Source organism: Rhinatrema bivittatum, chromosome 8, assembly GCF_901001135.1.
Source record: "Rhinatrema bivittatum chromosome 8, aRhiBiv1.1, whole genome shotgun sequence".
Taxonomy (NCBI): domain Eukaryota; kingdom Metazoa; phylum Chordata; class Amphibia; order Gymnophiona; family Rhinatrematidae; genus Rhinatrema; species Rhinatrema bivittatum.
This window is the reverse complement of record NC_042622.1, coordinates 21,648,071-21,719,201: the sequence shown is the minus strand read 5'-3', so window position 1 is coordinate 21,719,201 and position 71,131 is coordinate 21,648,071. Positions and strand designations below refer to the sequence as shown.

Sequence of the window (71,131 nt, the reverse complement as noted above, 5' to 3'; positions counted from 1 at the left end):
CGGATACTCCTCGCACAATTTGGCTGCCACAGAGGCTCAGAAGATCATAGTTATTTGGCATCCAGAGCTTTATTGTGTGTAGAGTGAAAAAGAATTTTCTCCGATTAGTCTTAAATGTGCCCCATGCTAACTTCATCGAGTGCCCCCTAATCCTTCTATTATTCGAAAGTGAAAATAACCGAGTCATATCTACTCGTTCAAGACCTCTCATGATCTTAAAGACCTCTATCATATCCCCCCTCAGCCATCTCTTCTCCAAGCTGAACAGCCCTAATCTCTTCAGCCTTTCCTCATAGGGGAGCTGTTCCATTCCCCTTATCATTTTGGTAGCCCTTCTCTGTACCTTCTCCATCTTTTTTGAGATGCGGCGACCAGAATTGTACACAGTATTCAAGGTGCGGTCTCACCATGGAGTGATATAGAGGCATTATGACATTTTCCGTTTTATTAACCATTCCCTTCTTAATAATTCCTAACATTCTGTTTGCTCTTTTGACTGCTGCAGCACACTGAGCTGACGATTTTAAAGTATTATCCACTATGATGCCTAGATCTTTTTTCTGGGTGGTAGTTCCTAATATGGAACCTAACATCGTGTAACTACAGCAAGGGTTATTTTTCCCTATATGCAACACCTTGCACTTGTCCACATTAAATTTCATCTGCCATTTGGATGCCCAATTTTCCAGTCTTGCAAGGTCTTCCTGTAATGTATCACAATCTGCTTGTGATTTAACTACTCTGAATAATTTTGTATCATCCGCAAATTTGATAACGTCACTCATCGTATTCCTTTCCAGATCATTTATAAATATATTGAAAAGCACCGGTCCAAGTACAGATCCCTGAGGCACTCCACTGTTTAACCTTTTCCACTGAGAAAATTGCCCATTTAATCCTACTCTCTGTTTCCTGTCTTTTAGCCAGTTTGTAATACACGAAAGGACATCGCCTCCTATCCCATGACTTTTTACTTTTCCTAGAAACCTCTCATGAGGAACTTTGTCAAACGCCTTCTGAAAATCCAAGTATACTATATCTACCGGTTCACCTTTATCCACATGTTTATTAACTCCTTCAAAAAAATGAAGCAGATTTGTTAGGCAAGACTTCCCTTGGGTAAATCCATGTTGACTTTGTTCCATTAAACCATGTCTTTCTATATGCTCTACGATTTTGTTCTTGAGAATAGTTTCCACTATTTTTCCCAACACTGAAGTTAGGCTCACTGGTCTATAGTTACCCGGATCAACGACGCTGCTGCTTCTTTTCCTTCCTCCCCCTACCACCGCTGACCTTCCCTCCCGCTGCCCCAAACTCCACTGTGCAGGCCCTCGCCGGCAGCCACCCCCGGCAGGAGAGAGCAAGATGCAGAAAAGCGCCAAGGCCCCGGATGCGCGTAGGAACTGCCGTGAGGAAAAGCAGGCAGGTTAAACTCGAGGCGAAGGGAGCTGACGGCGAAAGCGGCCTCCAACAGCCCCCGCCGGCGAAGGTGAATGAATGCAATTTGGGTGCTCAAGGTAGCGCATTAGCAAACGCCGACGTCACACGCCGTGACGCCAAACGTCGTGACGTCACGCCTTGAGCGCCCAAATTGCACGGGCGTATACAGGCGTGCATTCATTCACCGCCGGCGGGGGCTGTTGGAGGCCGCTTTCACCGCTGGCTCCTTCCGCCTCGATGAATGCGCGCCTGCCGGCTCCCGCCATTAAGTTTACTTTTATTACACTTTATTCCCTTTTGTTTTAACCCGGCTTCACGCAAGGAACAGAAGTTGCGATTGTTCCTGCCGTTACAGTTAAGAAACGCGTTTGCAAGAAGAAAGGAAACTTTTTTTTTGCAAGACTGGGGCAGAGCTGGGTTGCAGCTCCGGAGACCCCGGGGGGATTGGCCCGTCAATTTGAGAGGACTGGGGCTGCCCCGGAGACCAGCACCCATGGACGCGGCCAGGGCAGGTGAGCGGGGGCTGGGGGAAAGTTTGCCGCCTACCCTTACCCCTGCCTCTAACGCAGGGGTAAGGGTAGGCGGTAAGTTAGCAGGTTAAACGCGCGGGAAAAGTGCAGGTTTAAAAAGCGATAATCGGGGCGCGCGTTACTGTATGGGAGGGAATAGCTAATCCGATCGTTTACATCTGATATACATGCCGCGGGTGGAAAGGGTTACCCGTTGAGTTAAAGAGGTGGTAAGGATGGGTTAAAGGGGATAGTGAATCGCAGGTTGGGCTAACGTGGGTTAGAAGTAGGGTAACCGCGGCTGCACTTTACTGTATTGGCCTGATGGTTTGTGCGCACTAACTATAATTTATTTATTTATTACAAATATTTATATTCCACAAACATAGGACATTCTATGCTAAGCGGATTACAATAGACGTAAAAAAAAGTTAATACAATTTAAAATAAGAATAACATAAAACAAGCACAATAAATTAAGATCATGTACACTTTTACCTGTAATTAGCAGTGAAGCACTATCTGTCTCCCTTCAGCCTTTTCTAAATTGAGTAAGTTGTGTTATTCGCCCTAAACCAGTCTCTCTTTCTTACCACCAGTGAGTCACCCCTCACACCAGTCTCTCACTCTATCAACAGTCACCCCCAACCAATCTCTCACTATCACCAGCACCCCTTACACCAGTCTCTCACCAGTCACCCCCCATGTCAGTCCCTCTCTCTCACCACACTCCCCTCCTCCGTACCCCCCTACCCACAGTCCAGTCTCCCTCTTGCTCTCAACAGGCCATACGACAGAGGACAAACACACACCTTAGCTATCAAATCAATGACAGCAAATCATACACCAAGAAAATTCAGTGCTGACTGCCTGCCTGCCCAGTGCCACACTGCTGGTATATATAGAACTTCAATTTATAATTGCTTATGCTGTGGCTTGCTGTTTGTGCTGGATGCTGTAAAGAGTACATCGGTGTTCCAGTGCTATGCATGTTCTATCTGAAAATTATTAACATTGATTTCAACCATAAATTTATAACTTAGAAATGAGAACTGGCACTGTGCAGGGTGTGGCTATGTGCACCCACCACCAGATATTCATGTAAACTGGAGCACAGGATGAAGGACAATCAGAAAACTAGAATATTAAAATCTCACACTAACGCAAAGCAGATAGTGAGACTTTGTCAGATTAATAGCAAAGCTCTAAGACCACATTGCTTCTATGTTGTGTAGTACAGAGCCGATGCACTAATGCCCTGTCTTGCAGGCTTAGTGCCTCCGAAGACTGACACTAACTAAATCAAATCAGTCACCAACTAATAATACAATGATGATTAATTTAAAATCTCAAAAAAAGTATTAACTGCTATCACCCTCAAAAGAACAAAGAACTGTGCTGTCTCCTCAGTTCACCCAAAGTAAAGCAGCAGACAACCAGAGCCCTCCTTAATGTTTCTGCACTCAAGAATCAAATTAGAAAAAAAAGAAAAAAGATACAACCACATAAATGGCAGAATCGAAATACACTGTTACCAATTACCTTGTACTCTTGAAAAAATGAAACAGGATTGGGTGATTCAAAGTATACATATCCCAAAATGCCAGGACCCTTTCTTAAAATGAACATGAATTGGCAAACTCAAAATATGCACTTGCTTTGCATGCTTATGCTGACTAAAACTTGATGCTATCACTTGTTGTACCCTTGTTAGCAGCCAGGTGGCGCCTTTCCCCCACACACCACCTTGCAACCTTTGCTAGGCAAAAGAGACAGCCGATGGAAATGCAAACTGTTCCCCCATTTGATATTTTTAGACCTATTTGTAACATTTTCTCTTAGTGCACACTAAATCTAGGTAGCGCACACTCATGGAACTTAGTGCGCCATAACAGAAAAAAAAAAGTTTGCATTGAAATGAATGCACATCCCCAGCTTTCATTCTTCCATGTCCAAAGCAATCGAGAGAGAGAGGAAAAGGATGCAGCACCTCCTTAGCCGTGGCGTGGAGGTGCAGCAGGTCGGCCAGCAGCAGCAGTCAGGGATCCGTCCTGCAGCCTCTCCCAGCTTCTGCTGCAGCTCACGCTCCTTTGCCTTCTGTAACTCCAGTTATGTGCCTGGGGGAGCATTTTCTGAACTCCATTTCCCAGCTCCTTCTTGCTCAGATTTATTTTATTTTTGGTTTCTTGAGGTTAAGCTCCTCGGTAGTCCTGCTGCTCAGCTTGGCACTGTAGCCACAAGCAACTTCATACGGACGCACGGTGGAAGTGCGAGTGGGCCAGCTCCGGCCCTGCTCCCCTCTACTGTTCCTGGATGAGAACAAGGCTGGTGCTTCCATTAGGCAAAGCAGGTGGCTGCCTGGAGGCAGCAAAATCCCACCAGCACAGCGCCCAGAGGGGGACAGCCAAGTCTGCCAAAGAGGGGGAACGCTGCACTGGAGTTGCTGCCAGTAGGTAAGATGGGGATGGGGTGAGCATGACTGCAGGCTCACCTAGGGCACCCGATACTCTTGCACCAGCTCTGGATGAGAGGCTAGGGTAGGAGAGAAGAAGGAGAACCCTGCACCCCTCCTTTTTTTTTTTAATGCACCCCCCTGCATCACAGAGGAATGGCTAATAGGTTCATTGCCCTGCAGCTCCCATGGAGAGATGGTTTTACCCCAGCTTTAAGTGTATTTTCTCCTTGCTAAAACCCCCTATTACATACTGGGATCATATTAGCACAGAGAAACAGGCACTAAAACAGGAGTTTAAACACTGTGCTAGGGTTAGTGCGGCTCACTACATTGACCTGTGAGTATGGTAACTCAGAGGAAGGCAAGGCCTGGGCCCCAAACCCGACCCCCTCCCCCGGTTTTCCTGCTAGTAAAATAACGTATCTTCTTCATTTCAGCTCTCAGGAGCTGTGACTGCTAAGCAGCCCTGACCAGGTTCAGTCTTTAGGTGTCCGATGATGTGGCACTTGGCTGCACCATCTCATAATGTTGGAAAACAAATAGCTCTGGTACCCCTTGTTTATCTTGGAAGGTCAAGGGTTAAGTCGCATGGGTTCTTTTTCCCCTAAATGTTTTATTGTGACTTGGTATAAGCTGCCCTCTTTGTGTTTAACTTGCCTTTACTCTTGGGGGAACATAGGGCGTGTTAAGAGGACTGGACCACGATGGGTCTATGATTTTATGAGCAGGGAACTCCTGGGAATTTGGCCCACGGTATTTTGGATGCCAGTTCTGATGTGGGGGATAGGTGTTTGGGGAGCTTTTCCTGTTGTAAAGAATATTTAAGGAATAAGTATTTGGGATGTACATGGGAAAATTTGTAATTTTGATGCTTTTTGTTTTGTTTTGGGAGTGGAACAGTTTGGGTGCTGAGTTGTTTAATGTTTTTTTTTAGGTTTGGTTCATTTGCCGAACTGAAATTGATATTAAAGTTAAAAAACAAAAAGTTGGAAAGAACTTCCCCGCTCCATTAAACACATCCACGGCCCTTTTACCGCTGTCCCCTTTCCGTGGGATCCCTGGACTCTCCCTTAAAGAAAGGGGCAGAAGCAATACCCAGCTGCTCCTGTTCAGAAAATGGCACCAGCCGGCCCTGAGACTGGTGCCAAGTTGTTTTACGGCCATAAAGCAAAATGGTGCCAGTCTCAGAACTGGTCAGCGCCATTTTCTGAGCTGAAGCCAAGCAGCTGGGCATCACTCCTTCCCAAAGGCCAGACAAGGAGATACTAGGAGGCCCGAAGGCCACAAGGCTAAGGCTAAGACTAGGAAAAAGGCCTGAGAAGGCCACAAGCCTAGGCAAGACAGAGCTGGAAGGCCCAGAGGCCAAAGAGCGATACAAGGTAGAACGGGACCAAGTGGGGAGCAGAGTAGACTCCATGACAAGGCATTGAGAATTATAAGAGGCAGGGTTAAACAGGCCAAGCCCTGCTGAGTCATGAGCCCATGGAAACTATGGCTGGAGCAAGAATAGGTATAGCTCCATGGGGACCTCTGGTGGCAGGGAGGCTGCATAGCAGGCAGGATCCTAACAGTACCTCCCCTCTTAAGCCCCCCCCCCCCCCCCCCGGTCCCACTGGTGCAGAAGACAAGGCTGAAGACAAGATGCTGGAAGCAACACACTCTACCAGGCGTAGGGGGACCTTTTGTTGAGGCACTGAATGCAGGCATGAGTGAGCCCTTTATAAGGCTTGGGCTGCAACACTATGATCTGGCTTTTCCTGCCACTGGCCCTTTAAAAGTGCCGAGTTCCAGCATGCACATGTCTAGGAGGCGAGGTGTCAGCTGCATCAGGCAACATCTGGCCACGTGGAAGCCCCTGGCCGAGGAGATGATCTGTGGCAGAAAGTCCACCGAGAATACCTGGGAGTGGGTTATCAGGCTCTGGGTTTTTTTAGGAGGAAAGTTGGTTGACTAAAGTCTCCCAAAAGAAAGGCTGTGGAAGTGGGACTGGCTGCTTGGGGCTCCTGCCGGAGTGGCATAACTGGACCGGGTGCCTGCTGGAGTAGCACTCCCATCCTGGACCCGATTGTTTAGAGCAGGATCTGGAACAAAATTAAAGACTGGGACACGGTTAAAAATAAAGGTACAAAAACTTAGATTGTAAGCCCTCTGGGGATAGAGAAATACCTACAGTACCTGAATGTAAACCGGTGTGATATCTCGATTGAGATGAATGTCGGTATATAAATAAATAAAATAAAATAAAAATAAATAAAGACAGACTCTGGGCACTGAATACCAGCTCCTTCCCAGGTAAAGGTTTCCTTGCAGGAGAGTGAGGTAGGAGAGCTGGGGTAGAGCGCATCACTGGATTCTGTTTTAAAATTAGGCTCTGAGCAGGTAATTGTTCTGGCTGGCTGAGACACTGCTACAGGATCAGAGCTGGGATGGGAGGAAGCTGAATTACTGAAGTAATCTTTAGGTCATCCTTCATATGGGTAGACTTAGTTAAAGCAAGATCACCCACTCTACTGGTGGGAAACGTGCAGGCCGCTTTCCATGGGGCTCAAACTCCAATTACCCTTGGATCAGCTACAGCTGGAGTTTCAGGGCTTGGGCACGGCTTTCAGTATTTGTGAAAAACCTAGAGGCAGTTGAATTGGATCTTATCAAATCTCCTTGTTCAGATATGGTACTGGTTTTAAAGGTAAGTTAACCTTAGCTGGAGATGAAAGAGAGGTACCGCCAATAACCTGGTGGAATCGTGAGTTACACTGGTGTTAGAAGAAGCAGAAACACAAGGATTATTGAATAAAACGGGGACCTCTGGAGCTGAATGATAATACACTCCTTTTTCCAGTTGATTATCCTGTTTCTCCTCCACTGGTTTCTGTAAAGAGATATTGCCGTCAGAAAGAGTCTGAGCAGGTGTCCTAGGAGCAGAGTAAAACTGCTTTTCCTTTTCCGGTGTCTGATACTGTGGATTAACTATTATGCAACTTGGAAGGTTCTCTGGATGTGTTTTAACTGAAGCCAGGGTGGAATCAAGCCTCAGTTGCAAGGCTTCCTTCCTGTTTCTCCTGAGAAAGGAATACTAGAGTCCTCTAATAGAGAATTGTGGGAGACTGAGCGGAGTTTCCCTGGCTGGAGGGAGAAATCCACACTGACTGGCCTTTCTGCTCCAAATGAAACTTTATTAAGTAAACACAATGCTTCATGATGGACTTCCTACCTTAGCAGTAGTCACACACACAGGGGCTATAGTCTGCCTTGCATCGGGTCAGTGTACCTTCCCTCCCTTCTGGTTTGGACAGGATGCTTTACAGGAGCTGCCTTCCTCCCAGAGGCATGGGGACCTCCTGAACCCAAATGGGTCCTGCCTGCTTTACAGGAGCTGCCTTTCTCCCAGAGGCATGGGGGCCTCCTGAACCCAGCTGGGTCCTGCCTGCTTTACAGGAGCTGCCTTCCTCCCAGAGGCATGGGGGCCTCCTGAACACAGCTGGGTCCTGCCCTCTGGACTCATCCCGCCCATAGAGCATGCTCCCTCTATGGAATCAAGGTGGGCCAAGCTTCTACCCTGGTCCTGCACATACAAACGGGGAAACGGGATCGCTCTGTTACAGGAATATACCCTTTTAACTTGATTGCAGTGTTTCTCTCTCCCTGCATGATAACAACATAAGATGCGCCATAATGGGTCAGACCAAGGGTCCATCAAGTCCAGTATCCTGTGTCCAAGAGCGGCCAATCCAAGTCACAAGTACCCGAACATTAAAGAACAGTGATGCTGAATGTTATTTCCTTCAGAAGGAAGTAAGACAGGTAACTTTAACACTTGATCCTGTTTTTCCTTTTTCAGTCTCTGGGTGATCTAGGGATCGCATGTTAAGTGAAACTAAGGTGGAGACAGGCTGTGCAGTCTAAGTGCAACGCACAAACAGGAGTCCTCTGATACACAAGGCACCTTTACCCCTTGATTGTAGCATTTCTCTTTCACTGCCTTCTGGGGAGAGAGGTGCACTGAGTGATTGTAAAGCAGGTTGCACAGAACTTAATCTAAACACAGACTTAACTGGCTTGGTTTTTACCTTCTCATTATGGGGAAAGAAGAGATCAGAAGCCTTTAACCCAGATGGTGGCTTAGCTTGAAAGTTACAAGGACCCACCTCTTCAGCAGTCAGATGCACTGTCGCTGGATCTTGTGTCTTAGAAGTTGGTTTAGCAGCAGCGCAGTAAAAACATGTTACTTCAAAGCGACTACTTTCTAAACAGCACGTTTCACATTTCCAAAAGGGGGCTGCAAGACTGGGAAGGCTGCACCGAGTACCTATCAGTTCAAAAGGTGCAGCCATGTATTGGCAGCAGACGGGTGCCTGGTTTTATGCTGCCCTCTGCAAACAATTACTGGGCTCCCCACCCCCCCTCGTTCATTCTTTCTCTGTCCCAGGCCCAACCCCCTTCAGTGATACAAACTTTAAAAACTGACACCCCCCAGCCCATGGCTGGTGCAAGGGTTTTAGATGCCCCAGGCGAATCTTATGCCTTGCATAACGCACCCTGTCCCATTCCACACACACAGTTAAGAGTTCTGCATTTATATTTTACATGAAAAAATATCAAAGTACAGTATTCTGAGGTAAAAATATCCCTTACATTATATTTACATGCACTGCTGTGATGCCAACCAGAAATCCCTGCAGAAAAACCCAAAACAAAATACTTGGAACCCCTATGGTATTAGGCCTATTGTGACGTGTGCTGGGTGTGAGCTTGACCCTCTGAAAGCCCTAAAACACTAATACACTTCCTATTAGGAGAATGCCTCACCTCATTCCCACACGCAGAACATAAACAGACCCTCACCAATTACAGAATAGAGCAACCATAATAGTTCTGGTCGCCGCATCTCAAAAAAGATATAATTGCAATGGAGAAGGTACAGAGAAGGGCTATCAAAATGATAAGGGGAATGGAACAGCTCCCCTATGAGGAAAGACTAAAGAGGTTAGGACTTTTCAGCTTGGAGAAGAGACGGCTGAGGGGGGATATGATAGAGGTGTTTAAAATCATGAGCGGTCTAGAACGGGTAGATGTGAATCGGTTATTTACATTTTCGAATAATAGAAGGACTAGGGGGCACTCCATGAAGTTAGCATGTGGTACATTTAAAACTAATCGGAGAAAGTTCTTTTTTACTCAACGCACAATTAAACTCTGGAATTTGTTGCCAGCGAATGTGGTTAGTGCAGTTAGTATAGCTGTGTTTAAAAAAGGATTGGATAAGTTCTTGGAGGAGAAGTCCATTACCTGCTATTAAGTTCACTTAGAGAATAGCCACTGCCATTAGCAATGGTAACATGGAATAGACTTAGTTTTTGGGTACTTGCCAGGTTCTTATGGCCTGGATTGGCCACTGTTGGAAACAGGATGCTGGGCTTGATGGACCCTTGGTCTGACCCAGTATGGCATTTTCTTATGTTCTTATGTTCAGACAAAAACTGAACTGGAAACCGCAAGAAGCCAGACACTCTATGCAGTGCAACAATGAAAAAAACAGAACATCATCATTCTTCAAACATCAAACAATAAAATCAAGAAATAATATAAATACATAATCATAATAATAAAAGCATTGTTGCGTATCAGAAGGTGGACCCCTGTTCCCAGGTAGAGTAGGCGTTACCCAAATGGACGGATAACCCTATAGGTCTCTACAGTCGGAGGGCAAAGCTTGATGCAATAAGTGTAGTATGAAGACTTCACCCTGGAAGCTCGAGATCCCCCCGGGAGGGATCCGGCCGCTGGGACTTAAGAAACTCCCTGAAGACTAATGAAGGTCTGGATGTAGGTGCCTCCTGCAGGACATGGATTCCAGATGGCTGGCGACTCCAGCTGGTCGTAGATGGTCCGGGAGTAGAAGTTGAAGGATAGTCCAACGCCAGTCCAAGGGTCGAAGTCCAGAGAGAGGTCGAGAGCTGGTCCAGAAACAGATGGGAGAGTGGTCCGAAGCCAGTCCAGGAGCAACACAGGAGAAGGGTCCAAAGCCGATCCGAGTCAACGCCAGAGAATCACCACAGCCTGTCCGAAGGTCTGGAGCCAAAGAATCAATCCAACGAAGAGGAGGAGCAGAAGCGGGACGAAGAACAGAGCAAGTCCAGGAACATGGAGCACCGGAAACCAAGCACAGAGCCTCAATACCAAGGCAAGGTCTGAGGAGCAGACCTTGCCTTAAATATCCAAAACGAGGGAGGAGTCCCAGGAAGGAGCCACGACAACTTCCTGTCGTGGCCCCTTTAAATCTTATCTTCAGCCAGAAGGGGGCGGAGTCATCCTGGCCGTGCAGGGCCCTGCGAGCAGCCTCAGCAGCGGCCATGGCCGCGAGGAGAGCATCGAAGAAGGCTGCCTGCACCTGCAGGAGCCTCGGGACCAACCTGACGCCGCGGGTGAGTATTTGGTCCCAGCCGTGGACCGCTGCAGCCAGCGGCCATGACAGTCGGCCCTGGTTGCAGCCTGCTGCGGCCGGCGGCCATAACAAGCATACTAATAATATTTCAAAAAAGCTGATAAATAAAAGATCAAATAATTAAAAACTTATATACATTTTTTTTAAATGTCCCAAACACCAATAAAATATTTCAAAACAGCAAACACATCAAATAACACCTGAAAAATAAAACTATAAAGGATTTTAAAAATTCACGCTCTCCATGCACGGGAACCTTTGATTTCCAGTCACCCTGGACAGACAAACAGATTGACTGACTGACTCCTCTGCTGCCTGCATGTACCTTTTATTTTGTGGAGAGCAGCCCTTCTGCATCTCCTCTTCCTGTGCTGGCTCTGCAGTAATTCAACACTCACGGTGCTACCACTTCCTGTGTTCTCATCTCGCGTGAATACAGGAAGTTGTAGCAGGTTGAGTGTTCAATATCGCAGGGCCAGCACTGGAGGAGGGCTTCTTCTGCCGCCGGTGGGATCGGGTCCACCGGCAGCACCACAGGCTTCTCCCTGCTGCCAACACCGCCCCACCAGGTGTGCCGCCCTGTGCAATTGCACGGTTTGCACACCTGGTGGTGCCGGTCCTGGCTGGCAAGCATTGCATTCCCAGTAACAAGGGAAGGAAGGCAGTGCTCCAGGCATTTTATCAGAAATCAATGTATGCGCCTGAATTTTTTAATCTTGCCTTTCTTAACTTCCAAATTGAAAGGCTCCAATTGCTTTTGCATAGGTTCCATTTTTGACTCGAAATCCTCCATTGGGAGACCCTTCTATAATGTGTCACAATGCTATTTTATTTGTTCTTGTAACAACTTCATAGATTGTTTAATTGTTTCACTAATGAGCAACATTCCGTCTAGAAAATTATAATAAAGTAAGCCTTCACACTGTATTCATTGCCTGATATTTAAGGCCATATCCTTTGAAGCCCCATCATTGGACTGTCCCATCCATAAAGTGACTTGGACTCCTTCCATCAGATGTAGTAAAGTCAGTATCTCACCTTGAATCTAATCAAATGTTCTTAGTAACCTTTTGGTTCTATTTCCCTTCCACCCCCACCATTAATGTAGAGAGCAGTGTTGGAACTGCATTTAAGTGAAATATCTAGCTTAATTAGTTAGGGATAGTAACTGCCGCAATAAGCAAGCTATACCCATGCTTATTTGTTTACCCAGACTATGTAATTCAATCCTTGTTGGTTGTTCTCTGTATATAGATTCACTTTTCTTCATTCCCCCTGCCGTTGAATCAGAGAGCTATGCTGGATATGCGTGATAGCAATGAGAAAAATGGAAGAAAGAGAAAATCTATCCCTCTCTCCAAAGAGGCATTGTACAGGTTACCTATTTCCAGAAAAAAACTCGTCTCACCTTTTTTTCAGATTAAATATATTTAGTGATTCTTTAATTCCCTTGACTGAAATGGACAAAAATAGCTTGCAAGTATGCAGAAGAGCTCTTATGTTGCCTGCCAAGCCATTTGGAAGAAAGCAGTGGGTATATTCAGTATTTTAGCATCCTGTTTTTTTCCACTAGAATTAATTTTTTATAATGGATTAGGTTTACAGTTCATTAGCAGGATTTTCAATGCTTAATTTCATTCTATCATTTTGGGATAACAAAGAGTCCTCATCATCTTTGAACCAGTAGGTCATGACTTGGATTTACTCTCCATGGCAGGAGTGACTCAAACTGACAGAAGTGAGGCATTGCTGGAGAATACATGAAGAGGTGGCCCCGTTTATTGGCATTTTCTTGAAGAGCTGATGTTAACCGCCTGGAACATGACTGAATATCAGTCCCATCCTTACTGAAATGCTGGGTTTTACACATGTAAATGCTCTTCATCTGTGTAAGTGGACTTTTGAAAGTTGCTACAATATTATGTTACATTTGCATGCGTAACTCCTTTGAAAATTCACCTCCATGCGCATAAACGGGCTTTTGAAAATTGCTATCATACAGGTCTATCCAGTACCGAGCGGTAGGAAGAGCTGCGTTAGTGCCCGGCGCACCTGCGGTTGCCGCACGCACAGTGCAGCTCATCTACCGCTCGATCCTGAACAATAATTTTATGTAAATGTAAACCGCGTCCGTGAAGCGTTAGACCCGCGCAACCCATTTTACTGGATAGAGCGCCTATACAGTATCTTGGGTGCGCGGGCCTAACGCTTCACGCCACGCTGGTATCTGTCATTTCAAATGTCATTTGAAATGACAGATACCAGGAAGTTGGGACTGCCAGTCCCCCCTCCCCTCCTCCCGAAGCAGGGCGCGAAAAGCAGCCTTGCTCCGGACATTGGACGACCTCTCCAGACTCCAGCTGCTCGCGAAGATGGACGCCTGCAAAAAGTAAGTTGCTTCACCGCTTGACACTGTCAGTGTCTCTTCTTCCCTCCTCCCGGAGCAAGGCTGCTTTTCGCTCCCTGCTTCGGGAGGAGGGAAGAAGAGACACTGACAGTGTGAAGCGGCGAAGCAACTTACTTTTTGCAGTTCCCTCTGGACATCGGACCTCTCCTGCCTCCCGCTGCGCGACTTACTTTTTTTTTGCAGCCCTCCGGCCATCAGCAGGAACGGATCGTGGCTCCCCTGCCTCCCGGCGAAGATGGACACCTGCACGGGGGAAAGCGGCAATTGGCCGCTCAAGACGTGACGTCACGACATGTGACGTCACGTCTTGAGCGGCCAATTGCATGCACAGGGGCCGCTTTCCCCCGTGCAGGCGTCCATCTTCGCCGGGAGGCAGGGGAGCCACGATCCGTTCCTGCTGATAGTTGGAGGGCTGCAAAAAAAAATAAGTCGCGCAGCGGGAGGCAGGAGAGGTCCGATGTCCGCAGAGAGCTGCAAAAAGTAAGTTGCTTCGCCGCTTCACACTGTCAGTGTCTCTTCTTCCCTCCTCCCGAAGCAGGGAGCGAAAAGCAGCCTTGCTCCGGGAGGAGGGAAGAAGGGGCTGGCAGTACGAAGCGGCGAAGCGACTTACTTTTTGCAGCCCCCTCCGGACATCGGAGGGGGCTGCAACGTTTTTTTCCTTTTTTTTTTTTTTGCTTCGGGAGGAGGGGAGAGGACTGGGGCTGCCCCGGAGACCAGCACCCATGATTGCGGCCGAGGCAGGTGAGCGGGGGCTGGGGGAAAGCTTGCCGCCTACCCTTACCCCTGCCTCTACCGCAGGGGTAAGGGTAGGCGGTAAGTTAGCAGGTTAAACGCGCGACAAAACGGCAGGGAAAGATAGCGATAGTCGGGGCGCAGGTTACGGGATGCTAGGGAATAGCCAATTTGCTTGTTTGCATGCAATATACATGCCGCGTGCGGAAGGGGTTGCCCGGGGATTTTAGGACGCAGTAGGAGTAGGTTAAAGGGGATTCGGGATCGCAGGAAGGGCTAACGCGGCTGGAAAGTGAGTAGAATGCGGGTTAGGAGCGGGGTAAACGCGGCCGCACTTTACTGGATAGACCCGATAGTTTTACATATGTAAATACTTTTGAATATTATTTCCTACATCTCTAATATAAAACAATCTCTCTCATAGTCTGCAAATAAAATGGAGTAAGCATTTATAAAGGGAAAATTGAATTTCAACAAATGTTATTATTTGGGATTATTTTCCACTTTTTGGCACTTCAAAGCCAATTACATTTATTTATTTATAAAATTTATATCCTGCCCCTCCAAATAATTGTTCAGGGTGGGTTACAATAATACATTCAGGTACTATAGATATTTCCCTATCCCTGGAAGGCTTACAGTCTAACCGGGTGATTCATCAAGCCGCGTTAGGGCTCTAATGGGCATTTATATCACATATTTTGAGCGATTATATGTGATATTTTGCATCTCCTCACCCAGAATCCCTCTCCTATTACAATGACCTTTGCATGCGATTTGCATGCATGAATAATGCAAATGCATGTAAAGAAAGCCATTGCTAGTCAGATGTTATGTAAATAGTTGATCACGGCCGACCGAAGAGGTCAGCAGAGGTGAAATATCTACACCTATCTGAAAATGCGTTAGATGTGCAGTGGGAGGCCCGAGACCCTAACATGGGTCCCAAGGCTCCACCGCACATTTAAAGCAGCAGAAAAATTAAAAAGTCACGGCCAAACGGGGAGGTTGAGCGGGGCTCAGTGCTGACCCCCATCTCAACCCAGAGCCACAAGTTAAGACGGCCCAGACATCTCGAGAATATTTAAGTTAAAAAAAAAAGAACTGCAAGGCGATGGCCTTGATATTACTATTCCCCCACCCTCCCCCAAAATAACACACCTCATTCCCCCCTCCCCACCCCTAGCCTGATCACCAGATCTTACCCCCGTCACATGGCTGGGGCAAGGTCAGGTTAGCGCCATTTTGGAAAATGGCGCCAAGCGGGCCAGGTGTGAGGGTGCATCCGGCCCCGACGTGGGATCCAATTTAAGGTACAGAGGGTTCTGGAGAGGGGAAAGGGGGTGCGAGAGGTGAGAGGGGTTTGAATTGTGTGATTTCGGGGGGGGGCCGGAGTGAAGGATGGGTTGAGGTGTGGCACTTCAGGGGGGCTGGGAGTGGTAGGATGTGACTCGGGGGATGATGGGGGGTGGAGGATTGAGGTGTGTTACTTCAGGGGAGCTGGGGGGATTGTGTGACTTTGGAGAGTGGGGGGTAATGGTATTGGGGCCCAGTGCCTCGATTTATTGTGTGCTTTGGGAAAGAGGGGCCGGGGCTGTCACCGTGCAGTTCTTTTTTTTTTTTTTTATATTTTCACATTTTGGGGGAGTCGGGGCCAACTCAACTGGTGCCCCCGAGCTGAGACAGGGGTCAGCACTGACCTCCACTCAATCCCCCTATTTGCCCCATCTTTTTTTTTTTTTCTTTGGGCCAGCATCGCTTTTAAGGTGATGAAAGTCCCATGAGATTGGGGCCACCATTGCATTAAAGGGCCGCTTGCCTTATTAGTCTGCCGTGGTGTTTGGCCCTAGCAATGCATTTTCGGGGAAGGACCCCCACTATTATGGCGACACCCCCTGCAATAGTGGGACGACTCCTGTGAGAAAATATTGTGGCTTAGTGCATCTAGGGATAAAAGTTTATACCTGAGGCAATAGAGGGTAAAGTGACTTGCCAAAGGTCACAGGCAGCAGCAGTGGGATTTGAACCCTGGTTTCAAGCCTGCTGCTCTAACCACTAAGCTATCCCTCCACTGGTTTCCTCTCGCCCCTTTTCAGCTGAATTATCAACAGCTTCTGCTAGGCAACAATGCCATAAGCCAATTGCAACTAGACAGGGGTTTCCACCCCATTTTAACCTTCTTCTCTTCACCCCTGTCCCACCCAGCCAACCCAACAATAGCTCTCATTGCCTGGTATGTGTGCACCCTGAGGGTGGCCAGATGTCATCGCTGATTGATGGCTGAGATCCCCCTCCCTGCACAAATGCAGTATTTTGATCTGTTGAAACAGGCATAGTTGACCACTGAATCTCACTGCTGCTCTATTAGGGCACATCTAAATGCTTTTACATTGGGAACAAAAAGAGACTTAAAACACATTGATAATTTTGCATAATGTTTCTAATAAAAATATTTTGGGCCCCAATCGGATTTTTCCCCCTATTTTCTGCAGCAAGGCAAAATCTAGAAAGCCTTTTATAGACTTCTATTATTTGAAATAAGCATACATTGTATTTGACTGAAAACAATGGTGAAAAATAACATGACAGTAAGCTATATTTATATCATTTTCCTTTCTTATCAAAATTTATTTTTTCTACATTGTCATAACATTTGAGATTGTTAATTACTCGATTGTTAATTATTGCTTTAGTTTATTTAAGAAACACAGAGTCCAAACCCTTTTTATATTGGCTATATAAATCCTTCTAAAAGTGTAATCCTACCGTAATTTATAGCTTGCATTATGCAGATGGAAATTATAGCAACGTCTAGCATGAAGGTAGAAACCCAAGCTCTAACTTCCAGTGACCCTTCAAGAGTATATTTACCAAACAAGTTACAGTTTAGTGGTTGGATCTGAATGTGAATTATACAGAGCTGAACTGCTTTGCTGTGCCTAAACCTCGTGCACCTAGTTGTGTGAATAAAAATTGGCATAAAGTTATTATTTAAATGAACAAATACTTCTGTGTATGAAGCTATTATTTTAGTGAAAACTTCAGCTCTAGTTACTGCAAAAAACAAAAATTTAATTTGCAGCGTGAAGTAAACTTTATTCAGAGTAAAAATGCCCGTCCATTGTCATAGACGCGTGCTATGTTAAAATTCTCTTTTCAAAAGTATTTTCCATTCTCCTCCCTTTATCTTTCAGGCATTTTTCTTTCACATTGTGGTGGATTATGGAAGATCTAAATGTATAACAGAACCTCTTTCAAGGACAGCCAAATTTCTTCCCCGACTTTGCTGTTCTGTTAAGTTGCCGTTTGGGCGGACGATGCAAAGGATGTATTTTCTCGTGAAACTGGAGGTTGCTGTCGTTAAATATACTCATTGTTTCTTGTTAATAATAAAATTTATTTATTTTCATTTTGATACGATTTTGTGTATTTGTGGTTTTCCCTGCCCAAGGCACTATTTAAAAGCTAAGATACTAATCTAAAAGCAGGAATGATGCCACCTTACTCGGGCGAACCAAACGTATCCAGGCTTGGTTCATTCCCCCACCCCATGCAGAGATTTGTAGTTCTGCTCATCCTAAAGAAACGCGGAACTACAAACCCATGCATGCAGCGGGGCAAAAACCAGGCCTCATTCTGTTCGAGTTATCTGAGGTGAGGCGGCAACCATACTCCAAATGCCCCCTCAAAGGCAAGCCAGGGCGGGCTTTGAAGCTCAGCACACTGCGGGGCCCTCGGAGGAACGCGGGCACGGACGCTCTATCCGCGACGCAGCGTGGGATAAGTAGACACAGATTTAGTCTCTATGACCGGCGGCGCAGTCGGGTTTCGGTCTCTATGGCAGGCGAGAAACAGGCGCTGGTCCCGCTCTAGCCACGGTTTCCGGCGGGCCTCTATGGCAGGCAGCGGAAGTGGTAAGCGCGGAGCTGCCAACGAGCGAGCGCCCGCTTTCCTGCCGGCCGCCGCCGCTGCCCAGGAGGAGAAAGCCCGGCCCGAGGGCCGTTGTTCGGCGCGCGGTGTGTCCGTAGGGCCGTGGGGCGGGGGTGAGTGCGCGGGCCCGGCCCGTCCCTGTACGCAGAGCCGGTGCGGTTAGAGTTATGTGCCCGCGGGGATCCAAGCTTTGGGTTTCCTGCTTACCTCTGTAGCAAATCAAAATGATTGCGATCGGTGCTAGATAAGTATCTATTAAAAGCAGTGTGAGAAATGATTGGATCTTACCCACAAAATATAAAGAAATCCAGACACACCGGGATGAAAGCTTGAGTAAAATAGGATTTTTTTTTCTCTCGCATTTTTGTAGTTTGCCCCTGGGATGTCTGGATTCTTGAGCACTGAAATAGACACCTGCCATCTCTGCTTTTCTGCTGGTGGGAGCTGCCCAGTTTAGTGGTTAAAGTGATTCTGTTTGCACTTTCTTTTCTATAACTCTTGTTTTACTGCATAAAAAATAAATTAGGCTTTGGGGTGATTCTTTCATGGGCTCACATTATTAGGCCGTCAATGACTGTTAGATTGTCTGTCTGTTGATGTCTTTTCTTGAAAGATTAATTCCTTACCATAAATTGTTGAAGGGGCTTTTGCCCTAAAAGGGTATCTGTCCATTTCAGCACTGAAACAGTTAGATCTTTAAATGTATAACTTGTTACTTTACAGTTTCATTTAACTTGTGCATGTCTTGAAAATTATGTGTCTTTATCTTGTCTAGAGCTAGGCTGTATTGTATTTGCCACTGGGAATGATCAGGTACTATTTTATTTTCTCTGCAAGAAGCTATTTCCTTATAACTGCAAATATGTGATATTGCAAGACAGCAAAACATGTTTTCTATGGAAATACTTTAATTTCCTATTTAAAAGCATGTTCAAAGTATAATTAGTACCTAATGCAGTAATGAATGTACTCCTACTTTTTTTCCTCCCTTTTATGGAATACTTTTTATAACAGTGTTTGTATTCAACAGTATGTTTTAACTTCTTTTTCTCTGTGGTTTTTTTCCAGACCAAAAATGAGTCTGTTTGGTGCAACCTCTGGCTTTGGTGCAGGTGGCACAAGTATGTTTGGAAGCACAGCCACAGATAATCACAATCCTATGAAGGTAAAAGAAGACTTCTTTACTAGCCTTGAAATTCTAGGACTACATATGTCTATCTGAATGTGATAACTGGCTATTATCCAATAATGATCAATTTGAATTGTTGAATCATTTTATATCTTCCCATAAACATCTACTGGGTACTTCTAAGTAACCTGGATTGGCCACTATCGAAGACAGGATGCTGGGCTTGATGGATCATTTGTCTGACTCACTATGGCACTTCTTATGTTCTAATGTTATGTTCTTATTGAGTTACTTTTACAAAACAGACGGCTATGTACTGAAGTGTGAAAAACGCAGGAAATGGTGCTTCATGTGGTAAATCCCAACAGTGTGTGACATTTGCAAATATTTTGGCATTTAAGAAAGTGGCATTTGCAAAATTTTGCATGTTCAGAAATATTTAATTTCTTAGCATCTAGTCATATGAATCCAGAAAAAAGTGGATTTATGCACTTCTACCAACAAATGGAGATGGAGCAAGCTGACATCACAGTACATATACCTATGCAATGACCTCAGCCCACCAGTATTTTCTGTCTCCATGCATCTCCCCACTGGGGATTGCTTCTCTTTTAAGTAGGAGAATTAAGGAAAGAAAATTACCGCCCTGTTCTCCTGTGGTGATACCAGTTGGTCCCTCCCCCAGTTGAGAATTCCTGAGGTGATTTCCCTGGTCCCTCAGAGATGTGCCTTGGTCCGGTAGCTGCTTTGGCGGGTGCTGGCAACCGAGCATGGTGGTGACGACATGTGCCCACTCCCCCTGCAAACGGAGACCATATCTGTGCTCAGCCAGGTAAGGCTGAGCTCTGGCAAGTTTTCTAAAAAAAATTAAATAAAAAAAAATAGAGAGAGACTTAGTGGGAGGTTTTTTTTCTTTTCTTTTTTTTACTGTGCAGGGCTTCCTCCAGTCCATTTCAGTGTTCATCCCAGTCCATGGGAGGTCGAGTAGAATTTTTCCAGATGTTACAATATTTTCTTCAGGCTCAGTCCTCGGCCCAGTCCAATGCTCCTAGAGCGGAGGCACAGGTAGAACCCTTGCCTGGACCCTTTTGTTACATGCCGGGGACCCTCCCCCCCCCCCCCCCCCCCGAGCAACAGCGGCTCCTCCAGCTGGTGATCTGGACGGCATGGATGACAGCGCCGACCCTGCCTCTCTTGAGGATGGGGAAATTCTCCCCGGATTGAAACCATATAGAACTGTGTTATGGTTCTTTCACAGTAATGAACTGCCAGCTCTGATACCCCAGACATTGACCATGCTTGGAGTTCCTGGGGCAGATTCTGTTTCTGAGCCAAAGAGAAATCCTATTTTGGTCTCCTTGTGTAAAGCCTCTTGTTTTTTTTCCCATGCTGGAGGCCATTCAGGAATTGATTGATCTCGAATGGGGTGCCCCAGAGGCTAATTTCAAAGGAGGTCGGTTATTGGAAGGTCTGTACCCTCCGGATCCTGTGGTGAGGGACCGTTTACGCTTTCTGAGGGTGGATGCTCTGGTATGTGCAGTTTCCAAATGGACCACTATTCCTGTGAAAGGAGGAGCGGCCTTGAAGGATGCTCATGATAAGAAAGATTGAGACTATCCTTAAGCAAGCGTTCGAAGCTGTGGCAATGTCCTTGCAGATAGCTTCTTGTTGTTCCTTGGTGGCTCGCTCTTGTTTGCTTCTCTTCCAGGAGGTTGATGACTCTGGGCTGAATCCCAGGTCAGTTATGGAACCAGCTGCTGCCTTTTTGACTGATGTGGGCTGTGATTTGGTCCGCACTTCAGCCAGAGGGATGGCTTCGATTGTGGCAGCCAGGCACCAGATATGGTTGAAAAATTGGTTGGCTGATGCGACCTCCAAGGCTAACCTCACCAAATTGCCCTTTAATAGTTTGCTCTTGCATGGCAGCGAGTTGAAGAAGCTGGCCAGTAAGTGGGGTGAATCTCCAGTTCCTCTTTTGCCAGAGGATAAGAAGCAGACGCAGCGCTCCCCTGTCATGAGTGGTCGTGCCAGAGGATCCAGGCATTTTTGACCCTATAGAGGAGCGACCTTGCAGAGGGCCTGGCCCTTTGGTAGGTCTCAGACCTTTTGTCCCCTGACAACTCAGACAAGGTGCAGGCTTAAGTGGTGGATCCTCCCGACCCTCCCAATGAAGGTTTGCCGACCCATCCCCGGGAACAGGAGATAGGGGTCGCCTCTCTCTCTCTTATCAGAGGTGGGTCGAGATCACATCCGATCAATGGGTCATGGAGGTGATATGCAATGGACTTTCGCAGTATTCCTTGGGACGTATTCATGATGTCTTCCTGCCACTCCCCACAGAAGAAGCAGGCGATGGAGGTTACATTGTCAAGGCTCCTCAGTCTGAGGGCTGTGGTTCCGGTGCCTATGTCTCGAAAATAAGGGGCAATATTCCATTTCTTTCATTGTGCCGAAGGAGAAGGGCTCCTTTCGCCCCATAATGGACCTCAAAGGTGTCAACTGTCATCTGCAAGTGAAGCATTTTCACATGGAAACCTTGTGTTTGGTGATAATGGCCGTGTAGACGGAATTTCTAACCTTGCTGAATCTGTCGGAGGCATATCTCCACATTCCCATCCAACTAGAGCATCAACACTTCCTACAGTTCGCAGTTCTGGGATGCCACTTCCAGTTTCGGGCACTGCCCTTTGGTCTGGCCACCACTCCCCGAATCTTTTCCAAGGTCATGGTGGTAGTTATTTATTTGTTTATTTGTTTGTTTATTTATTTATTTGCGGGTTTTTCTATACCGACATTCATTTAGTGAAAAACATCACATCTGTTTACATTTAACAAGAAAGATAGCAACAGCACATTATAAGTAAAATTATAGAGGATTCAAGGGAATAGTAAAACAGACTAGTAATTAAGGTAGTCAAGTATATTAAATAACTAATAATTGTAGCACTCTGAAGGGTATGATAGTTATGGTAATCAAGGCTATTAAACATACAAGTAATAAAGGAATTTAAGCAAGTTAAAACAAAAAGTCCATTAGCTGAGAGGGATTCCAAAAAGTCAAAACTGGCTGAAAGAGATAGTTGAGCGGGGGAAAGGAAAGGGATCATGGCAGGAGATAATTATAAGGGTAAAGAAAAGCATCCATAATGATTGGCGATTATTTCGTTGTGCGAAATTAGGTAAAATTCAGGGAAAAGCTTGTAAGAAGAGCCATGTCTTACGTTTTTGCTTACATTTTTTGGGGCATGATTCCTGGCGTAAGTCAGGGGGCATGTCATTCCAGGAAGTGGGGCCAGCTGTAGACAGGGCACGCTCCTTGGTAGAGGTAAGGAGTGTGGCTTTATGAGAGGGCATGTGTAAAGTGGCAGCATGTTGAGATCTGGGTGGTCTGATCGGTTTGTGGAAGGACAGGACGTTATTGAGCCAGTGCATGTTTTGTGTATAATGGTTAGTGTTTTGTATTTTATCCGTTCAGCAATGGGTAGCCAATGTAGTTCCTTGAGGACAGGTGTGATGGGTTCGGATCTGCGGGTATTGGTAACTATGCGTGCTGCTGCATTTTGCAGCATTTGTAGAGGAAGGATGGTTGCTTTGAGGAGGTCAAGGAGGAGAGAGTTACAGTAGTCAATCTTTGTTAGGATTAGGGATTGAAGGGCTGTACAAAAGTCGCATTTGTGGAGGAGTGGTTTTAAATTTTTTTTAGTGTGTGTAATTTAAAGTAACAGTCTTTTATAGTGTTATTGATTATGTTTTTTAAAACTAAGCTGGTTGTTGATAGTGACGCCAAGGTTTTTGGCATATTGTGCAGAGGTAGGACTAGGGGCAGGGGAGGGAGGACTAGGGGCAGGGTAGTATTATTATGCTTATGTAGGGGGGAAATAATCATTATTTCAGTTTTGTCAGCATTTATGGCGAGGTTGATATTAGTGAGGAGTGAGCTGATAGCTGTGATTGCAGTATCCCAGGTTTTAAGGGCATTGTGTAAGGAGTCAATGAAGGGGATGATGATTTGGACATCATCTGCATATATGAAGTATCTGAGGCCAAGTTCTGATAGCAGGTGACAGAGAGGAAGTAAATATATGTTAAAGAGTGTAGAGGAGAGGGATGAGCCTTGTGGAACACCATGGGATAGGTTATGGGCTTGCGATTCCTTATTCATGAAGTTGACTTTATATTGTCTATTTTTGAGGAAAGACTCAAACCAGCTCAGGGGGGTATCAGAGATGCCTAATACCTGGAGGCGGTTGATAAGGATGTTGTGGTTAATGGTGTCGAAAGCGGCTGAAATATCAAGCATTGCCAGTAGATAGGAGGGTCCTTTGTTACCAGTAGATAGGAGGGTCCTTTGTTGCGGCAGCATTGAGAGAGGATGGAATCCTAGTACACCCGTATTTGGATGACCGGCAGATTCACACCAAGTCACTGGAGGAGAGCCACCTTGTAACTCGCAAGGTGATTTCCCTGTTGCGGGAGCTTGGCTGGGTGGTGAATTTATCCAAGAGCAGTCTTCAGCCTACCCAGTCGCTGGAATACCTGGGTGTTCAGTTTGAGACGAAGCTGGGTAAGGTATTCCTGCCGGAAGCTCGAATTCAGAAGTTGATAGCTCAGCTGTGTCTGTTCAACACTCTGCACCCGACCGTATGGTCTTACCTGCAGGTTCTTGGTTTAATGGCAGTGACCCTGGAGGTGGTACCATGGGCAAAGGCGCATATGCGTCCTCTTCAGTGCTCCCTGCTGTCTCGTTAGAATCTACAGTCTGAGAACTATTCAATTCGGCTTCATCTACCGATGGACGTCTTCCCCAAACTGCATTGGTGGCTGTAGCAGCTGCAAGGCTGATCAGTTCATCTATGGATTACATCAATCGGCAGCGCGGTACCAAGAGCCAGCAGGTGTTGCTGGAAATAGATCAACTCATGGAATGGATGGAGGTTCATCTCCAGATGATATCAACATTGCACATTGCCAGTACAGACAACGTAAGAGTAGACTTTCTCAGCAGGGAGAGTCTGGACACAGGAGAATGGATGTTCTCAGAAAAGGAATTTCAGCTGATTTGAGATTGCTGGAGACTCCAGTTCCTGGATCTGTTGATGACTCTATGCAATGTGAAAGTTCTTCACTTTTTCATCTGTGGAAGAGATCCGAAGTCTTTGGGGATCAATGCCCTGGTGCAGGAGTGGCCGGAAGACAAGTTGCTGTATGCCTTTCCTCCATGGCCCCTGTTGGGCAGATTGATTTGAAGGATTGAGCACCACAGGGGGATGGTGCTCTTGGTTGCTTCAGATTGGCCCAGGAGACCTTGGTACGCAGATCTGCAGAGGCTCCTGGTGGATTCGCCTCTTTGACTTCCAGCACACAGGAACCGGTTGCAGCAGGTCCTGTTCTTCACGAAGATCCGACTCAGTTTTGTCTTACAGTATGGCCCCTGAAAGGACTTCCTTGCGGAAACATGGATACTCTGCAGCAGTGATTTCCACCTTGCTAAGAGCTAGAAAGTTCTCCACTTCCTTGGCCTATGTGCGAGTTTGGAAAGTGTTTAAGGCCGCTGTGAGGATCAAGGTGCTTTTCCTTCCTTGGTCAAGATTCTGCTTAATTTGGAATTTTTGTAGGATGGTTTAAATAAAGGCTTGGCTCTTATTTACTTAAAGGTACAAGTAGTGGCTCTCGCCTGTTTCAGGGGTCAGGTAAATGGTGGATCCTTGTCGGCTCACCCTGATGTGGCCTGTGTTCTGAAAGGAGTGAAACTTCGTCATCGTCCCTTGCAGTTTCCGGTGCCCCTATGGAGTCTTAATTTGGTCTTGGGTTTTTTGACAGGCCCTTCGTTTAGACTGCTCCGTACTCTGTCCTTGCGGTTGCTGACTTTGAAAGCGGTGTTCCATGTGGCAATTTGTTCGGCGCGTATGGTCCCAGAGTTGCAGGACTTGTCTTGCTGGGAGCCATTTCTCCAGGTGACTCCACGGGTGGTCCAGCTGCGTACCGTTTCTTCCTTTGTACCGAAGGTAGTCACTGATTTTCACTTGAATCGGACCATCTCCCTGCCGTCTCTGGATAAAGAGAGATATGCAGAGGAGTATTATCTGGTGCGACCCTTGGTATCTGGAAGTTACTGAGCCTTTGTGGAAGTTGGCTCGCCTGTTTGTCCTCCACGGCGGTACTAGACGGGAGTAGTCACGGCTGCATGCATGGATGCTGGGAAGCCATTACCTAGCTAAGTTCGGGCTCAGGCAGTGTCATGGGCGGAAGTTAGATTGCTGCCTCCTGTTGACCTTTGCTGAGCTGTGACGTGGTCCTCCTTTTCCAGGTATTAGCGCCTGGATGCTCAGGTCCGGGAGGACGTGGCCTTTGTGCGTGCCGTTTTGTCTGGACCCGGGCAGCCTCCCACCCTATTCAGGAGTAGCTTGGGTACATCCCTCTTGTTCCGGATTCATCTGACTGGATGCTAAGAAAAGAGAAATTACTACTTACCTGCTAATTTACTTTTCTTTAGGACAGTCAGATGAATCCAGCTTCCCGACCTTGCCTGCCGTGTGGTTGCATATTGCTCCTCCAATGTGTTACAGGGTTTACCTGGTAAGTGTTAGTCCAGTCCCTGGACTAGTGTTGTTATGTTCTTATCTGAGCTTAGTATTACCTGTTGGCTGAGTATTGACATGGCTATCTGTTTTAATCGTTTTTTGCTAGTCTGTCCACAGTTGCTTTTGAAGAGAATACAGGCGGGCTGAGGTCACTGCAGGGGTAATATATTCAGTGACATCAGCCTGCTCCATCTGCTGGTAGAGGTGCATAAACCCACTTGTTCTGGATTCATCTGAGTGTCCTAAAGAAAAGGAAATGATCAGGTAAGTAGTAATTTCTCAGTTTCCAATGTGTGAAATTGTATTCAAATTCAAAATTAATGAGTTGCTGTGATACAAAAACATGTGAAGCAACTCATTAACTAAGAATTTGGTGCAAAAATGCTTGTGAAATGACTGTTTTTTTGCAAATAAAATAACACCTCAGTGATATGTAGTTATTTTTTCTGTGAAAATCTTCATAGCAAAACTTTCATGCACAGGTTTTCTATCCAATTCACTTGCATAAATAGAAAAATAGCGTGCAAAATTCCCTGTGGCGTGAGCCCTCATAGTGAGAACTTTTAACTGCTCCGTTTTCCTCAAGAGTGTTTTGAAGGCAACATTCCTCCTATGAAATGTAGATTACAAAGCACCGCAACCACACCTCACCACCACCACAAGACACACACATGCCAACAGCAAAAAAAAGCTTAGCACTGGGACGGAGCATTTCAAAATCTTTTATCTTTTTAGCTCCTCTGAAAATGGATTAAACCGAGAGGACTTTTTTTTTTTTTTTTTAACATATGTTAAATTTAAGGTAATCAATCTGCAAAATCATTATATATTTGTAGTTTAATTAGTATTCTGTCCACAGCCATGGTGTGGTGGAGTATTTGAAAAAAATCACAGTAATGGGTGAGGACTCTAATATCAGAATTGGATTCCTGGTTTTGAATCGCTAGCAGATTTGACGTGCATCATAATGGTAAAATATCCAGGTTGTCAGGGATCTGACTCTTGATTACTGCTGTGTACAGTACTATCACTTATGCATATACTGTACAATACCTGCTCCGGGTTTTCACTGCGTTCTGGGATGTTCATAAAACTGCATCACAAGGCCTTAAATGACTTTAGAAAGTGGTTTAAAGGAAAGGTCTAGGTGTGGATCTTACCGGTAGCATGGTGGCTTTTGATAGGTGTATTTTCACCTTTCATGAATTACTAGTCCTGTGTTTGGAAACGGTCTTTTGCATGTTCTTGTCTATAGTTTCAAGTAGGTGAAAGGAGTAGACATCAGAAAGCTTTTCTATCCCACTTGTTACACCCCTGCAGGGCTCTAAGGACCTATCTGTCCTCCCACCGAGAACTCGCAATCCCTTCTTTTTCCAGTGCAGTCTCGATGCTATTATCGTAGTCCAGAGAACTCCGGGAAAGCCTGCCCCATCAGTCCTCCCTTAGTGTAGTTGGTTAGCTGCAGGATCTTCCATGCATTCTACCTGATGTACAGATCCATCTTCTACTTGTTTAGAGGTAATCATCTCTTTTTATGTACTTTTCCTTGAACAGGATATCGAAGTAACATCTCCACCAGATGATAGTATAAGTTGCCTCTCTTTTAGTCCTCTGACATTACCAGGTAACTTCCTCATTGCAGGATCATGGGCAAATGATGTAAGTATTGTTTTATGCAGTCAAACTGTGATTATTGTAGACAGCTTCTGTTAGTTGATGCATTGATAGTGTATATATATATTTTGGCATTTATATAGTGCTCTATACCCAGGCTTTACAACAGATTATTCCATACAGGTGCACCAGGTCCCTGCCTCAAAGAGCTTAGAATTTAAGTTTGGTAGTTGAGACCCAGGGTCATAAGCATCAGTGAAGCAAGATTTGAATCCAGGTCTTCTGGTTCTCAGCCCATTACTCTTAACCGCTAGACTACGTCACTTCCCAGCAGTTTTGTGTAGAAACATTCTGGGCAGCTAGGCACCACCTGGCCTGGGTTTAGGAAGAGCTGCTGAGGTATACAGAAGAGGGATGGAGGAGGAGAGCAAAGAAAATAAAGTATGAGCAGCCAAAAAAATATTATCTGGGAAAAAAAATGCTCTTTGGCATCTAACAATTTTAGCTGATGTCCAAGTTTTCTAAATATGTCTCCATCGCTGATATAATATGAGTTACCTAAAATGTACAATTTGCAAACATTGATTAAACCATGTGGTAGTAAAGCATTTCAATGCTAGATGGCTTCATGTTGATCCTTGTGCATTGCCAAGTGAAACCTTAGTGATATGTATGTATATATGGTTTTTGGGTTTTTTTTGTTTTTTTAATGTAGCTTCTCTTTGATTCTCAGTTCTGGCTGCAACCAAACCAATGGGAGAAGCCATAATAAACAAAAGATGAATCTTCCTTTGCCTTCAATGTAGGTGCGATGTTGGGAAGTGCAGGATAATGGCCAAACTATTCCAAAGGCCCAGCAGATGCATGCAGGGCCTGTGCTGGATGTTTGCTGGAGTGATGTAGGTATCTCAGTGAATTGATTTTTTTTCGGTTCATTTCATGTTATTCCATTTATGAATTCCTTTCCAGAAAACGATGTACAGACAGAGAATACATGTATAATAACATAAAACAGAACACGTATACAATAAATTCCTGCACATACCCAGATCAGTCCAGACCAGTGGGTTTATACATACCTTCCAGCAGATGGAGGCAGAGAACAAAACTCTGAGGCACTGCTACATAACTGAGAGCGCCACTTGCAGTCTCCTCAGTATTTCTCTGTCTCCAGCAGATGGTAGAGGTGCAGATGTGCAGTCCTGGCTGAGAATGGAGATTTGGAAAATTTAGAGTGGACTTCTGCTCCCCAAAGTGCTAGGTTCCTCTGGGCCATCCCTCGGGTTGGACACCCCTGGCTGCTGTGGCCCACTGTTCCAGGGACCTAGATAGCGAGGGGACTGGCCTGGAACAGTGGGACCTCTCCTGTGTATCACTGCTCCATCCAGTGAAGTACCCTTTGTGATTCTCTTGATCTTGCTGTGAGCTCATTTAAGTTTAAAAAAAAACAGAAGAGAAACCATGAGGGAAAGGGGTCAGGAAACTCTGAGATGGAGCAGTGCTGGGGCAGCCGGCCTGGCGGGGTTCCCAGTGACTCACAGGGGAGAGTGAGAGGCTGTGTTCTTTAGTCTTTCCCTGGCGGGGAAACTTGTACTGTATGCTATGACGTTCGTGAGGCGTTTCGGGCCTTCTCCTGGTCTTTTGGTGCAATCGCGCGTCTTGCCAGCAGTGGTCACATGGGCTGCACCTCTTCTCAGTGGTACAGTAGGCCTGACTTTAGCGCAGGCCTCATGGTGGATAAGCCGCGAATGGAGGCTTGCAGGGCCTGTGGGCTATGGTCTGCCTGCTTGAATGTGTGCTCCCTCTGCACTGGTTGTGCCTCGGGAGGGGTGGGATCTTCCCTCAAGACTCCGAGGTCCAGGAAGGCTGCCCATGCAGTGGGGACTGCGGCAGGGTTGAAAGGGGGGGTTTCTTTGGTGTCTCCTTCCGTGGGGGATGACAAGCAGGAAACCCCGACTGGCCGAGACATCGATGGGCCTCCTCCACTGCTTTCTCCTGCGGGGCAGGGAACGAGATAATGTCCAGGAGGACGGAGGGGGGTCTGGCGTCAGGTCTTCCTGATCCAGGGGTTTTTCCCCTGAGTTTTATCCTCCTGATGCACGAGGCCTTTTTGGCTCAGCAGAATGCAGGAGAGAGGGCTTCCTTGGAGAGGAGACCAGGGCCAGCCAAGAGACCTAGGTTGGCTCTAGAGGCACGTGGGCGCATGCCCCTGGGGTGCGGGGGGAGACCCCAGGGACCTTGATGACTCAGAGGATGACACTGCATCACAGTGCGGCGGAGACCCGGATGAGGACCAGACTCCAGAGCAGGGGCGATTTGGATCTCGTGGAGACGGGCACCAAGGGGGATGACCCTCGGGAGGTCTGACTGTTTAAGAAGGAGGAACTTCCACCACTTATCCCACAGGTCTTGGGAGAAATGGGGGTGAAGCTGACTCAGGAAGAATCTGACAATGAGGGCATCAATCCGGTTCTGAATGGACTGTGGGGGCCCACCCAGCACCTTTCCCATGCCTAAAAAGATTCAGAAACTGATCAGCTGGGAATGGGATTCCCCAGAAAAAGGCTTAAAGATCAGCAGGGCGATGGCAAAACTTTATCCCTTGTTGAAGGAGCATTTGGACAGCCTGAAGACGCCGAAGGTGGTCGTGGTGGTTTTAGCAGTTACTAAAAAGACTACGATTCCGGTGTCAGGGTCCGCCATGCTGAAGGTTGTCCAGGATCACAAATTGGAGATGCAGCCAAAGTGTATGTTTGAAGTGTCAGCATTGAGTTTGCGAGTAGCAGTGTGTGCTAGCATGATGCCATGCACTTGCTTGTGCTGGATCCAGAAACCTCAAGAGCGGGCCTTGTCATGGGTGCTCTCCCCGGCTCAGGCAGCCCGGTTGGAGGCCAGGGTGGCTTATGTGGCAGATGCTTTGTATGACCTGGTGCAGACATCGGACAGAAATATGGTCTCGGCGGTGGCTGCACACTGTCCTCTGTGGCTGCGCAATTGGTCGGCGGACATGTGGTCCAAGACTCAGCTCTGCAATCTTCCTTTCAAGGGGAACTGCTCTTTGGGGAGGACCTAGACCAGCCGATGAAGTCCCTAGGAGAGTCCAATGGAAGCAGACTGCTAGAGGCTAAGAAGACAATAAGAAGATTTTCATGTCTCGATCCTGTTTTTGTGATTCAAGGAGCTTTCATTCCAGCAGTGGGTTGGTCTCTTCGGAGTCCAAGCAGTCATCTGGTAGACAGCAGTCTTTTCGGGGCACCGGCAGATCCTCCAGAGGTGGCTCCAGTCGGGACCAGAGACAGTAAGTCCTCCCAATGAAGCCAGCCTGACCTGCTCCTTGCTGGAAGCGGTAGGGGGCAGGTTGTCCCAGTTTTACGAGGAATGGGCCAAGATTACCTTGGACCAATGGGCTCTAGAGGTTATAAGAGACGGTTACGCTTTTGAATTTTTGCGCCCGCTCAGGGAGGCCTTTCTGGAGTCCCACTGCTCTTCTTGAAGTAAAAAGGAGGCAGTGGAGGGGACTGTACAAAGGTTAATACACCTAGAGGCTATAGTTCTGGTGCGGTCAAGTGAGCAGGGGCAGGGAAGGTAACCCCTCTATTTTGTGGTTCCAAAGAAGGATGGCACCTTCCGTCCCATCTTGGATTTGCAGAAGGTAACTTAAGTTTGTGAGTGCTGTGTTTTCGGATGGAGACGTTACGGACAGTAATTGTGGCGGTCCGCAAAGGCGCATTCCTATCTGCATATCCCCGTTTGAAAGGATCATCAGAAGTCCCTGCGCTTCAAGGTGCTGGGCCGGCACTTCCAGTTTCAGGCGTTTCCTTTTGGGTTGACCACGGCACCCCAGACCTTCGCGATGGTGGTGGAGGCGGTTGCCTTACGCCAGGAAGGAAGTCTGGTGCATCCATATCTGGACGTCTGGCTGATCCGGGTGAAGATAGAGGAGGAGTGCGGTAGTTCCATCCAGCGCGTGATGACCACTCTCAGTTCTCTGGGGTGGGTCATCAATGTGGCAAAGAGTCACCTAGTTCCATCCCAGTCACTGGAGTATCTAGGAGCCCACTTTGGTACCCAGGTGGGCCGCGTGTACCTGATGAAGGTCAGCATCTCGAAACTTCATTTGCAAGTGATTTGGCTCTTGCGTCTTCCAGTGCTCAGAGTGTGAGATTACTTTCAGGTTCTGGGATCCATAGCTTCAACATTGGATCTGGTTCCGTGGGTCTTTGCTTACATGCGGCCGCTACAGAAGGCGCTGTTATCCAGATGGAATCCACTGTCGGAGCAGTTTTATCTCCCGCTGCCTCTTCTTTCAGAATCCAGATCCAGTCTGTTGTGGTGGCTGTCGAGGAGCAACCTGCAAAAGGGAGTGGATCTGGAAACTCCGGATTGGGTGGTGGTGACCATGGATGCCAGCCTCAGGGGCTGGAGGGCTGTATGTCTGGGTCAGTTTGCCCAAAGATGTTGGTCTGTGGCGGAGGCCTCCTGGTCCATCAGTAGTCTGGAGATGAGAGCAGTGCGCAGAGCCCTGGTAGCTTTTCTGCCTCTGGTTCGGGGTCGCATGGTTTGGGTGTTTTTGGACAATGCGATGACAGTGGCGAACATCAACTGCCAAGGACGAACCAAGAGTCAAGCAGTGGCTTGGGAAGCTCGGCTGTTATTTTTGTGGGCGGAGTTCCATCTCGAGGGCCTGACGGCATCCTATGTAGTGGGGTGTAGACAACTTACAGGCCGATTTCCTCAGCAGACAGCAACTCGATCCCGGGGAGTGGGAACTGTCACCGGAAGCCTGGAATCACGTTTGTGCCAGATGGTGGGGTTCCCCAGCTGGACCTCATGGCAACGTGGGCGAATGCAAAAACGCCAAGGTTTTTCAGTTGCAGGAAGGAAGCTGGTTCTGTAGGGCTGGATGCTCTAGTGCAGCCATGACCAAGGGGGATCCTCCTGTATGTGTTTCCACCGTGGCCTCCCATAGGATGGGTATTGCGACAGATAGAACCGCATCCAGGGACAGTGGTGCTCGTGGCACCAGAATGACTATGCCATCCTTGGTTCGCGGATCTAGTGTATATGGCGGCAGACTGTTCTCTTCTTCTGGCTAATCTGTTGGGGCTGTTGCTACAGGGGCCCATCTTTTCGGATTGGGAGGATCACTTTTGTCTCACGGCTTGGCTTTTGAGAAGCGGTGCTTGTGAATGAAGGGGTATTCAGAGCCAGTCATTACCACCCTTCTGCAGGCTAGAAGGCCTGCTACTTCCACGGCCTATATCAAGGTGTGGAAAGTTTTTTTTTTTTTTTTTTTCTTTCAAAAGGTTTTTATTGAAATGAGGTACAGAAAGTACATATCCAAAAAGGCAAAATACAAAACACAAACCAAACGCTAGATACGCCATTGCAAATGGATAGCATAAAACATGAACAACCTCATAAAATGGATACAGAAATGAAACATGTGTTAGAACCTATCCCCCCCCCCCCCCCCCCGGCAGCTGGTAAGTCAAGAAAAAGAGACCCACTGTTACACTGAGGAATCAACAAAAGGGAAAATAAAGAAAACGAAAAACAAGGATAAGCAAAGCGGTTCTGCCCAATGTCAGCAAAACAGGCAACTAATCAGAGTACACATATCATAAGAGTAAGAATGCTCTTGGTTCCTTCCCCTTAGAAGACCGGGAAGCCGACAGTCAAATGAAACAGGAATCTCCTTGCTAGGATCACTAAATTGGGGTTCTATAAGCACAGGCACTATAACACCAAATCCAAGGTGGGTACAAGTATACAGAAATCTGTCGGCACTGGTCACTATGTGAATGGGGGAAGAATGCAATGATTAGCCTTGGGACGCAAGCCAGTCGTGATAGGGAGCCCATATTTTTGTAAAAGCCCCCAAGCGGTCATGGTGCACAGCTGTGAGCCTAGCCAATTGGTAGTATTTATGTAACCTAGCTTGCACCTGGGCGAGACTAGGTACAGCTCTCTGCTTCCAGTGTAATGCAATTTCTGTGCGAGCCGCAATAAAAACCTGTTGGGCAATTCTCTGTTTGTCATTATTAAGATCTGCAATATACAAGGATAGTAGGGTATACCAGGGAGTAGCCTGGATCTCCGCACCCAGAACAGCGGAGACCCAAGCCACAACATTTAGCCAAAACGGGACTACGAGAGTGCAGCTCCACCATATGTGATAGTAAGTGCCAGTCTCTCCGCAGCCTCGCCAACACAACTCGGAAAAGGCCGAGTGGAAACGGTGCAAGCGTACGGGAGTATAATGCCAGCGATACAGCATTTTATAGCAATTTTCCTGGACACCTGCCGAAATAGAGCACTTGTGCGCATTGGTGAAGATATCATCCCATTCTTCCTCCGAAAGGGAACGTTGAAAGTCAGAGTCCCACGCTTTCTGCTGCAGAAAGGGGCTGAGTCGCCTCCCATTTAGTAACGCATAAGTTTTAGATATCACCCCTCGCATATGATGAGCATTCATACAATAAGATTCAAAAAGAGAGCCCTCCAATTTAAGAGTGCCCAAGCGGAGCAGCCGATGAAGGGCATGATATATCTGCGCATATAAAAAGAAATCAATGGAAAGGGGCTCATAAAGGCGGCCTAAATCCTCCCTGGACAATATAGCCCCCTGTACCTGCACCTGTTCTATACGGATAAGGCCTGCCCTGCGCCACCCACAAGTCCCCTGAGAGTGAGCCACACGGGGCATTAAGGAATTGGTGAAAAGGTGTGTCAGTAGCATAAAATCCGCTGTCCCAACTAATCTATGCTTCCATTGTGCCCACACCTGAACCGTAGTCCTCAATGCGGTAGGAAAATACAAAAAGGGAGCCCAGGTGCTTCGAGGCTGCCAAGGTAACGCGGATAATGGCATATCTCCAACCAAGGATTGTTCCAGGAGAATCCACTGAGGTACCTCCTGCGTTCTATGGAGAGCAACCAGGGCTCTTAACTGTGCCGCGGTGTAATACCAACTAAGGTTGGGAACATTTAATCCACCCCTGTCCTTTGGTAAGTATAGAGTAGCGCGCGCTACTCGCGGTGGGCGCTTGCGCCAAATAAACCCAAAAATAATGCGTTGCCAGAGGTTGAGGACCACCGTCTTGATATATATAGGGATAGTGGTGAAAAAGTAGAGAAAACGGGGCAAAACATTCATTTTAATAATGGCAATTCGCCCCAGCCACGAATGGGTATGTCGACTCCACCTATCTAAGTCTGTCTTTAAGGTCTTAACAAGCGGGGTATAATTTAAGTGAAATAATTGGTCAGACCTGTGCCCGATACGCACTCCCAAGTATTTTATCGCACCCTTAGCCCACTTAAAAGGAAACTGGCCCTGCAACCGCCGCACTTCAGCCTCGGTTAGAGTGAGATTAAGAATCTCAGATTTATCATAATTGACCTTGAGTCCAGATACCTTGGCGAACTGCCCCAGTTCCTGCATAACCCCGGAGAGGGATTGGGATGGGTCAGTAAGAGTAAACATCACGTCATCCGCAAATAACGAAATTTTGAAATGATGTTCACCCGCACGGACTCCAATAACTGCAGCGGAACTCCTAACTCTAGTGGTAAAAGGCTCCAAAAACAGCGCAAAAAGTAAAGGGGAAAGCGGACACCCCTGTCTGGTACCCCGGCATATATCAAAAGGGGCCCCATATGTGCCATTGACTTTAACCCGGGCCTGCGGATGGTCATAAAGTTTGGCAATCCACTGAATAAAATTGCTACCAAAACCCATTCGAGAAAGGGTATGGAATAAAAAGGGCCAGTGGACTAGATCAAATGCCTTTTCGGCATCCAAGGAGAGGAGAACAGCAGGAACTTTAGAGTTAGAAACATAGTCAACAAGGTCAACAATGCGCCTGACATTATCAGCCGCTAATCGGCCAGGTACAAATCCGACCTGATCGGAGTGAACAAGTTTAGTCAAGACTCCATTGAGTCGAGCAGCTAAAATCCGGGCAAGTAATTTCAGATCAATATTGATCAGAGAAATAGGTCGATAGGACCCACATTGTGTGCTGTCCCGCCCCGGCTTGGCTATGACCGATATGCCAGCGGTGTTACTATCTTGAGCTATATGTCCCTCAGTACGTAGGAAATTGAACATGTCAGTGAGTGGCTCAGCAAGGACCGTAGCCAAATTGCGATAGTACGAGCCCGTAAACCCATCAAGGCCTGGGGCCTTGCCAGGCTTCAAGCCCTTGATTGCCTCTAACACTTCATGCGGTTCTATGGGCCGGTCCAGAGAGTCCCGTTGGGCTTGAGTTAGGGTAGACAGAGACACAGAGTTCAGGTACGAGGTAATATCGTCCTCCAAAATACCCGGGGCCCCCGAATAGAGCTGAGCATAAAACTCCGTGAAGCAGGCACGAATTTCTGCAGAGGTAGTGACAATAGAGCCCTGGGAGTTGCAAATCTTTGCTACAAGGGTTTGGGCCCTGGCAGCTTTAAGCTTCTGAGCTAAATATCGTCCGGCTTTATTACCCCCTTCAAAAAATTGCTGCTTCAACATAAGCAAGTGGTGACTAATGGCCGTATCCTCAAGGGCCCTCAAAACATCCTTAGCTCTGAGTATTTTATGATAGGTGGAGTTAGAGCCATCAATGATATGCAGTTGAGTGAGTGTAGCAATCTCGGACTGAAGACGAGAGCGTTCTTTCTCCCGCTCCCTATTACAGTGAACAGCCCTAGCAATAAACCACCCCCGAAGCACAGCCTTAGAACAATCCCACACTGTGGTAGGACGTGAAGCGTCTTTGGTATTGTTGCTAAAATACTCCCTAAGATGATCAGCAGTACGAGCGAGGAAGTCCCTATCCTTTAACAAGCTGTCATTTAGACGCCATGGTTTAAACCCTCTATCCCGGTCACCCAGGCGAGCAGTAAGCCATACTGGCCCATGATCGGACCACGTAATGGGTTCTATACCCGCCCCTAAGACAGCATTCTGCAAGTGGGACGATATAAATAAATAGTCAATACGGGAGTATGTACCGTGCGGAGAGGAGTAGAAGGTGTATGACCGAGAGCGAGGGAATCGTTGTCTCCATATATCCACCAAACTCCAGCGCTCTAAGAAGGAACTCCACTCCTTCCGCATCCCTGGAGGGGCTACCGTCTGAGCAGTACTGTCTACGGACGGGTCATATATAGCATTGAAGTCCCCACCTAACACCAGATCGCCCTCGCCATAAGATAAGAGCAACTGGTCTATGTCGTGGAGAAAGGTGACTTGGGAAGAATTCGGAAAATAGACATTCAGTAGGGTAATGACGCTAGATCCCACTCTCAATTTGAGAAGTAAATATCGGCCGCGGGTGTCAAGATATTTATCCAGAACCTCATGAGTTAAGGAATTAGAGACAAGGACTCCCACGCCGGCATAGCGGGACGATTTGGTACTGGCCGCCCAGTAAGACTGAGCATAGGACTGGAAAATCAGAAGTTTTTCATGGTGCTTGCGCACATGAGTTTCCTGTATAAAGCCAATGGTGGCCCCCAGACTCTGCAGTTCCCTCTTTAGTAAGAGACGCTTACGGGGTGTGTTGAGGCCCTTTACATTGAGAGAAACAATTTTATGCGCCATGATGTAGGGCAATATAGAACAGACTCTCTGTACTCTGACAGAACCCAGGATAAATAAAGGTGAAAACCACTCGCCCGCCTGTAAAGAGAAATGATTACTAGAAATGTCCTCAGTGGAAAGAGAAAAAAACCAGCTGACCTCCCCATTAGTCCAATCGTGTACCACCCGGGCTCGGTGGGAAACACACTCCAACGGGGTGCACTCATCAGAATGCTAGCAGACACCCCCCCCCCCCCCCACAAGCTCAACATAAACTCAAACATCAAAAAGAGTGCAGCAAACCCAGCAAGCCATTCATAAATAGTGTGAATATGATCAATACTGTAAATAACAGCTAATAAATGCTTGTCCGTAAGGCACAAATTCTCCCAGCAACAGTGCCAGAACCGCACCAGTGGCGCGTAGATGAGAATACAGGCAACAGCCTAAATCAGGATTCCAGAGGGCTCCTCAACCCATATCCACAGGGGCGGAAACAGTATCAGATATCTGGCGCCGGAGTCTCCTACCGCCCTTGGCAGCGCGCTGCCACCGTGGGGCGGTATCCATTTTAGCTGGTGGCGCTGTCGATTTTGGAGCCTGAAAGGTGATATCCAGGTGTGCTTGCTTGAAGGCCTCCACCGCTTCCGTCACTGATTTGATCCGATACGAGGTGCCCTGAACTTGGAATTGTAATCCAAAAGGAAATGTCCATCTGTAGCGGATAGAAGAAGAGCGTAGACTAGCAGTGACTTCACGGAGATCATATCGCCGCTTAAGTGTTGCTGGGGCCAGGTCCTGGTAGATGGAAATGGCATGATTATTCCATCTAACTTCCTTTAAGTTGCGAGCGGCCTCAGAGACCTGATTTTTCTGGAGGAAGCTATGGAAGCAGAGGACAATATCTCTAGGGCGCAGGTCACTTCTGGGCCCCAAAGCCCGGTGCGCCCTCTCCAAGCGGATCTCCGACGGCTGCGCTGGTGAGTCAGACGGACCCGCACTCGCGAGGGAAAGAACATGCGCACAAATCTGTTGCGCAGTGAGAGTAGCGTCCTCATACTCCCCCGTGTCCGGTACGCCCCTAATCCGTATGTTGCATCGTCTGCTACGGTTCTCAAGATCTTCAAGTTTATCCTGAAGAGCCCCAAGTTCACTGTGGAATGTTAGCTGCTGGGAGTTTAGGGCATTAAGAGCCTCTCCGTGGCCTTCCACCCTGATATCAATGTCATCCACCCTGTGGCCCAGAGCAGCGATATCTTCCTTGATATCAGCCACAGCCGCCATTATATCTGCTTTGTCCCGTTTCATGTCTGCTCGGAGTGTGATAAACCATTCCCTTATTTCATCTCGGGACAGTTGTGCCGGCACTGGTGGTGATTCTGCGCTTACCCCCGAGTCAGCCCCCGTTTCCGCCGCCGCATGATCAGACTCCATTTCGGGTGCCGCGCGGCCGCCATCTTCCAGGCCCGAGGGGAGCACTGCCTTCTCAAACGAAAACTGCCGCAAATCGGCGGTTTTTCGTTTCGCCGCCATCTCCGGGTGTGCCGGGCTGCTAACAAGCGCTGCGGGTAAACAATTTAGCCGAAAAATCTAGCGTAAGCAGCGCTTGCCGGGGTTTGTTTGCTTGTGGGGAGCGGAGCTCTACGTTCAGGCGACCGCTCTCATCCGATGCGCAACAGCGCCCCGGTGTGGAAAGTTTTTGAGACCTGGTGCTTACAGCAAGGCCTGGATCCTCTGTTGGCAATGGTTCCACATATGTTGTCCTTTCTTCAACTGGGGTTGGCCTACAGTTTGCTCCGCGTACAGGTTTCAGCCTTGGGTTGTCTCATGGGCAAGGGACGGTACGTCTTTGGCTTCCGACCCAGATGTCATCCGATTCCTAAAGGGGGTAAAGCATGTTTGACCTCTGGTGCACAAGACGTGCCCGGATTGGAACCTGAATATAGTCTTGCAGGTTCTCTGTGAGACGCCGTTTGAGCCTTTGGGACGAGCTTCTTTAAAGGATTTGAAGTTAAAGGCGGTTTTCCTGGTGGCTATTTGCTTAGTCAGGCGAATTTCAGAACTTCAGGCTTTATCTTGTCATGGTTTTTCTTGCAAATTTCTAACGACATGTATCTTTGTATACAGTACCCTCATTTTTTGCCAAAAGTGGTTTCTGCCTTCCATGTGAATCAGACAGTAGAATTGCTGGGTTTTCCAGACTGGCCTAGGGATTCGGCAGAGGGTAGAGATATCCATCGTCTGGATATGTGTCGCACTCTGTTACGTTATCTGAAGGTCACTAATTCTTTCCATCGCTCGGTCCACCTGTTTGTCTTATATGGTGTATCCAGAAGAGGAGAGAGAGCGTCTAAAGCTACTTTGGCTCATTTGTTGAAGGAGGCTATTTGCTCTGCCTATATGTAAGGGTCGACCCATTCTGACAGGTTCGACTAGAGCTCAGGCAGCCTCTTGGGCTGAATGTCAGTTGGCGTCTCCCCAGTAGATCTGTAGGGCCGCGGTGTGGTCCTCACTGCATACTTTCACCAGACACTATTGCCTGGATGTCCGCATGCAAGAGGATACTACTTTTGGTGAAAGTGTGTTGAGAGCGGGTCTTTCGGGTTCCCGCCCGGTGTAGGGTGGCTTTGAACATCCTGTTGGTCTGGACTGATCTGGGTATGTTCAGGAATGAAAAATTGGTTCTTACCTGCTAATTTTCGTTCCTATAATACCACAGATCAGTCCAGAGGTCCGCCTCGATGTTTCCTGGTACTTTCCTGGATAGTTGAAGAGTTTTATTGCCAGTTAATCGGTTCATTTTTTGTTGCATTAAGCGGTTTCTTATGGGAGTGATAGCCTCCAGCTCTGGGGCATCCAACCCTAAGGGGGTTTTGTGATTCGCCCCAATCTTGGCATGGGTACGGTTCAATATTGAGGGACTGCAGGCAGCACTCAGTTATGTAGCAGTGCCTCAAAGTTTTGCTCTCTGCTGCCATCTGCTGGTAGGGATGCATAAACCCACTGGTCTGGACTGATCTGTGGTATTACAGGAACGAAAATTAGCAGATAAGAACCAGTTTTCCTATACAATCGTGAAATTGAAGTAAATACAAGAAAAACTAAAGCATGAAAGAATTTTATAAGATAGTCCAATATTGCAACCCGCCCCACCAAGGATAAATAGCTTGTAACCATGTTCCAAGCTCCCATCATTTTCAATCATTCTTAGAGGACATTAACCTTGTGTTTTTGTTTGTTTGTTTATAAGATTTTGAGTGTATTCAATGGTACACAACAGTTACATCTGTACAATAGAGAAAACAGGACAATAAAAGCAAAACATCCAGTCTTAACAGAAAAAAACCTCAACAATATCTGTAACCTAAGTTCACCCGCTGAGACACTCAAATAATTTTTAACTTTCTCCCTTCCCCACCCCTCCTCAGAGAGTATCAGAACAAAGTAAAACAACAAATATATGGGCAGATATACTCGAATCACGACTTCCCCAACCCTCACGACAGAGCTTCATAGTAACGTAAAACTGGTTTCTGTATATTCTGTGTTATCTGAGATTTTCCCCAAATCCTAGCCGACAGCCTAATTCAACCCATTTACACAGTTCTCCAACCCACTCCTCAACAGTAGGAGATTGCGACTGTCCCCAGTATCTAAGCAGAATCCACCTTCCAGTGGCCAGTAATTTCAAAATCAAGCTACTGCTTTCTCCAGCCTGAGAGTCAGCTGGCCTGAAGTACAGAATATAAATCCTAGGTTCATTAGGCACCTCTAAGGAGAACATTGCCTGGACTACATTCACAATTTCTTTCCAATATTAGTGACCTTAGAGCAAAAATATAGGTTCCCTGTACATACCCAGATCAGTCCAGACTCCTGGGTTTGGCCTTCCTTCCAGCAGATGGAGACAGAGAAGGTTTTACTGATACTTCCATATAACCTGATGTGCCACCTGCAGTCCCTCAGTAATTTTCTGTCTCCAGCAGATGGTAGAGGTGCAAAACCTGCAGTCTGTTCCTAGTTTAAAAAAAAAAAAAAGACAGAAGTTGGTGATTTCCTTCTAGGAGTTTGGTAGGTCATGGTAGGGGCCATCCCTCCTGATCTTGAGGCGGACGAGCAGGGAGTTGGGGGCTCTTATTGTGCTCAGTCCTTTGTCATTGGAGGCAGAAAGGTGGTGGAGCCAGTTCCTTCCTCCAGAAGGGACAATGGAGCTTGCTGCCACTCTTCAGTGCAGAGAAGTGCTTGTTTTCTGGTTTTTGTTTGGTTAAAGTAAAAAAAAACCCAAAAAAAAAATCTGAGTTGATTTCTGTTTCCTGCAGCCTGGTGTCAGAGCGGGGCTGATGAGAGGCTTCTAAGAAAACTAAAAAGTCATGGGATAGGAGGCGATGTCCTTTCGTGGATTACAAACTGGTTAAAAGGCAGGAAACAGAGAGTAGGATTAAATGGTCAATGTTCTCAGTGGGAAAGGGTAAACAGTGGAGTGCCTCAGGGATCTGTATTTGGACTGGTGCTTTTCAATATATATATAAATGATCTGGAAAGGAATACGACGAGTGAGGTTATCAAATTTGCGGATGATACAAAATTATTCAGAGTAGTTGAATCACAAGTGGATTGTGATGCACTACAGGAGGACCTTGCAAGACTGGAAGATTGGGCATCCAAATGGCAGATGAAATTTAATGTGGACAAGTGCAAGGTGATGCATATAGGGAAAAATAACCCTTGCTGTAGTTACACGATGTTAGGTTCCATTTTAGGAGATACCACCCAGGAAAAAGATCTAGGCATCATAGTGGATAATACTTTAAAATCGTCGGCTCAGTGTGCTGCAGCAGTCAAAAAAGCAAACAGAATGTTAGGAATTATTAGGAAGGGAATGGTTAATAAAACGGAAAATGTCATAATGCCTCTATATCGCTCCATGGGGAGACCACACCTTGAATACTGTGTACAATTCTGGTCGCCGCATCTCAAAAAAGATATAGTTGCGATGGACAAGGTACAGAGAAGGGCAACCAAAATGATAAAGGGGATGGAACACCTCCCCTATGAGGAAAGGCTGAAGAGGTTAGGGCTGTTCAGCTTGGAGAAGTGATGGCTGAGGGGGGATAAGATAGAGGTCTTTAAGATCATGAGAGGTCTTGAACGAGTAGATGTGACTCGGTTATTTACACTTTCGAATAATAGAAGAACTAGGGGGCATTCCATGAAGTTAGCAAGTAGCACAAGACTAATCGTAGAAAATTCTTTTTCACTCAACGCACAATTAACCTCTGGAATTTGTTGCCAAAGGATGTGGTTAGTGCAGTTAGTGTAGCTGGGTTCAAAAAAGGTTTGGATAAGTTCTTGGAGGAGAAGTCCATTAACTGCTATTAATCAAGTTTACTTAGGGAATAGCCACTGCTAATAATTGCATCAGTAGCATGGGATCTTCTTAGTGTTTGGGTAATTGCCAGGTTCTTGTGGCCTGGATTGGCCACTGTTGGAAACAGGATGCTGGGCTTGATGGAACCTTGGTCTGACCCAGCATGGCAATTTCTTATGTTTGTCAGGATTCACTTTCGTGGGCTCTTACAATTTTTTTTTAATTTATTTTTTTTTTATTTATAGTTTATTAAATTTCTCAAAAAACATTTACATGTAATAAGAAAAGGAAAATAGTGCGTTACAACATAACTCATAATTCAAAGTTTACCTTACAATAAAGAAAATTATTATGTAACTAAACACATACAGACCCCATAATCTAGGGGGAGCCTATCTACTAGAATTATATTAAGGTAATTATGACACATTCATAACTCAAGAGAGATCTATTCCATTTTTTGCCAAACATTATTCTCCAATAAGGGCTGTAAACCACTCAGCCACTTTTATCTTGAAGAAAAATTTCTAAATGCCCTGGGTCAACGAAAATAAACTTATTTTTTTGATAGGAAATCATACATTTACAGGGGTATTTTAAAAAGAAGGTGGCCCCTAGGGCCAAAACCCTCTGTTTCAATAACAAAAATTGTTTCCTTCTGTGTTGGGTTACCCTCGACACATCGGGAAAAATTTGCAATGTTTGTCCACAAAAGGCATAACTTTTGTTCAAAAAATATTTTTGGAGAACCAGATTTTTCTGGCTCTCAAGTGCAAATACCACTACTAGTGTGGATCTTAACTGGATATTATCTACCGAAGCCTCCAAAAAAGATGTCAAATTGGGGCTTTCTGGTTGGAGTATATCCATATCACCATCATTTTTTTGCAAGATTTTTTTTCACATTAGATACATAATACAGATTAGAAGTAATTATTTCTTCAGAAATACCCAAAATTTCTTTTGAGTATTTCTTAAATAATTCGTTAGCAGACAATAGTCTAGTAATAGGAAAATTCAATATTCTAAAAATTTTTTTTCTTAACACATTATCCATATTTTCTAGCTGCTTATATATCATTATTGTGTCCTTCATAAATGCAGAACCTGACGCCTGGATAGTGGCTACTTGTGTGGATGTTACCACATTAGTAGCCTCTATATCCTGCAGTCTTTTTTTCATGTTCCTCCAGGGCTTTCAAGCCACAGCATTCGCAACAGATACTAAGAAAGGGCTCTTACAATTTTAATTCCCTCAGGCAATGGACTCCCGTGGTCGGGACGGCCAGTGGCATGCCACGTGGCAGCAAATGCATAGAGTGTGGAGAGTGGCACACACGACGCTCTCAGAACAGCCTCTGCTCCCACTGCCTCTCTAGGGAAGAGGGCAGGTCAGGATCAATCACAGTGGCCTCCAGTGGCAGCGCAGGTCTGGTAGGTTTCTGCCTGTGCTGCGGAAAACATCGGACCCGTTCCCATACAGTGCAGGAACGACGGCCATCTTGGCTTCCTTCGTGGTTGCCTCTGAGGCTGCGGGGGGGGGGGGGGGGGGATTTGCCTTTGCCACTGACTCCAGCTGATTTGAGGCCCCGGGGGGGGGGGCGGCCCGAGGGGGTCATTCAGGGGTGGAAGATGACCTCCTGGGGGAGGCTTCATTTGATTCTTCCACCATTTCTACAAGTTTTGTGCTCTTATTACACAAGGCTTATTTGGCCCAGAAAGGCACAGGGTGGCATGGGCCCAAGCCTGAGGCTTCGTCAGGTCCATGCTCCAAGATGAGATCCAGGGTCTCAGGGACTACCAGGGTTCGGCGAGCCCTTGGGATGCCCTCCCAGGACTCCGCGGTGGATGATCTTTCAGATGGTTGTGAGGTTGGTGTGCCAGCAGGATCAGGTCCTTTGGATGTGGATCCTTCCCTGGGGAGGGGCAGGGGAAAGACCCACCTATGGAAGGGGACGATCTGAAGGTGGTGCGTCTGTTCCACAGGGAAGAGTTGGGACCCCTGATCCCCTGTGTTCTGTTGGAGTTAGGAATAAAGGAAGAGTCCGATCAGGAGGATGTAGATCCGGTCATGAATGGCTTATGGGGTCCAGCGAAAGGTTTTCTTTCCATAAGTCCATTAAGAAGTTGGTGGTCAGGGAGTGGGATACTCCGGAGACTGACTTGAAGGTTGGCAGGGTGATGGATAAGTTATATCCTTTGCCCGAGGACACACTTGTGGATGCCTCAGTTTCAGCTGAGATTAAGATGACTAGTCCAGTGGCCGGTGCTGCGGCTTTGAAGGAACTGCAGGATAGGAAGCTCGAGGTCCATCTGAAAGACTTTTGAAGTGTCTGTGCTCGTCAAACGGGCTGTGGTGTGCAGCAGTTTTACGCTTTGGGCTGGCCTGCGTTGGGTGCAGCAGTCCATGTCCTCCTAAGAGGCGAAGCAGGCAGAGTGGCTGGAAGTTGGGGTCACCTATGGCTTTGATGCACTGTATGACCTCATTAGGATGTCCCCTAGAACAATGATGTCTGTGGTCTCTGCCAGGAGATTTCTTTGGCTGAGGAACTGGTCAGCGGATGTTTCGTCCAAGTCTCAGGAGTGTTGCCCTTTAAGGGAAAGCTGCTTTTTGGAGAGGATTTGGAGGAGCCAATAAAGCATCTAAGAGAGAACAATTTCACAAGTTACCTGAGGACAAGCCAAAAGGGGCAAGCAGTTTCTTTTCTGGACGCGCTCGGTTTCAAGGGAACAGGTGGTTTCGGCAGGGGAGGTCTTCGGGAGGAGTCCAGAGGCAGCAGTCCTGGAACCAATCTTTTTGAGACCGGAAGCCGAACAGGGATGGCTCTGGCCAGGGCGGCACTGGAGCCAGATCCACACAATGAAGCGAGACCGGTCCACGCCTCTGTCCCGGTTATAGGGGGTCGGTTGACTCTTTCTTTTTTTTTTTTTTTTTATGAGGAGTTGGCCAAAATCACTACGGACCAGTGGGTCTTGAGCGTGATAAAGCAAAATTACGCTTCAGAATTTGCTTGTCTGCCAAGGGTCCTGTTCATGCTCTCCCCTTCCGCCTCCGTGGAAAAGAGAGGGGTGGTACAACAGACCCTCGACCGTCTACAGATGCTGGGAGCCATTGTTCCCGTCCCCTTAGAGGAACGAGGGACTGGACGTTGTTCCATTTATTTTGTTCCAAAGAAGGAAGGGACTTTTTGTTCAATTCTGGATGGGAAGAAAGTGAATGTGGCTCTCAAGATTCCTCGTTTTCAGATGGAAACTCTCTGCTGCAAGGGGGAGTTCTTGGCGTCCCTGGATCTGACCAGGGCGTACTTGTACATAGGAATCCGGCCCAACCATCAGAGATTTCTACGGTTCAAGATCCTCTGCATGCATTTTCAATTTTGCATCCTGCTCCATGTGCTTTCACCAAGGTGATGGTGGTGGTGGCGGCAGCAGCCCTCAGGAAGGAGGGTGTGCTGATGCACCCATATCTGGACGACTGGCTCATTCGTGCAAAGTTGGAGGTCCACTGCAGACAAGCAGTGGACCTGCTGCTGCAGTGTTGGCGATCACTGGGCTGGATAGTGAATTGGCCCAAGAGTCATCCAGTCCCATCTCAAGAGTTGGAATTTCTGGGAGCATGCTTCGATACCGAGCTGGGGAAAATGTGGGGTTTTTTGTTTTGTTTTTCCTTTGCAGATCTGGTTAATCTACCGGTGGACGGCCCGCTGAGGCTCACCCATCTGTCAAGGCTTCAGCATCAAGGTCCCATATTTTCAGATCAGGGTGCTTACTTCTGTCTCGCGGCTTAGCTTTTGAGAGGAAACGCTTAAAGAGAAGTTACTCTGAGGATGTTATTTCTACTCTTTTGCAGGCGGGAAATTCTTCCACCTCCTTTTAGTGTATGTGAGGGTATGGAGTGTTTTTTTGAGGACTGGTGCACGCGGCGGGGGTTTGACCCTCTATGTGCTTCCGTAACACACATTCTTACCTTCTTGCAGTGAGGTTTGGTGAAGAGTTTGTCCTGTAACTCCTTCAGAGTTCAGGTGCAGCTTTAGGTTGTCTTTGAGAAAAGGTGCACCGAGTGGCTCTGGCTGCACATCCGGATGTGGTGTGTTTTCTCAGAGGGGCGAAGCATTTGCGGCCTCCAGTTTGGAAGCTGTGTCCCTCTTGGAGTCTTAACTTTAGTCCTTAAAAGCATGTGAGCAGCTCCATCCGAACCTCTTAAAAGGACTATTATGAAAGACCTCGTTCTAAAGGTGGTTTATTGGTGGCCATTTGTTCCGCTAGAAGGATCTTGGAACTTCAAGCCTTGTCATGTGGGGACCCTTTTTTGAGGATCAGGGACTTTGGTGTCTCCTTCAGGACGGTGCCTTCTTTTTTGCCAAAGGTGGTATCCTTCCATTGAAGTCAGTCAGTGGAGCTTCCAGCTTTGGATGTGCCGACATCTCATTTGAGAGATTTGCAGCTTTTGCATGTCATGTGTGTATTGTTGCGCTATCTTAAGGTCACTAACAGCTTCCGGTTGTCAGATCACCTTTTTGGGCTATGGAGTGGTGCCAAAAAAAAAAGGGCATAAGGCGTCCAAAACCCACACTTGCGCAGTGGTTGAAGGAAGCCATAAGTTCGTGTACCATCTGATAGGGTCGTCCTATCTCGAAGGGTTTAAAGGACTCATTCCACTCGTTCCCAGGCGGTTTCCTGGGCCGAATGTCAGCAGGTTTCGCTGCAAGAGACTTGTAGGGCGGTTACCTAGAAGACTTTGAAGACTTTCACCAGACTTTATCGTTTGGATGTCCGGGCCCCTGAGGCCATGAGTTTTAGCGAGAGTGTACTTTGAGCGGGACTCTCGCTGTCCCACCCCATTTAGGGAAGCTTTTGGTACATCCCGGGACTGATCTGGGTACGTACAGAGAAAGGAAAATTGGTTCTTACCTGCTAATTTTCGTTCCCGTAGTACCACAGATCAGTCCAGAGTCCCGCCCAGATGGGGTAGGGAGTTTTGGAGAGTCCGCTCAATCTGTTGTTGTAATTAATTTAAAGAATGGCACAGGTTTGTTAAGTCCTTCAAGTTTTTTAATGTGGACGAGTTTATCTGTTTCAAGTTTCCACTTCCCATTGCTCTTTCAGGGGATTTTAATTTGTGGTTGGCATTAATGTTCTTACTATCTTGGCTTGGGTACAGGTCAATACTGAGGGACTGCAGGTGGCACACCAGGTTATATGGCAGTGTCCGTAAAACTTTCTCTGTCTCCATCTGCTGGAGGGGAGGCAAAACCCAGGAGTCTGGGCTGATCTGTGGTACTACAGGAACGAAAATTAGCAGGTAAGAACCAATTTTCCTGTATGGGAGAGGGTACCACTCAGACCTCATGCTCTCCACCACAGGTCAGATGGACCCGCATTCATCTTTTTTTTTTTCAGGCTGATAGGCACTAAATAGGTCAGCGGTCATAATTCTGTACTGTTGCTCTACCACACTTGGTTGCCTTGAAGAGTTCCACTAATCTTCCCAGATTTGGTCCCAATCCCCCTCCAACCTAATCCCCAGTTCCCTTTCCCACACTGCTGCACTGTGAAGAGGATCGCCACCCTTGGATGTTTGCTTTGCTCTGTATATTCTGCTCAGTTGCTCCTTAACCCTGTCACACTGCGACCCTTCTTAAACCCATTTGCAACTTTGTTTCATCAAGTGCCTGCCCGGGCGCCTTAGAGACTCTGTATCCTGTATTACAAAGATTTGCCTTAGAACTGCTTTGGTGAAGTTGGGTATTGATCTCCTGTTTTGTCCCTCCCGATGCAGCCAGGGCGAAACACGGCCGTGTTGGGGGACTAATAGCTCAATCACAACTATTTTGCTACTGTATTTATCCGCACGATATGCCTGCCTTGACGACTATACTGAGAGAATAAAGCTTCTCTTTCACTATATTACGGCCCTTGTGCCTGTTGATGACTCACTCATTTTGACACACTCCTCTATTCATTTGGACTTCCTTGTTGGTGCGTCTTGTTCTCCTCTTCTCTTGTGGTTGTTTGCATGTACCGGTACATCATCAGCATATAATGTTATCCTCTCTTCCTGTCCTTCCGCCATCACCCCAGCAGCCTCCTGGGCTAATGGTTCAATAACCAAAGCAAACAAGGCAGGGGATATGGGGCAACCCTGCCTAGTCCCCCTAACTAATGAGAAGGTATCAGAAGTGGTCCCATTTACCTTTAATAGCATCCCCCAAGAATTTCCACTCCACGCTGTCAAACGCTTTGTCTGCGTCTAGTGACCAAATAGCCGACTGATCCTCTCTGATAGATTCTCATAATCTGTAATGGAAATCATTAACCATGTTCTCTTCCACCGGTGAAGGTGGAAGAGAATGCCGCAACTGAGGATATCTTGGAGCCGCGCTCTCACTGCTGGAAGCTGTAACTTAGCTTTCTGATTACACCTAATGGTCTGCCTACTCTCATACCAGCCTGTCCTACCTCTCAAAGGGAAGGGGGAGAGTGGCAATGTAAAGGAGCTGGGAACCAGGGTTACTGTAACGGCCACGGTGCTGCAGGCGTCCATCGAGGGCTGCCCATTAACAGCTGTGCCGCCGCAGTCTACGTAAAGCTTTCCCTGGCAGCCCCTGATATAGTGCATTACAGTAGTAAAACTGTGACATCACTGTGTCATGTGACCTCCTTCAGAGCCTGCCTATTCAGAAAAGGTTTCCTCTGCCTCACCACTTTTAAACCCAAGAATATCCTCTGCCACAGCCGAGATTTGTGTGTCCAAAGTTAACTGAGGGGATCAAGCCCAGCGCCCACTGATTTCACTTCCTGTGCCGGTACCAACAACTGAGTTTCAAATAAAAATGGTTGTAGACATGGACCTGTTCTGCTTTGTTGATATTCAGACCCAAATCCTACTGTTATAGGAATAAGCGGTGTCTTCAGGATCACTACTGTCAGTTATATATCATTGGCATAGATATAAGGAGTAAATTCAAAAGACCAAACGAGATTCCCCAGCGGTGCTAAAAACAAATTAAAAGTAATGGGGGCAGGGATGACCCCTCCCCCCTCCCCCCATGACACACCTTGCAAAATTTGTTTAAAAATAGAAGGAAGGTATCCATTTTAGCACCTGCCCTCTCAGTGCCAGTTCCATACATCCATCAAGCAAAATAGAGGGGTCTACAGAATCAAACGCACTCAACAAATCCACCAAAATGAGGTAACAGCCCTCTCCCCTATCCAAGGAAGACAGGAGTAATGAGGCCACCATAACAGTTTCGGTACTACACCCAGGGCGAAAACCCCGTTGTGCTCCGTGCAGCTTCTCGAAAACTTCCCAGAAGGTCGAGATCTGCTTAGGCACCACCTTTTCAATTAGCAAGAAAGAATAAATTGGAAATGGGTCTGTAATGAGTGCAGGCTGTCGGATCCCTGTGGGGGTCTTTCAGGACTCTCTACCTTCAGGGGGCAGAGTAACGGTGAGGGACTTGCTTTCACTGTTTTTTTTTGGTAGATTGTTCCAACCTGTAGGTGGGGGACTGGACTTAGACGGCTGTGGAGTACAATACATTGTAGTAACTTGTCTGGGCTTTGAAAGGTGATGGTCCTGTTGTATTTACCAGTAAAATACAGATCTCATAGGGAAAGGAGAATTCAGATAACAGTTTGAAATGGCAAGGATAATTGTTTTAAACACAGTCCTGCAGGAAAACATGGAGCGAGAAGGGTCAGTTGATCGGCAGAGCTGAGGGTGACCTGTGCTAGCAGCTCTGTTTTGGATTTGCCTGTTGGGCGGTGGCTTCCTCGTCATTGCCTGCACCTGTTGAATACTGCTTTCTGTAATTTTATAGGATGGGAGCAAAGTGTTCACAGCTTCCTGCGATAAGACAGCCAAAATGTGGGACCTGAACAGTAACCAGGCCATCCAGATCGCCCAGGTAGGAAGATGCCCAGCACGGCAGGGTTCTGCCTGTTCGTATAAAGGTAGGCTTGGGATGAGGACTCGGCCTGGTAAACATTCTTCTGGCATCAGCCTGTGTGGCAACCAGAGCACAGAAGACGCATTTCCCTGCCCTCTGCATCATAAAAGGGCAGCCGCGATTCAACAGAGAGGAGTGGGCCAGGCGACATGGGGGAGCAGGGAAGTGCCAGCGGGACTTGATGGCTGGAAGGGGTCTCTTAAGTTTTATTGTAACCTGCCTGACGTATATGTCGTATGTCCCACTAGCTCGATGCTTGATGTTCAATCATGTAATCCACCTTGTATGGCACTGCCAAGAGAGATGGGGTGGGGGGAGGAGGGGGTGCCAGCAGCAGAGGGCAGGAGCAGTCGCCACACTCCTTCCTTCAGCACTGCCCCAGTAAATTATTTATTATTTTTACATACCGACATTTGATCCCAATTGAGATATCACACCGGTTTACATTCAGGTACTGCAGGTATTTCTCTATCCCCAGAGGGCTTACAATCTAAGTTTGTACCTGAGGCAATGGAGGGTAAAGTGACTTGCCCAAGGTCACAAGGAGCAACAGCAGGACTTGACCGCTGGTCTCCTGGTTCATAGTCCACTGCTGTAACCACTAGGCTGGGATTTTGAAAAACAGCCTTTTTTTATGTTATGTTTTAAAAATGCTGTTTATAGTTTATTCCAATTGCACTGCATGGTTGGAACTGGGCTCTCGGCTGGAAGTGCTCGGATGTTGCTGCAGGAGTCTTGCACTTTTTTAAAATTAGATTTAAAAGTTGAGTCCTTTCTGTCACTTTTCTACATAAAAAATTTTAAAAAGGGCTTTTTAAAAATCCCATTTCCAAATTCACAACCTCATCTGGTACTTGCAGTGCCCATGTGCTGCTGTAATATCTGCATTACCCCTATTTTGGAACTGTAGAAAAGTTAATATGAATTGACGTTGCAGTGCAAAAGAACATTTTTCTATGTAACTTTTTATTTGACGAGGGTTTTTTCCTAACCTGACAGTTCCTTTTCCCCTTTGGACTTGCAGCTGGGTCAGAACCAGGGCTGGGAGCCTTCATTTACAGCTGCCCACAGATTCCTCCCCATCCCGGCTCACCTAGCTCAGTTAATGCAGTGACACAGTCCCGGGCCAGGGATCATTCAGCGGGGCTCCCTCCAGAACCCTGCAGCTCCTGATTCTGGCCACTGGGTGTCGCCACTGTGCAGTTAGGCTGACTCCCTCCAGGCCCGGCTTGGCCCTCCGTAGCATCTCCAGTCCTGGCTGACGAGAGCTGAGAATCGGACTCTGGTCCCTCTACATGGCAGGGTGCAACATCACCTTTTTTTTTTTTACATGTATTCTTTTAAGCACGAAGCTCCTATCAAGACCGTCCATTGGATTAAAGCACCAAACTATACCTGTATAATGACGGGCAGCTGGGATAAGACACTGAAGGTACGGCAGAAAGGGTATGAAATCTGTGATGCCCAGGCAAAGGTGAAACACTGACTAGAAAAGCACACTTTTTTTTTTTACAGTGTAGTTGTTCTTTTTCTGTTTAAACATTTTCTGTTTTACATACATTTTTTTTTTTTCTTTGCTTGTTCACTTTCGGTTGTCCTCTGATTATTCCCCGGCCTCTTGGGCTGTCCTTTTCCCTGTCCGTTGCAGTTCTGGGACACTCGATCGCCAAATCCTATGATGACATTGCAGCTGCCTGAAAGATGTTACTGCGCGGATGTGGTGAGTTTGGTGATTTCAAAGCGAGGAAAAGGAGGACCTAAACTAGAAAACGTTTGAGAGGAGACGCTTCTTTTTACGTGTACCCTCGGACCTGAAACCATCAAAGCTGAAATTACAAAACTGTGGCAGCTTTAAGCAGTTCCGCCTTTACCAGTGTACATTTTTCTTCTTGCTGGTATTCCCTGGAAGTTATAATGAATTTATATTTTTGGCCTGGGAGTATCCTCCTGTTCTTTTTTGGGTTTCCAGCTCATTCGGCCCACAACACCAAGAACCTTCGTTTTGCAGCTACCTGTGTGGGCGGAGGGGGGTTCCTGTAGCCTCTAGCGTAGCCATCACAGTGGCAGCCCTTGCCAGGGGCCACAGGCCTCGTGGCTCCCTCCATGAATCTGGCCACTGGGTGTCACCGTTTGAGCGCTGGCCGAGGCTCCCTCCCCTCGTAATGAGCTCATTCAGAATGGGAGTTTTACCAGAAACCAAAATGTAGGTGCTGAACAGGTTTCTCCAGTCACAGATCACTGCTATATCAGTGGAGCCCAACGTTAGGTCGGGGCAGCCTTTTGGATTTTCTAGTTCCCTTTCTTTTTCAGTTTCCAGTACTTTTCCAGTTGGGAAAACCCTGAAGATGTGATTTTAAAATGGCAGTAAGCAGTCTTTACGAGAGACGCTGCCTGGTTCATTTCATGCTCAGAAGGGTCTCGATCACCGAATGCTTTTTTTCTTTGTGTTTACCAGAAGTTCCTTAATAATAAAAGAAGACCCCTCCCCCCACACGCCAGTAACGGATTGTCTTTTTTTGTTTGTTTTTTTTTACAATTGCTGTGCGGAAGGTATACCCCATGGCTGTTGTAGCCAGCGCAGAGAGAGGTTTGATAGTTTACCAGCTGGAGAACCAGCCCTCAGAATTTAGAAGAATAGAATCGCCACTTAAACATCAGGTAAGAGTCTGCCTTCCTTTCCCCGGTACTTGTGCAATACAGAATGAACATGCACTAGGTTTGTAGGTACACGAGGAAAAGGTGCTTTTAAATAAATGAAAGGCATAGCTGCTGGTGTTTGAAGCAAACTAGATAACTTGAATGTATCAGTTTGAAGTTAGGAATGACTTTTTTTTTTTTTTTTTTAATTAAAAGAACGGCATTTCACCTCTGATTGTTGTAGCAGGGTCTGTTCCTCGTTTCTTAGTCGGACCCTGACCCCCATCAGAGAGATCTCTTTGGAGGCTGCCTGTGCAGCTTAGACCAGGCAGAGTCCAGGCAAATAGTAAGAGAAGTGCGCTAAAACGTACAGAAGGCATAACTTAATCAGATCAGTGATTACACCTGTATTTTATTAAAAGGTCTGTAATTTGCAAATCAGTATTTCCCTGTACATACCCGGATCAGTCCAGACCGCTTGGGTTATGCCTCCCTTCTAGCAGATGGAGACAGAGAAAAACTTGAGGCACACCTCTAGGTCTGGTGTGCCACCTGCGATCCCTCAGTATTTCTCTGTCTCCAGCAGATGAAGGTGGCAGAACCTGCAGTCCTGATCTTTTGGGGGGGGAAAAAAAAAAAGGTGGTGGTGCCTTTAAATCTTTTTACCTTTGGCTAGATCAATCTACTTACTTATCAGTATATTCCATGCCTGATCATGGCTCTTGAAATACTGGGTCAGATGCTGTCAGCAACTGAGCTGGCATCGGTGACGCACCTGTACACGGTGAGGTCCTTCTTGATGATGACCCAACACAACATCTTATCCTTTATGCCAGCCTTTACCTTTCATGGTGCTGTGCTGTTGCTCCTTAATTTATAATGATTACTTGTAAGCATCGGTCTAAATTGTCATTATCAAAGAAAGCCTTATCTTTATCTGTCTCTAAACTCAGTTTCTTCTACTCCTGTGGCCTTCTAGGCTCACTTGGAATTGGGACTGAGAGCCGGTGCCACGAGCTTTCATTCACGACTACCTGGGAAATTGCCCCCTATTTAATATCCCCTCCTGACTCCTTTGGTCCAGTCATGGCAGCAGCAGCTGAGGGCTGGGGGCCATGCATCAGAGCCCCTTCTGGAACTCTGCAGGCCCGGGACCCTGAGTCTGGCCGTTAAGTGTTGCCAGACCGTTAAGTGTGACGACGACCAGGACTCACTCCCTGCTAGGGACTGTGAATGCCACTCCAGCACCCCTAGCCTCAACTGATCTGGAGAAGGGGGAGGACCTGGACGGGGAGTCAAACTGAGGTCCATCTGCAAGGCTGAACACAGTACGGCCTCTGAGCTTCCAGGCCACTCGTTCGTAAACTCTTAAATCCCATTATTCTCAGCCTCACAAAGTAGGAGCTATGCTTTCTTTAATGATGGCTGCTCATCTTTTATTTCTTTATATTAAAGGTGGGATAAGTGGAGTGGTTTGTTTTTTTTGTTTTTTTTTCATTGAACTCTATAGTGTTTGAGGGTTAGAGCAGTGCCTCACTTTTCACGATAGCTGTACGCAGTCGAGGAATTTTAACTTTGTGCAAACTGTGGGACACGAGTTATTTTAGTCTGACTACCCTTTTTATCCTTGAATTCAGCATCGCTGTGTTGCCATATTTAAAGACAAACAGAGCAAACCAACTGGCTTTGCCCTGGGAAGTATTGAAGGAAGAGTTGCCATCCATTACATTAATCCACCAAATCCGTAAGTCTCCTGTTTTGTTCATTCTGTGCTAGCTGTTTTCTTATTTCCTTTGAGAAAATCTCAAGAAGCATTTTCCATTTTTTCCATCCTAGTGCCAAAGATAACTTCACTTTTAAATGCCATCGCTCCAATGGTACTAACACGACAGCACCTCAGGACATCTATGCTGTGAGTATTCACATGGAAGCTCTTTGGTTTCCAAAGTTAGTCAAGTATCTCTTCTTTTTCAGACCACCATGTCATGACTTGCCCAGAACCATGTCCTAGGCATTAGAGGCCAATGCATAACTTTGTGTGTGCTGGGAGCATTGGTAGTGGACCGTGTTGAAATAGAAATAATCTACAGCGTTAGATATGTGGCCTGATGATTCAACAGGTTAATGTAAATTGGTTATTTACTTTCTCAGGTAATAGAAGGATTAGGGTCACTCCATGAAGTTATCAAGTAGCTCATTTAAGACTAAGAAAATTCTTCTCAGCTCAGTGCATAGTTAAGCTTTGGAATTCATTGCCAGAGGATGTGGTTATGGCAGTTAGTGTTACTAGGTTTAAAAAAGGTTTGGGTAAGTTCCTAGAGGAGAAGCCTATAAACTGCTGTTAATCAATAAGGAATAGTAGCTTGAGATCTGTTTAATGTTTGGGATCCTGCCAGGTACTTGTGGCCTGGATTGGCCACTGTTGGAAACAGGATGCTGGGCTTGATGGACCCTTGGTCTGACCCAGTATGGCAACTTCTTATGTTCTTATCAGGAAACCAATCCCGTGAAGGTGGCAGGATTTGAACTTCATGCATTTGAGAAGGCAGACAGTCAAGCGCATGGTTAACTGCCGGTGGGCTTAGTCTTGGAGAAAGCCTTCTGCCTTCCAGAGAAATGTTATTTTAAGCAGAGCCCCTGACTGCTGCAGGGTTGTGGCTGTGGTGCCAGATCCTCTCTGGGCCTGGGCATGCCACGGAGGTGGTATTCTCTTGTTATAGCGGTGGCCCCTGTCAGGCAATGAGGGATGCCGAGGGCGTAACGTACAGGACAGAGCCTTCCAGTCCTCAGGCTGACAAAAGTATCTAAAGCTGCCCAAGCGCACTGTCTGGGTAGGGAGAAAGAGATTAAAAAACTGGAAGAATAAAAAGGGAAAAGGCACAAAAGTGGAGGAGAGGGGAAGTTGCAAAGTGGTCACAATTTGCTATGTGTGGAGTTTCAGCACCAAAGTATGTGCCGTTCGTACCCCAGATCAGTCCGGACAAGTGGGTTTATGCATCCCTACCAGCAGATGGAGGCAGAGAACAAAACTTAGAGGCACTGCTACATAACCTGAGGTCCCTCAGTATTTCTCTGACTCCAGCAGATGGTAGAGGTGCGAAGGGACAGAAGAAGAGAAGTTAGAAGACGCTCCCTGAGGCGCAAATAATTCAAATCCCCGCGTTCCTTTACAGTTAAGATGTGTTTCTCCATGCCAGTTGTGCTTTCTATTCAGATGTGGTGCAGAAATCTATATTTGACTGCATAAGTAAGCCGTGTTTGCTTTCTGCATTATTGCAGCTGGAGTAAAAGTCAGATCTTGCAAAAAAATAATTGTGATTGCCACGGTGGTCCATAGAAATGATAGAGGGCTACAAAATCATGACTGGGGTGGAACGGGGAAATAGGGAACGGTTATGTCCTCTTTCAAATAGTATTAGGACTAGGGGACACTCTAAGAAGCTAATAGGTAGCACATTTAAAATAAATCAGAGAAAATATTTTTTCACAGCACACAAGCTATTGAATTTTCTGCCAGAGGATGTGATGAGAGGTATTAGCATAGCTGGGTCCAAAAAGGGTTTTGGACAAGTTCCTGAAGGAAAAATCCATAAGCCATTATTAGCCAGATAGACTTGGAAAGCCTTATCCCTGGGCAAAGAAGGATTGGATCTATTCTTTGGGGTTCTGCCAGGTACTTATGACCTGGATTGGCCACTGTCGGACAGGAAGCTGGGCTACATGGACCTTCCTGAACATACCCAGATCAGTCCAGACAAGCGGGGTTTTATTCCTCCCTACCAGCAGATGGAGGTAGAGAACAAAAACTTTGGGCACTGCCAGCTATACGAGAGGGCCACCTGCAGCCCCTCAGTATTTCTCTACCTCCAGCAGATGGTAGAGGTGCTAGACCTGCAGTCTTGACTGATTGAATATTTTGAGGAAATTTACTCCCTGAGGTGCCAGGTTCTTGAGAAGAGCCATTCCTCGGATTGAGCCAGGGGATTGGATACCCCTGACCAGTTTCCACCCGCAACCCCGGGATCCCTGACAGCCAGTGGTCTGGTTCCCTCAGGGGACCCGAAGCCCCTGCGCCGGCCCAGGAGAACGTATCCCTCCTTGTTTTTTTTCTTTGGTTTGGAATGTTTTTGCTTAGTGGGTGCTCTGGGCCTTTAAGAAAGTTGAAAAAAAAAAAAAAAAGAAAGAACAGGGCCTGCTTTGCTAGCAGCGGCAGCTCGGGCGTAGAGTCTGAGCTGCCCGTCAGGATCGTCGGGAGCAGGGCCCAAGGTGCTAAGGCGCTGCAGGGGAGTCTGGAACGGCACCGACAGAGGAGGGTGGCCCCGGTCGGGGAAGGAGCCTCCTGTGAGTGTGAATTTTTGTTTTTGGGGACTGTTTTGCTCGTGAGCCGTGCTGGCGTTTTGGGGTTTTTTTTGTGCTGGCGAGAATTTTTTCGCGGCAGTGCGCCCTCTTCTGGATTCGGCAGTGGCCACGTTGTGCGTCCCTTCCCCCCCTTCCGCGTTTGCCCACGGGCTCTGTAGAGTGGCAGTTGGGCTTTTGCTTTAGCCCGATGACGGACAGGCCACTGGTGGAGGCCGCCTGGGTCTGCGGGGTTTGGTCGGCCGCAATTAATATCCTCCTCTGTGCGGAGTGTGCAAGGGGGGGAGGGGGCTTCGGCAAAGCGACCGAAGACTTGAAGAGCCTCGTGGGTCGTGGCAGCGTTGCTCAGTCCGCAGGGGGGTCCTGCTTTGTCCACGGAAGGATAGCTAGATAGGGGGGTTCTTCCCCAGGGCTCCGGGGAGTCTCCTCCCCCTCCCCCTTTCCTCCGCTGTACAGCCGCGGGAGGAGGACCCAATGGATTTGAGGTCCTGGCAGTCCCAAGGGACCCTCGAGAGTCCTGGGGGGTTTTCTCCCGAGTTTGTTCTTTTGCTGCATGAGGCCTTCTTGGCTAGGCAGGCAGGCAAGCGCAGTTTTAAGGACAGTCTGGCAGATTCGGCAAAACAGGCGAAGGTGCCTCCTAAGGGCTCCGAAGGGTCATGGAAACTGTCCCAGGGAAGTCACCCAGCACATTTGGATTCCAAGTCTGAGGATTCGGGTGATTCTCAGGAGGATGGAGATAGTTCCTCGGTGGGTAATCAGGTTGCGGGCCCCCCAGACCCAGGAGATCCTAGGGCGGGTCCGGAGGCCGAGGGCGATGACACGCGGGTAATCCGTCTCTTTAAGACAGAGGAGATACGCCCTCTTATTCCCCAGGTGTTGGAGGATATGGGGGTCAAGCTTTGTTTGGAGGACTCTGATACAGAAAGTGTTAATCCACTGCTCGATGGCCTGCGGAGACCTCCCAGCGCCTTCCCCATTCCTAAAAAGGTGCAGAAGCTGATCAACCGTGAGTGCGGACTCCTCGGATTCGGGACTGAGAGTGAGCAGAGCCATGTCGAAGCTTTACCCGCTGTTACACGAGCGTTTGGATGCCCTCAAGGTTCCGAAGGTGGATGCGACTGTTTCAGTGGTCATCAAGAAGACCACCATCCTGGTCGCTGGAGCCTCCGTGCTGAAGGACGTTCAGGATCGAAAACTGGAGGTGCACCTCAAGCGAGCCTTTGAGGTTCTGGCTCTGGGGTTGCGAGCAGCGGTCTGTGCCAGTCTGATGCAGCACGCATGTTTGTGTTGGATCCAGAATCCGCAGGAGCAGTCTGCTTCCGGGGTTCTTTCCCCAACCCAGGCAGCTCGCCTGGAGGCGGGAGTTGCCTATGGAGTGGATGCCTTATATGACCTCGTAAGGACCACTGCGTGGGGTATGGTCTCGGTGGTGGCAGCCAGATGCCACGTGTGGCTGCGTAACGGGTCGGCGGATCTTTCATCGAAATCACAACTGTGTAATCTGCCCTTTAAGGGTAAACTGTTGTTTGGTGAGGATCTCGACCGCCTTATTAAGTCTTTGGGGGAGATGAAAGGCAATCGACTGCCGGAGGGATAAGAAGTCTACCCGGAAGCCTTTCTCCTCTCGGCCTCACTTTCTGGACTCGAGGCCCGAAAGTGACATCTCCGAGGCAGTCCTCAAATAGACCGCAATCCTTTCGGGCGTCCAGAAGAGCATCTAGGGGAGGGGTCCGCCCAGGGGGCAGGCGGAATCAAATCCTCCCAATGAAATCAGAAAGGTCCACACCTCGTCCTTGGTGATCGGGGGCAGACTGGCCGGCTTTTACGAGGAGTGGACCAAGATTACTTCCGACCAGTGGGTGCTGGAATTTGTCAAGGAAGTCATGATGTCTTTCCCGAAGCAAGCGAGCAGCTGTCCAAGAGATGCTTCAGCAGTTATTAAGCCTGGAGGCCGTGGTACCGGTTTCCGAACGGGGACGAGGCAGGTATCACATCTATTTCGTGGTTCCAAAAAAGTGGTTCGGCCCATCTTGGACCTGCAAAAAGTCAACCAGAGTTTGAAGGTGCCACGCTTCCAGATGGAGACTTTATGCACCGTGATCGCGGCAGTCTGAAAAGGAGAGTTTTTGGAGTCTGGATCTTACTGAGGCTTATCTTCATATCCCCATTCGGCTGGAACACCAGAAGTTCCTCAGGTTCATGGTCCTGGGACAGTACTTCCAGTTTCGGGCCCTTCTTTGGTCTTGCCACCATCCCTCGCACTTTCACGAAGGTGCGGCCCTGCGACAGGAGGGAATTTTGGTTCACCCTTGTCTGGACAATTGACTGATCAGGGCGAAGTCATAGGAGGAGTGTGTGCGGTCCGTGGTCCGAGTGAGATCTCTTTTGGAGTCACTGGGCTGGATCATCAATTTGCAGAAGTCACCTGATTCCTTCCCGATCCCTCGAGTACTTGGGTGCCCGCTTTGACATTCAGCAGGGCAGAGTGTTTCTCAAGGAAGATAGGGTGAAGAAGATTCAGGGGCAAATAGCTTGTTTACTTCGTCTGCCGTGTCCCAAAGTTTGGGATTACTTGCATGTCCTGGGATAGATGGTGTCCAAGTTGGAACTGGTGCCTTGGGCGTTTGCTCATATGAGGCCCCGGCAGAGAGCATTGTTGTCCCGCTGGAGTCCACTGTCGGAGCAACATTTTCTGCCCCTATCTCTTTCGCCGTTGGCCAGGTCCAGTCTGGACTGGTGGATGACAAGGAGCAATTTAGAGAAAGGGATGCCCCTCGAGGTCCTGAATTGGGTGGTGGTCACTACGGACACCAGTCTTCGGGGCTGGGGTGCAGTATGTCTGGGCAAGTCAGCTCAGGGCCTCTGGTCAACGGCGGAGCAGGCGTGGTCCATCAGTCGATTGGAGACAAGAGGTGCGCAGAGCCCTCAAAGTGTTCCTAACCTTGGTCCGCACTCGCATGGTACGAGTGTTCTCTGACAACACGACCATGGTGGCTTACATCAACTGCCAGGGGGGCAACCAAGAGTCCCGTGGTGGCTCAGGAGGCTCAGCTATTGTTCGCGTGGCCAGAACTCGCAGGCGTGAACAACATCCAAGCGGGCTCTCTCAGCCGTTAGCAGTTGGATCCAGGGGAGTGGGAACTGTTCTTGGAAGCCTGGGGTCTCCTTTGCGAGCTTTGGGGGACTTCTCAGTTGGATCTTATGGCGACGAGTCTCAACGCCAAGACAGAGAGGTTCTTCAGCTGCCGGAGGGAGTCAGGGGCTGCGGGGCTCAATGCCCTAGTATGCCGGTGGCCAACCAGGATTCTTCTATATGTTTTTCCTCCATGGCCTCTCATGGCGAGGATGCTCAAAAGAATAGAAGCTCATCCAGGGCCAGTAGTGATTGTGGCTCCGGAGTGGCCGCGTCGACCATGGTTCGCAGATCTGTTTCGTCTGGCGGTGAACGGACCACTACACCTTGCCCACTTGCAGGACCTCCTACACCAAGGTCCCATATTTTCGGATTGGGTGGATCGCGTCCGTCTAGCAGCCTGGCTTTTGAGAGGCGGAGATTGCATGTGAGGGGTTATTGCTACCCTCCTTCAGGTGAGGCGCCCTTCTACCTCCTGGGCCTATGCCAGGGTCTAGAAGTTTTTTGAGACTTGGTGTGGACAACAGGGATTGGATCCTCTTAAGGTTTCAGTCTCTCATATTTTGTCTTTTTTGCAGTTTGGGCTTTATTTATTTATTTATTTAAAGTTTTTATATACCGGTATTCGTCGAAACATCATATCGGTTTACATGTAACTTGTAACAGCAGGGAAAATACATTAAACAGGGCGAAAGGCAGAACTTGGAGAGTATACAGAGGTTATATAACAAGCTTTTGGATAAGTTTGGGCTTATCCAAAGGGTTTGGCCCATAGTTCTCTTCAGGTCCAGGTTTCGGCCTTAGATTGTCTAAGGGAAAGTGCAGGGGAAGATTTTGGCTTCCCATCCAGATGTCGTGCATTTTCTTCGGGGAGTTGAGCATCTCCGTCCACCTCTCCTCAACATTTGCCCGGAATGGAATCTCAATCTGGTATTGCGGGCCCTTTGCGAGGAGCCTTTTGAGCCACTGGATCGGACGCCTTTAAAGATCCTTACCCTGAAGACAGTCGTTTTGGTAGCTATTTGCTCGACTAGGAGGATTTCGGAATTGCAGGTGCTTTCTTGCCGTGATCCGTTTCTCCAAATTTCGTCTGATAAGTTGTCTTTGCGGACAGTGCCTTAGTTCCTTCCTAAGGTGGTGTCTGTGTTTCTTGTGAACCAGATAGTGGAGTTACCCGGTTTCCTGGATTGGGCTCAGGATCCCTCGATGGGAAGGGAGCTCCATCTTTTGGATGTGCAACGCGTTTTGTTGGGATACTTGAAGGTCACCAACTCTTTCCGTCGCTCTGATCATTTATTCATCCTTTTCGGGGGAGCCAAAAAGGGAGAGAAGGCGTCTAAGTCATTCATTTCTCGCTAGTTGAAAGAGACTATTTCCGCTGCATATGTTTCCAAGGGCCGGGCAGTTCCGGTGGGACTTAGGGGCCCATTCGACTCGAGCTCAGGCGGCGTCTTGGGCTAAATGTCAGCTAATTTCTCCCCAGGAGATATGTAGGGCCAAGGTGTGGTCTTCGCTTCACACTTCCACTAAGCATTACAGTTTGGATGTGCGAGCCCTGGAGACAGCTCCTTTTGGGGAGAGATTTCTTCGAGCTGGTCTTTCGGGTTCCCGCCCGGTATAGGAGGGCTTTGGTAAGCCCGCTTTTCTAGACTGATCTGGGTATGTTCAGGAAAGGAAAATTGGTTCTTACCTGCTAATTTTCGTTCCTGTAATACCTCAGATCAGTCCAGAGGCCCACCCTGGTGATCTATGCCGAAAGACTGCTTGTTCTGCTGCTGGATTTTTTTGTTGGCAAAGCAGAGCTTCCATAATTTAAGATTTGTAACATGTTTTTACAGTTTAATGTTTCTAAGTTGGTTATCCAGTTTTTTCAGGGGTATCCATCTTAGGGGCCTCATTCGCCCCCTGGTTTAGTTATCTTGGCTTTGGTATCAGTCGATACTGAGGGACTGCAGGTGGCACTCTCGTATATGTGGCAGTGCCCAAAAGTTCTTTTTTCTCTGCTTCCATCTGCTGGTAGGGATTTTATTTATTTATTTAACTCTTTTCTATACCGACCTTCATGGTTAAATAACCATGATCAGATCGGTTTAGATGAATAAAACCCCGCTTGTCTGGACTGATCTGTGGTATTACAGGAACGAAAATTAGCAGGTAAGAACCAATTTTCCTTTTTGTCCGACCTAGTATGGCATTTATGCCCCTAAATCAGGGTAAATGATATCTTTATTGGACCATTTACTACATCTGTGAGTAGCTTTTGAGTGCTCTGCTCCTTTCGGTAACCTTCATCAGGGAGCACTGGAAAGCTGGTCACAGATATATCATGCTGGTCCAATGAAATATTATCACTTCTAGCTCTTCTTTCTTCATATAAAAAAAATATATATTTTTTTTAATCTGCCATGAGAACCAAGCTAGGATATGATTTCCATTTGCGCTAAGATAACTTGCATCCCTGTGTAGGTAAATGGCATTGCCTTCCATCCTGTCCACGGGACCCTTGCGACCGTAGGATCCGACGGGCGATTCAGCTTTTGGGATAAAGATGCACGAACAAAGCTAAAAACATCAGAACAGCTGGACCAGCCAATCTCTGCCTGCTCGTTCAATCACAACGGCAACATCTTTGCATACTCCTCCAGTTACGATTGGTCAAAGGTCAGAGGCATTCTGGATTCTTTAAAACTTAAAGGGACATCGTCTGACAGGCCCTGTTGCACTGCAGCTGGTGTGTTAAGTAATCCTCTGTCACTACACAAGTCAAGTGTGGGTAAAGGAAAGTCAATGCAGGACTTGGCATTTCTAATTGTAGGATTTCATAGCAAATTAATGGTAATACGTTGGCTCTTTTGTAACAAGTGTCGTCTTTGTCTTTAGGGCCATGAATTCTATAATTCACAAAAGAAAAACTATATTTTTCTGCGTAATGCGGCAGAAGAGTTAAAGCCCAGAAATAAGAAATGGTGAGTAAAACCTTTTTTTCTTCCGTGCACAGGTATTGTTTTTCATTTTCCCATGGCAGTACTATTTTGGATCACTGACTTAGTAGTATGCCGAATATAAAAAGAAAATAAACTGACTCCGGTAACTGTAAACATCTGACCCAGTGCTATGCACTTTAAGCGTTCAGAAATGGCAGTGCATGATGTGTTATCCGCATTCCTGTAAAAATATACGAATCCTGGAGCAGCTCTTATCCTTAGCAATGGTTATATGTATAGTGCATACCAGATGTCTGCAGCGCTGTACAGGCGCACAATGTGCAGTTCCCTGTACGTTCCCGGATCAGCCCAATTTGCTGGGTTATGCCTCCCTTCCAGCAGATGGAGACAGAGAAAAACTTGAAGGACACCCTTGTAAGTCGGATGCGCCACCTGCTGCCCCTTCAGTATTTATCTGTCTCCAGCAGATGAAGGTGGCAGAACCTGCAGTCCTGGCTAATTAACTGTAACAAGGGGGGGAAAAAAAAAAGTTGCAGTGACAGGAGTCCTTTAAATTTGTTTGGCTGAAACAAAGTTTCAAAAAAAAAGATCTGGGCCTCCCAAGGAGCAGAGTAATTTCTCTTTGGTGGTAGGCCTAACGTGTGCTTTGCCCTTCACTCCAGTGTACCAAGAGCAGCAGCCGGTGAATGACTGGGGGGGGGAGATTTACCGGTGGGCTGGTCCCTCTCCCCCTGGCCCAGAGACAACCACGGGTTGTGCTCCGGTGAGGCCAACGCGAATTTAAAAAAAAAATAGAATCGGAACGCGTTGTTTTTCTTGCAGCTGTGTGCTCTTATTCAGCCTCCCGGGCTCCGGGGTTTATTTTCGTGGCCTCCCCTCCTTGTTCAGCGTGGCGATGCCGCGCGCTTTGGCCTGCAAATCCTGTGGGGAGCCGGCAGCACAGCTCTCCAGAGATAGCCTCTGCTCCCGGGGGCGATGGCCCGTCAGCGGGGGCAGCTGGGGGCAGGAGGAGGCAGGCACATCGGTCCCATGGTGCGGGCGCCCCAATGCTGCCTCGTGGTACTCAGCCTGCCCAACAAGGAACGGCGGCCATTTTAGGGAGTTTCTCCTCAGGCAGGAACAGCGGCCATTTTGAGGTACTGGAGAGTGAGACAGGGTGGAAAGCTGCTGTGCTCAGTCCTGTGGGCCTCAGATCGGCTGGCCCTGTGCCAGATGGACCTTTTCTAGGTTACAGGTTCTGATTCCAGGTGTTCTATGTCCATGGCAGCAGCAGAGGTTTTGGCGGCGGCAGTCTGAACAGGCTGAATCTGGTCACGGACTCCATTTTGTGAGTTCTGATGTCCGTCTGGGTTTGACCCCCTAAGGGCATGGGTGACACAGGAAGGATTGTCCCTGGCATCCCTGTACTGGGAAGGCCTCTGATTGATGGTTTTTCTTGTCCTGGAGTTTTAGGTTCAGGCAAGTATTTTGTTTGTGGGATGCTGACAAAGCTTGGCCCTGTGTCTCACTCTCCAGTACCTCAAAATGGCTGCTGTTCCTGCCTGAGGAGAAACTCCCGGCGGTAACAGAAAACGGTCCCCTTGTAATAGTGCTTATAAATGCCCCTGTTCTTGCTCTTGTCTACAGCTTAAAATTAGTGCAGCAATAATCGTAATGGTTTCCCCAAATTGCAGTCAGGCGCAAACATTTTTATGCGCGCTCCGAGTAGCTCTGATTCCGCCAGATTGCATAACTGCGCTCAAACAGAGGCCTCCACAAGTGGCACTGATACAACCTATAGGGTAAGTCACCAGGCAAATTAAAGTTCCTTGCCACATTTGGGAGCCCGCTCACTCCAGGAGATTGTCACTCAGTTCAGCTAACAAGGCTGCAACTATCCACAGTTATACTATGCCATCCCACTGCTGCCACCAATGCAATTCCCCAAAAGACTTGGCTCTCACCGCCACTGAGACACTTAAAATACCGAGAGACCTCCCTAGAGTTTCTGTGTTCGCCCTCAATGGCCCCAGGCCAAACGAATTTGCTTCATCCCAGAGTATCCTTTTTTTTTTTTTTTTTTTAATTAAAAAGAACAAGCTGAAGCAAAACAGCATGAAAAAAGGTAACCCACAACGAAGAGGCAGCAGAGAGGAGGAGTCGACGAGAGGCCCCAAGTACTCAGAGTCCTCAGGTCGTCGTCGGTGCAGCTTGTGCTTTTGCTTGCCTGATTTTTCTTCATCTCCTTCAGGCTTCACCAGAGTTTCCTCCCTGTGTTCCTCTTTTTGGGATCCTTTATACCTCCTAAACACTGATCTTTTTGCCTTTGTTCAGCCACCTCCTTTGAGACCCAGATCGGTTTTGTCTCCTCTTACTTTTGTTTACTTTTCTGACATGCAGATTTCTTGGCTTTGTAATAGCTCCTTTTAATTTGGCCCACTTCACCCATTGTCTCCCAGTCTTCTAGTTCTTCCTCCAGGATCATCCCCATTTCTCCATATTTCTGAAATTCAAAACTCGGGTCTTCCTGCGACTTTCTCGTATCTTATTTGCTATATCAAACCCTACCATCTGAAGATGACAGGTGCTCAGTCATTAGAGACATTATCCCATTTGTGAGTACCAAGTTGAGGATCTCTCCCTCCCTCTATCTGCCCTTTGAAGGGCATCCACTGTTTCTCTACTTCTTGCAGATTCCACTGAAGGGATGCTCCAATCTGCATCTGGAAGATGAAAATCTCCAACAAACAACATTTCTCGATGTTTTCCGCCAGATCTGTCCAGCTCTTTTGTCTGAAACGGAGGCCTGTAGATCACACCAATGTAAATGGAAGCACCATCTTCTTTTTTTTTTTTTAGGACAACCCATAATGCTGCTTCCCTACCCCACGTCCCTTGCATTGCAGTTATTTAGATATTGTTTATGACATAAAGCACTACTCCTCCTCCCCATTTTCTGTCCTCTGTATCCTTCCTTAATAAGTTATACCCGCTCTCCTGACATGCGCACAGGCCACTCTCCTGGGCGCGCGATTCAGGAAGCCTTGGTATGCTAATTAGGGCCCGCAGTAAAAAGCGGCAACTGTCAGCGGGTTTGACAGCCAACGCTCCATTTTAGCGGCAATGGTTCTCGAACCCACTGACAGCCACGGGTTTGGAAAACGGATGCAGGCTAAATTGAGCGTCCATCTTCCAACCTGCAGGCTGCGGGCAGATTTAAAAAAAGTTTTTAATTTTTATTTTACTTTTTTTTTTTTTACTTTTGGGGCCTCCAACTTAATATCGCTATGATATTAAGTGGATAATACTTTAAAATCGGCTCAGTGTGCTGCAGCAGTCAAAAAAGCAAACAGAATGTTAGGAATTATTAGGAAGGGAATGGTGAATAAAATGGAAAATGTCATAATACCTCTGTATCGCTCCATGGTGAGACCGCACCTTGAATACTGTGTACAATTCTGGTCGCCGCATCTCAAAAAAGATATAGTTGCGATGGAGAAGGTACAGAGAAAGGCAACCAGAATGATAAAGGGGATGGAACAGCTCCCTTATGAGGAAAGGCTGAAGAGGTTAGGGCTGTTCAGCTTGCAGAAGAGACGGCTGAGGGGGGATATGATAGAGGTCTTTAAGATCATGAGAGGTCTTGAACGAGTAGATGTGACTCGGTTATTTACACTTTCGAATAATAGAAGGATTGGGGGCATTCCATGAAGTTAGCAAGTAGCACTTTTAAGACTAATCGGAGAAAATTATTTTTCACTCAACGCACAATAAAGCTCTGGAATTTGTTGTCAGAGGATGTGATTAGTGCAGTTACTGTAGCTGGGTTCAAAAAAGGTTTGGATAAGTTCTTGGAGGAGAAGTCCATTAACTGCTATTAATCAATTTTACTTAGGGAATAGCCACTGCTATTAATTGCATCAGTAGCATGGGTGGTTCTTAGTGTTTGGGTAATTGCCAGGTTCTTGTGGCCTGGTTTGGCCTCTGTTGGAAACAGGATGCTGGGCTTGATGGACCCTTGGTCTGACCCAGTATGGCAATTTCTTATGTTCTTAAGTTGGAGGGTGACAAGAAAAGCAGTTTTTTTCTGCTTTTCTGTACACTTTCCCGGTGCTGGCCGAAATTAATGCCTGCCTTTGGGCAGGCATTAATTTCTGGATCACGCAGGAATGACTAAAAGGCCCATCAACATGCATTTGCATGCTGCAGGCGCTATTAGTTTTGGGGGTGGGGGGTTGGCTGCCCGTTTTCAACGCGCTATTACCCCTTACTGTATAAAGGGTAAAAATAGCGCGTCGAAAACGCGCGGCCAAACGCAGACTTACAGTGCACTCTGCCGGAGCACACTTTACTGTATCGGCCTGTTGCTGAGGCTTTTTCTGTATTCCACCTTGGCATCCTCGCACTTGTGATTTGCTGTACTGGGGATAGACGATCGCTACTTGTATATAAGGTCATCACACCTGTTTAATGAACAAGATAAAAATCATTTGTTTATACCATTGTATAGTAGAAAACGATACGGATTGCAGAGCTTGCGTGCATGGGCTAAAATTGTGGAAAGCATTACCAACAAGGATACAGGGAGAGAGGGCCATTAAACCATTTAGGAAGAGGGTGAAGGCATATGAGTACTTTTCTATATATCATTTTATTACGTGTTACGTAAATATGAGTTTTTTAATGGAATCCATACTGGACACAAGTCCTGGAAGTTGCACAATCTAAGTTTGTAGCTAGAGCTGTGCGGAGCAAAGACCATCTCTTGTGTACATTTGTACAACGCTGCAGATGTGCAGTGGGTGCTATAGAAGTTGTAAGCAGTAGCAGCAGAAAGGACTCCCGGAAAACTGGCCTTTATTCTCCTCCGCACGTCCTCCTCGCATCCGTGGTAGCACCTTCTCCTCGCATCCGTGGTAGCACCTTCTCCTCGCATCCGTGGTAGCACCTTCTCCTCGCATCTGTGGTAGCACCTTCTCCTTGCATCTGTGGTAGCACCTTCTCCTTGCATCTGTGGTAGCACCTTCTCCTTGCATCTGTGGTAGCACCTTCTCCTCGCATCTGTGGTAGCACCTTTTCCTCAGATCCGTGGTAGCACCTTCTCCTTGCATCTGTGGTAGCACCTTCTCCTCAGATCCGTGGTAGCACCTTCTCCTCAGATCCGTGGTAGCACCTTCTCCTCAGATCTGTGGTAGCACCTCCTCCTCGCATCCGTGGTAGCACCTTCTCCTCAGATCTGTGGTAGCACCTTCTCCTTGCATCCGTGGTAGCACCTTCTCCTCAGATCTGTGGTAGCACCTTCTCCTTGCATCCGTGGTAGCACCTCCTCAGATCCATGGAAGCACCTTCTCCTCGCATCCGTGGTAGCACCTTCTCCAATTTGATCAGGAACACTTTCACTATGAAGTCGCCCGTCTCTATCATTTTGTTTTGGGGTTTGTTTGTTTTTAATAATTTAAATAAAGAGAAAATACTTTTCTCCTGGTTTTTGAGAGTTTTTAAAGAATTTTAGAAACTGTTTTGTCATTTGGGAAAGTTTTGATCTTCAGCTGTTAAGAAACCTACAAAAGAGGTGTTAGTGAAATCAGGACTGCTGTTTGTTTCTTTTTCTGGCTGATCCCAAAGTAACCCGTGTTTGTTTCCCTTTCAGAGCTGGCTGCTTTTCACGCCTCGTTATTTATGAAACTTCAAGGCAAAAGTTTACTCCTGCTGGCTCCAGATGTATAAATGTATGTACACACCTGATTGTCTCTCCAAATAAATAGGATTTTTTTTTGTATTAAAAAAGAAAAGTTTTGTAGACAAATATTGCTGCCGGCTGTGATTTTGTTTTACATTTGCACATGGATGTTTCCAGACTCCTCACGCTGGCTGACCTGTGCCAGTATTGCCTCTCTGTTGCCTGGGCACTCTGTGGGACAGGAGAGTAACCAAACAGAAGAACAGTCTTAGAAAGGTAACTGAACAGAGGACGGAAAGCAAAACGGGCAGAAAAGACTGTTTATTTTAAGCTGCTCTGTTAAAAACACACAAGTGATGAGGGGAAAAAAAAAACCCCTGGCCTCTGATTGGAAAGTCAGCACGGTCTCTCATGTACTTCCTCTTGCTGTTTTCATGATGAATCATTCCTGAGAACTGGGAGGTGTTTCACCTCCAGGAGCGCACACCAATTCATCCGCTGCAAAGAAATGAATGGGATCCGAAACACTGCGTGGAACACCTAAGAATTTGCCTCTGGGTCGCTGCACGGCCTTCATCCTGTCCTCTCCCCAGCAGCAGTTCTAATCCTTCTGCTTACTGTTCACCTCTGCTTTTTCTGAAGCGTGCCCGTGTTTTGTTAATGATTATTGCATGACTTACTGTAGGAAGCTGTTCAGCAGGGTCCAGGCTGCTGTTCCCCTCTGTATATACAACTCCGTTTTTAATTTGACAGCTTTTGATGAGCAGATGCAGGCGTCCCTTCTACTGTTTACATGCGCGCTCGGGCAGGCTACCCAAAAAGGTATGTATCCATGGGCACGCTTACATAGTGCAGCCCCCTGGACAAGTTCTAGGAAGAGCGCGGCAGCTGGAAGCGCTATGCAAACTCTGTGGCTCTGCCGTCTGCATGGAAGCTCTACCTGCTGCTTTTACAAAATAACCATCCTGTAGGAAGTAGGATAAAATCAATTTACGTGCATGTTTTCCTCGTTTTTTGGTTGACGAGATGTGTTCAGCCAGGACCTTCGCCCCCTATATAGGTACAGAAAAGTCTTGAGGGCTCATAATCAAACATTGTGATGGGAGGTGCCTGTAAGAGAGCAGGGAAGTTTAGTTACGTGAAAGCAGACATTTAATTTTTCAGAAAAGTTGCCGTGCTTAGAGCTTGCTCCTCGGTGCTATGGAGCTGGTCTCTTCCTCTGTTGCTCTCCGATCAGCTGAATGACAAACCCCAAGGTGGGACAGTTCGAAATTCTTGTTTTGTTTTGTTTTTTTTAAAGTGTTCTCCTGTTTGTGTCTGAGAAATGTTCTTGGTCCCCCGAGCCATTCATGGGTTAATACCTGGGGCCTCCTAACTCTCCCCTCATGGACCACGGTGGAAAAAGTTCCGGTTCTTTCTGCATAAAGCATGGCCTGGCCATTCAGCGTTCATGTGCCCGGGTTTGACTCATTTGGGAAGTCCGGCTGCACCAAACGCCCTCCACCGCTGGACTTGGACACGTGAACTTTGTATGTGCACAAAGTAAGACCTTTCCAGAACGTCAAAATGCAGTACAGACTATCAGAGGCCGGGCATGGCTGTAAAATGTTGTCTGCGGCGGTCGTTCTGGAAAGCCTGTAAGCTCAGGGCGCGAGGCTGTCGCATCTCTGTGTCTATTGTTCACTGGGGCCTGGCATAAGCACAACATAAAGCAGATTGCTGCATACACAAAACAGGGGGATTAGGTTATTGCTGGGACAAAAAAGCCTTTGAAACTGTCACATTGCAACTGAATTATTAAAGGGCTTTTCAAAATGCATCGAGTCGGAGAAGGGGCGAATGCACATTTCTCCTTAATGCGCATGTATGAAAAAACACGGCAGTCGCCATTGCTGTGTCGGAGAGCTGACGGCAGGCCCAACTCTCTTCAGGTCCAGAACGGCAGCGCAACAGTTCATTCCTTTAACATCTTGCCTTTAGCTCATATTACCCAGTCCTTAGCGCAGTAGGCTTACTTATTTCCATCCCTGTTTTCTGCTTCCAGGCTCACTTCAGAAGCCAGGGCTGGGATGTGGTGCCAGGAGCCTTCATTCGCAGCTAGCCAGGGATATTTTTCCCTAGTTTATATTCTCCTGCCCTGCCGCCCTCCTCCAATCCACGCAGCCGTTGCAGTGATGGCTCTTCCAGAACCCAGCAAGCATGAGCCCTGAATCCGGACACTAGACGTCCCCCTCAAGCAATGACCGTGACTCCCTTCCCCCC

General features: G+C 47.3%; 1 protein-coding gene across 9 annotated transcripts; it reads left to right on the top strand.

The window, feature by feature from the left end:
• The first annotated feature begins 17,711 nt into the window (after positions 1 to 17,711).
• RAE1 (ribonucleic acid export 1) lies at positions 17,712 to 68,995 on the top strand. 9 transcript variants are annotated; one of them, XM_029612470.1, is made up of 14 exons: positions 17,712 to 17,902; positions 18,289 to 18,355; positions 18,694 to 18,731; positions 18,987 to 19,083; positions 27,183 to 27,287; positions 28,049 to 28,141; positions 50,011 to 50,097; positions 51,485 to 51,571; positions 51,788 to 51,859; positions 52,690 to 52,797; positions 54,414 to 54,520; positions 54,613 to 54,688; positions 62,732 to 62,926; positions 63,146 to 63,235. In XM_029612470.1, the coding sequence occupies exons 3-14, from the start codon at positions 18,724 to 18,726 to the stop codon at positions 63,233 to 63,235; spliced, it is 1,125 nt and encodes a 374-aa protein (XP_029468330.1). In that variant the 5' UTR covers positions 17,712 to 17,902; positions 18,289 to 18,355; positions 18,694 to 18,723. The 9 variants fall into 9 exon arrangements, with proteins under 9 accessions (XP_029468330.1, XP_029468333.1, XP_029468329.1 ...); XM_029612472.1 differs by lacking the exon at positions 17,712 to 17,902 and adding an exon at positions 17,905 to 18,004; XM_029612473.1 differs by lacking the exon at positions 18,289 to 18,355.
• Positions 68,996 to 71,131: the final 2,136 nt, after the last annotated feature.

Excerpts from the sequence above, each read along its gene's own strand:
- RAE1 (XM_029612473.1), top strand. Across the intron at positions 51,860-52,689 it reads GATGTTACTGCGCGGATGTG|GTATACCCCATGGCTGTTGT; the intron begins GTGAGTTTGGTG and ends GCTGTGCGGAAG. Across the intron at positions 54,521-54,612 it reads TACATTAATCCACCAAATCC|TGCCAAAGATAACTTCACTT; the intron begins GTAAGTCTCCTG and ends TTTCCATCCTAG.